The sequence below is a fragment of the Perognathus longimembris genome, chromosome 17 (assembly GCF_023159225.1).
Source record: "Perognathus longimembris pacificus isolate PPM17 chromosome 17, ASM2315922v1, whole genome shotgun sequence".
NCBI lineage: Eukaryota > Metazoa > Chordata > Mammalia > Rodentia > Heteromyidae > Perognathus > Perognathus longimembris.
The window spans coordinates 54,565,931-54,633,716 of NC_063177.1; the positions used below are offsets into that span (position 1 = coordinate 54,565,931).

A 67,786-nucleotide genomic window follows, 5' to 3' on the forward strand; every position below is an offset into this window, starting at 1 on the left:
GTCACCCAGGCAGTGGCCTTCGCTGTCACCCAGGCAGTGGCCTTTGCTGTCCCCGAGGCAGTGGCCTTCGCTGTCACCAGGCAGTAGCCTTCGCTGTCACCTGGAGCAGTGGCCTTCGCTGTCACCTGGGGCAGTGGCCTTCGCTGTCACCTGGGGCAGTGGCCTTCGCTGTCACCGGGGCAGTGGCCTTCGCTGTCACCGGGGCAGTGGCCTTCACTGTCACCCGGGCAGTGGCCTTCGCTGTCCCCTGAGGCAGTGGCCTTCGCTGTCACCCAGGCAGTGGCCTTCGCTGTCCCCGAGGCAGTGGCCTTTGCTGTCAGCGGGCAGTGGCCTTCACTGTCCCCTGAGGCAGTGGCCTTCGCTGTCAGCGGGCAGTGGCCTTCACTGTCACCCGGGCAGTGGCCTTCGCTGTCCCCGAGGCAGTGGCCTTCGCTGTCAGCGGGCAGTGGCCTTCACTGTCACCCGGGCAGTGGCCTTCGCTGTCCCCGAGGCAGTGGCCTTGCTGTCACCGGGCAGTGGCCTTTGCTGTCACCAGGGCAGTGGCCTTCACTGTCACCCGGGCAGTGGCCTTCGCTGTCACCTGGGCAGTGGCCTTCGCTGTCACCTGGGGCAGTGGCCTTCGCTGTCACCCGGGGCAGTGGCAATTGCTACAGAAGCTGAGACAAGGATGGACACCGCTGGCAGGCCTGCAGTTGAAGAAGATTTAAGTCAGGACTCAGCTCCACTTGCCCCCTTCCGTCTCCCCACCCAATCCCATCGCAATTCCTCAAATCCGTCCACAGTGCCGGCCTGGGCCGCCAGCGTGTCTGGTCTCCCCCTCCCAGAGGGCCTCCTCCAAACAGAAGCAAGTCTTTCCAGCAGCAAAGGCTGAGGAGGGAGTCCTTACCCCCAGTTCCCCAGGGCTGGGTGAACAGGCTTGGCCCGAGGGGCCAGGGGTACGCGCAGGCTGACCAGCCCCCTTTCGTCTCCCAAGGAGGGCAGGGAGGACTGAGAACCCCAGGGCACTCTGTTGGCTTTACTGAGGACACAGGTCCGTGCCAGTCTGCACTCGCCATGGCCCTGCTGGGGGCAGACTCGGCTGCGGAGGACAGGAGCTGACTCAAGTCTGCACACCGCCCCATCAAGTCTGCACACCGCCCCATCTCTGAAGATGCACAGACAGGATAAGACACCTGGGCAGCCCGGGACTTTGCTCTCCTCTGGGCAGAAGCCATCCTGAGCGCCTGCCTGTCCAGAGAGCCCAACATGAGGCGCTGGCCCGTCCTCCTGGCCGGGGCTCTGGCCGCCCTCCTGTCTCCCGGGGCTCCCGCGCCTGTCCACAGACAGCGCCCCCAGAACAAGGTCCTGCTCGTGTCCTTCGATGGTTTCCGCTGGAACTACGACCAGGACGTGGACACCCCCAACCTGGACGCCATGGCTCAAGAGGGGGTGAAAGCGCGCTACATGACACCTGCCTTCGTCACCATGACCAGCCCCTGTCACTTCACTCTGGTCACCGGTGAGTGTCGGCCCTCGTCCGGGGACGGGAGAGTGCAGCAAAGGGGAGCTCCCGGCTCCAAACAGGGCCCCCAGAGACCACCCCCCTATCCCCCCACAGGGACTTCTGGGGGCCCCAGAGACCACGCCCGCACAGGGACTTCTGGGGGCCCCAGAGACCACGCCCACACAGGGACTCCCTGCTCCCCAGAGACCACGCCCACACAGGGACTCCCAGAATCCTATAGGAGCAAGCCATAGAGGGCAAATAAAATGCCCACTCAGGCTGGGGCGTGGCTTCCAGAGGAGGCGTGGCTTCTCGGGGGGCTTCCCGGGGAGGCGCGGCTTCCCATGGGTGGGGCTTCCCGGGGAGGCGGGGCTTCCCGATGAGGCGTGGCTTTCCGGGAAGGCATGGCTTCTCGGGGAGGTGGGGCTTCCCGGTGTGGTGCTACCAAAGGAGGCGGGGCTTCCGGGGGCGGGGCTTCTCAGGGGCAGGGCTTCCAAGGGAGGTGGGGCTTCCTGGGGAGGCGGGGCTTCCCGGGGAGGCATGGCTTCTCAGGGAGGCGGGGCTTCCTGGTGTGGTGCTTCCAAGGAAGGCGGGGCTTCTCAGGGGCAGGGCTTCCCAGGGAGGCGGGGCTTCTCGGGGAGGCGGGGCTTCCCGGGGAGGCATGGCTTCTGGGGGCAGGGCTTCTCAGGGGCAGGGCTTCCAAGGGAGGTGGGGCTTATTGGGGAGGCGGGGCTTCCCAGTGTGTGGCTTCCCGGGGAGGGGAGGCGGGGCTTCCGGGGAGGCGGGGCTTCTCAGGGGTGGAACTTCCCTGGGAGGCGTGGCTTCCCGAGGAGGCGGGCCTGGCGTGGGGCCCAGCTCACCTGGCCCATCCACCCTCCCTCAGGCAAATACATCGAGAACCACGGTGTGGTCCACAACATGTTCTACAACACCACCACCACGGTGAGGCTGCCCTACCACGCCACCCTGGGCATCCAGCGCTGGTGGGACAACGGGAGCCTGCCCATCTGGATCACGGCTCAGAGACAGGTGACACGGCCCACGGCCCACGGCCGGGATGCGGGCGGGGAGGCCTGGGGGCCTGGCCCGGCAAGGCCATGACCACAGGCGATCGCAGCTGGCAGGGTCCCTGGCGCCGTGGTGGGGACCCAACTCTGTTGCCCCGTGGAGGGAGGGGCCGGCGCCCTGGGAGCCCCGGGGCTGCTGGGAGGAGGGCCACGGAGGGCCACGGGAAGAGAGAACTATGACCCAAGAAGGAAGTGTCAGCCATGAAGCAGCTTATCTCTTGCAGGCCTGCCCCACCCCTCAGAGGAGCGCAGATTAACGGGAGGAGGGCTGAGGTGTTCCGTGGACAAATCTCACTAATTCCTAAAGACTTGTAGCCCCAAAGCCAGAGGGAGGTTTGCAGAGCGGGGCGGAAGGAACACCAGAGGCCACGCCACCCTCCTAAGGGCCAGCCGGAAGCCGGGCGCGGGTGCCTCCCGCCTGTGAGCCTAGCTGCCCAGCGGGCTGAGACCTGAGGATGGCGGCTGGGAGCCTGACAAATCAGAGAGACGCTTGATGCACTTAACTAGCAAAACTGGGAATGGAGCTGTGGCCAAGCGGTAGGGTGCCAGCCTTGAGCTAAAAGGCCGAGCAAGAGCGTGAGGCCCTGAGTTCAAGCCCCAGTACCGGCACTAATAATCACAATAGATCCAGGTCTACTCAAGTCAGAGAATCACCTTGCTTCTGTGCAGGACACCGAAGCCCCTCACTGGGCAGCTGCTCTGGTGCCTGGTCCCCAGATGGGAGGACAGGCACAAAGCCGCCACCGTGGGGGGAGGTGGATGACCAGGCTGCAGGCCACGGGGCGGGTGGACAGTGGGGAGGGCGGGGCCTGACAGAGGACACGTCATGGCGTTTAGCACGTTATGTCCACTCCCCCTCAAATCTGCTTTGCCCTCCGGCAAGGCGTTAATGAGTGCTGCTTTCACGTGCTGGTCCTCCGGCTCGCACTCGGGGCCTCAGTGCTGCCCCTGGGTTTTGCTCGCTGTTAGCACTTCGCCTCGTGAGCCACAGCTCCACTTCTGGCTTCCGGTGGTTCATGGAAGACAAGAGTCTCCCAGACTTATCCGCCGGGGCTGGCTTTGAACCACAGTCCTCCGAGACCCAGCCTCCTGAGCCGCTAGGGTTACAGACGTGAGCCACCGGCGCCCCGTTTCAATACGGGGCGTTTTAGCAAATGGCTCGCCCGGTTCACGGGCGTGGGCAGGAGCGGGAAGCGGAGGAGCCCAGGGCGGCGAGGGGCCCGGCGGCCCTAACGTGGCCTTGCGCCGGCAGGGCCTGAAGACCGGCTCCTTCTTCTACCCCGGCGGGAACGTGACCTACCGAGGGGAGGCCGTGACGCTGAGCCGCAAGGAGAGCGCCTGGCACAACTACTCGGATGAGCGGGAGTGGCGGGCCAACGTGGACACGGTGATGGAGTGGCTCACCCGCGAGGACCTGGCGCTGGTCACGCTCTACTTCGGGGAGCCGGACTCCACGGGCCACAAGTTCGGCCCCGAGTCCCCCGAGCGGAGGGAGATGGTGCGGCAGGTGGACAGGACGGTGGGCTACCTGCGGGCCAGCATCGCGCGGCACCGCCTCGGCGAGCGCCTGGACCTCATCGTCACCTCCGACCACGGCATGACCACGGTCGCCAAGGCGGCCGGCGACCTCGTGGAGTTCCACAGGTTCCCCAACTTCACCTTCCGGGACGTCGACTTTGAACTCCTGGACTACGGGCCCAACGGGATGCTGGTCCCCAAGGAGGGGAGGCTGGAGGAGGTGTACCGGGCGCTGCGGAGCGCGCACCCCCGGCTGCACGTCTACAAGAAGGAGGAGTTCCCCCGGGCCTTCCGCTACGCCGGCCACCCCAGGATCACCCCCCTGCTCATGTACAGCGACCTCGGCTACGTCATCCACGGGGTGAGTCGCCCCCTCCCGGAGCCTTGGGCTCCTCCCCTCCTTCCGGTGCTACCGGGGATTTGAACTCGGGGCCTTTCACTTGCCGGGCAAGCGCTCCCTCCTCCACCTGAGCCACACCCTCAGCCCTCCTGTCTGTAGTTGTTCTTCAGGTGGGGCCTGGTTTCCTTGCCTGGGCTGGACCTCGGGAAGGGGGCCTCAGCCCCCACGTTGACTCAGGGACCCCGTTTATTTCGTCAGCTCTTCACCAAGGCTGTCTTTGGGGTCACTCATTTGGGGGGGCGGGTCTCAGAAACTCTGCTACCCCCAAGTCCACAGCGCCACCCACTGGGGCTGGCTCACGCAGGTGCCACCCTGCACGGGCGGGGGGGCTGCTGGGGCCCCCCACGAGGCCCCGGGTCCCTCACCCCTCCCTGCAGAGACTGAACGTCCAGTTCAACACGGGCGAGCACGGCTTCGACAACGGCGCCATGGACATGAAGACCATCTTCCGCGCCGTGGGCCCCAGCTTCCGGGCCGGCCTGGAGGCCGAGCCCTTCGACAGCGTGCACGTGTATGAGCTCCTGTGCGGGCTGCTGGGCATCACGCCCGAGCCCAACGACGGGGACCCCGGCGTCCTGCGGCCCCTGCTCCGCTCGGGTGAGGCGGGGACCTTCCCCCCCCCCCCCGGGGTTCGGCCGCCGCACATGCGCAGGGCGTAAACGTCTGGGACCAGGCCGCCCCGCGAGCCTCCGCGGGGGGGGGGAACCCCCACTCATGGTGGCCTCTCCCCGCCTCACGGGGCCTTCCGCTCCCCACAGCCTCTCCTCTCCGGCCCCGCAGCCAGACAGCCCTGCCGGTGGCCCTGCTGGGCGTCCTGGCTCTTCTGGTCAAGATCCAGTGAGGCCCAGAGCTCAAGGTCAAGGTGAGACCTCCAGGCGGTGGGGGGGGGAAGGGGGGGAGCCGCTGCCCTGCCCCCGCCCGCCACACCGCTGGGCCCCTCCAGCCCTGCGCCCCCCGCGTGGAGGGGGCCTCCCCACCTGGACACAGCAACGCGGGCAGCGCCGCCCTCCCCCAAAGCCCGGGCCTCCCGCCTCCCCACGCGGCCCGCTTCCTGACCAGCCCCCCGGGGGGCCGGGCTGGGACCCCCCGAGCCGCAGCTCCCCTGACAGGATGCCAGCCTGCAGCGCGGAGGCAGCCGCCATGTCCGCCTGTCTCTGCCTGGCGCAGTCACGGGGCTGGGCCAACCCTGAAGAAAAGCTCTCGTTCCTTCTAGAAGCACAGAACGGAAGCAGCTAGCTGGGAGCCAGGCCCCGTCAGGCCCAGCTTCCTCCGCGCTGACCTCAGACGCCAGGACATCCTCACCTTGTCACCTTGCTGACGCACAACAGTGGCGAGGGCCGGTGGAGGAGGGCCGTCCTCCCCGCTGGGGGGGGGAGGCTCAGCCAGGCCTAGGAGAGGGCAGTCCTCCACCCTGACCCCCAGTCCTCCACCCTACACCCCGGTCCTCCACCCTGACCCCCAGTCCTCCACCCTACACCCCGGTCCTCCACCCTGACCCCCGGCCCTCCACCCTGACCCCTGGCCCTCCACCCTGACCCCCGGTCCTCCACCCTGACCCCCGGCCCTCCACCCTCACCCCCGGCCCTCCACCCTGCACCCCCGGCCCTCCACCCTGACCCCCGGCCCTCCACCCTCACCCCCCTGGTCCTCCACCCTGACCCCCGGCCCTCCACCCTGCACCCCCGGCCCTCCACCCTCACCCCCGGCCCTCCACCCTCACCCCCGGCCCTCCACCCTCACCCCCCTGGTCCTCCACCCTGACCCCCGGCCCTCCACCCTCACCCCCAGTCCTCCACCCTGTCCCCAGCCTGGTTCCCACCTGAACTCACCTGTGTCCTCCCAGAAGCCTCAGGGGCCACCCTATGGCCCACCCAGCCGGTTTCCCACCACCTGCTCCCTCCCTCCCTCCCTCCCTCCCTCCCGGCCTCTGCCTCTCCCTCCTCACTCCGCCCTGCCCTTTCTCTCAGCAGTCTGGGTACTTGGTCTTCCAGGAAGCCTCTGGAAGTCTCTGGAAGCTGCCCATGGGCCCCATGTCTCTGGCCCTGGCGGGGGAGGGGGTCAATAGATATGGATGGGGCCTTGTTTTCCCAGATTATTAATGTCTTTGTCCAACAACACACACACACACACACGCACGCACGCGCGCACGTGCACACACACACACACACACACACACACACACACAGGCCCACGTCTAGCCACTCCAGGGATGAAGCAAGCAAGCCCTTGCCCAGACTTCCCACCGCTGTCCCGCAAAGCATCAGTTCCCACTGCTGCCCAGAGGGGGCGCACGAGAGCCCTGCGCTCACAGCCCGCGGCGGGGCAGGGGGGGGTGACCCAGCCAGAAGGGCACTTGGAATGGCTTCTGGCCTCAGCCCCGGGAGGGCACTGCCCAGCAAGGCACGGGTGGAAATAAAGGACCAAGCCGTCACTAACCCCCAGACATGGGGGGGGGATTCGCGGGGGGGGGGACAGGAGGACTCTATTCTCCAGGCCGCTGCTTTCCGTCCAGCCTCCCAGCTGCCCCAGTGGGTAATAAATCGCCAATTCGTCCGGTCGGCGGCCACCCCAGGGGACCGGCTTCGTTCGGGCTGCGGCGAGGCCCCGCTGGGGCGTCAGCCAGGACGGGCACGGGGCGGCCCTGCGCGCGCACAGAAGGCAAGGGAGACATCAGGAGGCTCTTTATGCTCCAACAGGGAGCCAGTGTGGTCTGCAAACCACGCCGCCCAGCAAAAACACACAGAGGGCGAGGGGCACCCTGCAAACCAAGTGGGGCGGCCCGGCCCTGGCCCCGTCAGCCCCGGGGGCGCTGGCATTCAGAGCGGCTCCGGGGCGCCTGGGCCTGGCGAGGGGGCCGTGGAAGGGGCGATACCATCGCGGCCCCGACTTCCTTGTCTTGGGGACATCATGATGACACGTGGTCCCCAGGGAGGGCAGCACCCGCCCCCCCCCCCCCCCCCCCGCCTCAGGATGGGCCACAGTCCTGCCGGCAAGAACCCCGAGCTGATCGAGCCCGGACAACGACACCCGCGGCGACAGTGCCGGGCACTGTGTCGGAAGCAAGGGGGTGGCGGGGTGGGCGCGGCCCGCTGGGACAGACATACACACACACGCGCACACACACACGCGCACACACACACGCGCACACACACACACACACACACACACGCACGCTCCACCGCTCGCCCCGAAGCCAACTCTATTCCAAAGCCATGACGTCCGGCTCACCTCGTCCGTCGTCCACTTCCGAGTGCTGGGCCCACGGGGCGGGGGACGGTCACTCGTGGGTTCACCCTAGGAAAAGACAGGAAATCGGGCTGGGGATATAGCCTAGTGGCAAGAGTGCCTGCCTCGGATACACGAGGCCCTAGGTTCGATTCCCCAGCACCACATATACAGAAAACGGCCAGAAGCGGCGCTGTGGCTCAAGTGGCGGAGTGCTAGCCTTGAGCGGGAAGAAGCCAGGGACAGTGCTCAGGCCCTGAGTTCAAGGCCCAGGACTGGCCAAAAAAAAAAGACAGGAAATCACCACTCTCTCCAACACTCCCTAACGCCCCAGCCGGGCAGCTCACCAGCGCCCGGCCCCAGTCCCTGTGTCCGCCCGGGGTGACGCCGGCCTGCCCGCCGGCACCGGCTGTCCTGTCCGTGGGGGCGCGTGCCGGGCCAGGGCCAGCCCCCGCGCTCCAGCCTCCCCCGGCTCTGGGGCCCCGGCCCTGGGTGAGTGGTCCACTTCTCTGGGCCGTACTTTCCTCATCTTAAAACGAGGAGCCACGGCTGGGTGTGCACACCGACAATCCCAACACGTGGGAGGAGAAAGCAGGAAAATCTGGTGCCTGGATTCTGTCTGTAAAAAAGAAACCGGCTGTACCTGTCCGGCGGGAAGCACCAAATGTTCACACACGGCTTAGAGGGGGGTGTGGCTTGTGGAAGACCTTAAATGTACTAAAGAAATCGGGGCTACAAATCCCCTGTAGCAGACGCTGAGGACCCCACCAGCCCATTAAATTCATCGCCAAGCCTTCGTTTTTGTGTGTGCGTTCTGGTCCTGGGGCTTGGGCTCAGGGCGCCCCCCCCCCCCCCCCCGTTACTGAGCTTCTTGCTCAAGGATGGCACCCTACCACGGAAGCCACGCCTCCGCTTCTAGTATGTTGCTGGTTAATCAGAGCTGAGAGGCTCACACACTCTCCTGCCCAGGCTGGCTTCCAGTGAGGATCCTCCAATCTCAGCCTCCTGAGTGGCTAGGGCTACAGATGGGAGCTTTCAAGTCTCCCAACCGCAAACAAACAAGGGCAGCAAACGAACATGGCAATGGCCGAGTTGTGACAGGTCACACTGCTTTATCTGCCTGCGACTCGTTTTTTCTGTCCACCCTCAGTTTTTCTGTTACTGCTACTCGTCTCCCATTTTTGTCAGTAATACCATCTTTTTCCCTTTAAAATAAACTGCATGGGAAAGAATGAATTGACTTAAAGAAAATAATGCCTAAATAATAATATGACTGGATGCCGACGGCTCACACCTGGAATCCTGGCAACTCAAGCTCAAGAAGCAGGCAATTCAGTGAGACGCTGACCTCCAGTTAACCACCCAAACAGCCAGAACCGGAGCTGCGGCTCAAGTAACAGAACGCTAACCTCCAGCAAAAGAGCTCAGGGAGCGTGCCCAGGCCCTGAGTTCAAGCCCCAGCACCAGCACTAAGAGTAATCATAGTAATCACAGTGCGGGCGACTGCGAGAGGACTGACGAGCAGCTCCAGGTCAGCCTGCTGCGGGCCTGTGGCGCCCCATCCCCCCACCCGTGGCGATCCCACGAAGGCACGGGAGGCCGCTCCCAGCCCGGCGTGGCCAGCAGCCACAGACTGCCCGGGCCTCCGCGGAGACGGGCTGTGTCCCGGGTGCCTCGCGCCCTTCCTCGCGCCCTTCCGGCGGCCCCGTCCACGGTCAGGGCTCTCCCGCGTGCTGGCCGGGCAAGTCACCCGACAGAACACGGAACACGGCGGCCTGCAGCCTCCTGCAGAGTCGTCCCCGCCCCCCCCCCCCCCCGGCCAGAGCCGCCCTCCTCCTCCTGCTCCTCCTCCTCCTCCCTCCTCCTCCCCCCTCCTCCTCCTGCGCGCGGCCAGTTCAGGCGATGCGGCCAGGCCAGCCGTTCACCGGGCATCCTACAGACAGGACTGTCCCCTGTGGCACACCACTCCACAGAGAACTCCCTGTGTTGGGAGGCCTGGCGTCCCTGGCGTCAGTGACACGCTGCGGCCAGCAGGCGGCGCTCCTGGGCTCCTCAACACCCAGCTTAGCTTTCTCTGGCAGTTCCTGAAGCAGTGAGAGGAAGTCTGAATCTCCCTCCTCCCCCTCCTCCTCCCCCTCCTCCTCCCCCTCCCCCTCCTCCCCCTCCGCCTCCTCCTCCTCCCCCTCCCCCTCCTCCTCCTCTCTTCCCCCTCCCCCCTCCCTTCTCTTCTCCCTAGGCCTGGAACTGCTCAGATCCAGCCTGGTAGTCCAGGGCCAGGGCAAGTTTACCTGTCATCTGGAGCCGGGACTGAAGCCAGGAGCCGCACACCAGGCAGACGCGCGTCCACGGAGGACGTGCACGGAGCACACGCCAGGCAGACACGCATCCACGGAGGACGTCCACGGAGCACTCGCCACAGGAGCCGCACACCAGGCAGACACGCGTCCACGGAGGACGTGCACGGAGCACCCGCCAGGCAGACACGCGTCCACGGAGGACGTGCACGGAGCACACGCCAGGCACACCACTGTTAAGAAGTGAACCTGAGGGCTGGGGATGTGGCCTAGTGGCAAGAGTGCCTGCCTCGGATACACGAGGCCCTAGGTTCGATTCCCCAGCACCACATATACAGAAAACGGCCAGAAGCGGCGCTGTGGCTCAAGTGGTAGAGTGCTAGCCTTGAGCGGGAAGAAGCCAGGGACAGTGCTCAGGCCCTGAGTCCAAGGCCCAGGACTGGCCAAAAAAAAGAAGAAGTGAACCTGAGCCCTGCCCGGGTGCTCACACCTGTAATCCTAGCTACTCAGGAGCCTGAGATCTGAGGTTCGTGAGACCCAATTAACCACTCTGCAATTAGAAGTGGCGCTGTGGCTCAAGTGGTACAGCGCTAGCCTTGACCAAAAAGAGCTCAGGGACAGCGCCCAGGCCCTGAGTTCAAGCCCCACAATTGATCAAAAAAAAATTTTTTTAAGGCTGTAGGGTCAAATGTCTGATGGTGTTTTGGGGTATAGAAGGTCAGAGGCAACCCACACACACACACACATATATATACGCGTGCATACATGTGTACTAAAAATGAAAAGCAGATGAACCGATTCTAAATGCTATCTCTGGTACACACATAAGACTCACCCAGTGACATTCCAAGCATTTGAAAAACGCATGGTCTCACCAAGGCTGGTGAGCTGAGACCTTTAACTTGCCTACCATACATGCGTCTCCGTGTGGCTTTGCTGTTCTGATCCACTGATTTCATGCATCATCACTCGACCCAAAATGTGTCCTGGGCTCCTGCGGCGCTTCCCGTCCCGGGAGCTGGGGCCACGTTCTCCTCCCGAACTCACGCTGCTTTCAAGCGTGAAGTGTGTTCCTAGCCTGGTTCATGGCCTGTAATCCCAGCTACTCAGGAGGCTGAGATCTGAGGATTAAGTTTGAAGCCAGGCTGGTCAGGACAGCCTGTGAGACTCTTATCTCCAATTAGCCAGCAAAAAGAGAAAATGTGACTCAAGTGCTAGAGCGCTCGCCTTGATTGGATAAAGCTCAGCAAGAATCTCACACACGCGTTCTGAGGAAGAAATGAAAGCAAAGCTGGAAGGGGGCGGGGGTGGGGGGGCATTGTGCTTGACCTGGGCCTTGGTGCTGAGTGGTAACATTTCATTCCATTGGATACATGTCCAAGAGTTACCCAAAGAAAACAGGAGGAGGCTTGCCCAGGAAAAGAAAGCTTTCTTGCAGAGTGGGGAACAAGTCGGACTGCAACAGGACTGGATGGCCAAACAGAAACGGGGATTGTCGTAAAAGTCACAAGCTGGTGCAGCGGCACCACGACCACCCCACCTTCACCCACGACCACCCCACCTTCACCCACGACCACCCCACCTTCACCCACAACCACCCCACCTTCTCGGGAGTCCACCATGAAGAGGATCAAAGTCCCGAGCAAAACGTTCTCGAGAAGCCAGCCATCCCAACTGACAAAACTACGTGGAGTGGCGCCGTCTCCCTTGTCGGCTTCCCCACGAAGCCTCCGTGGGAGGACGGCAGCCTGGGCCTGCGCAGAGAGGCCCAACCTCACAAACGGCACCGGGGGCTGGAGGGAGGACGGCAGCACAGAACCCCAGACGCCAGAAGAAACACACCGTTCCCGTGTGCCCGCCCCTGCTGGCCCAGCGGCGATTCCTCACCTGACGCTTCAGGCCCGGAGACCGGAGCGTGGGATGAGACGGTGAGGGAGGAGCCCAGAATTTCCTGGACAGGCCCGGGGCGCACAGGTGCCTCGGCGCCTGGCCCTGTGGAGACCCCTGTCTCTGGTCCTGACACCAGTGGGGGCCCTCCCCCCCAGCAAGGGCAGGCACGCTGGGTCCTGGGACCAGGACTGAACACATTTTTTTTTTGTCAGTCATGGAGCTTGAACTTGGGGCCTGAGCACTGTCCCTGAGCTCTTTCACTCAAGGCTAGCACTCTGCCACGTTGAGCCACAGCTCCACGACCAGTTTTCTGGTGGTGAACTGCAGATAAGGGTGTCATGGAGACAGGCGCTGGCAGCTCACATTTGTCATCCTAGCTATTCTGAAGGCTGAGATCTGAAGATCGTGGTTCAAAGCCAACTTGGGCAGAAAGGTCCCCGTGAGACTCTTACCTCCCATTAACCACCAGAAACTGGAAGTGGCACTGTGGCTCAACGTGGTAGAGCACTAGTTGAGGGCAAAAACGCTCAGGGCAGCACGCAGGCCCTGAGTTCGAGCCTTACAACTGACAACAACAACAAAGTTTCAGGGACTTCCCTGCCCAGGCTGGCTTCAAGCTGTGATGCTCAGATCTCGGCCTCCTCCGCAGCTGCGGTGACAGGCGGGAGCCACCTGCCCCCAGCTGGGTACATTCTTTCAAGAAGCACGGCCTGAGCAGCTACATGGGGAATATGCAGCCCCAGAGGTGCAAGAGAAAACTCTCGGGGGGTCCAGCCAGCTGGCAGAGCCAGCTCCCCGTGGGACCCCCAGCCCTCTCCACCCCGTCCTGCACGGCACAACTTTACCCCTGCCCCTCTAAGCAGGGCGCGCGGTGGAACGCACTTTAACCCCGCCTGCCGGCCACCAGTCCGGTGCTTCTGGAGAATCCATCCGCTTGCCGGTGTTGGCAGGTGGGTGGCGAGGGCCTGCGCCGCTTTCGGGTTCACTGTGATGGGGTGTAGGGTCACCCTGTCAGGCTGTACCATCTGCCTTTGCGCTGCTTCCTGCAAACGGCCGCCCAGCACCTCCCTGCCCACCTCCTTCTTCTCTTGTTTCTATGAAGAATAAAGCGTGGCATCTCGCCTCCCATCTATTCACGTACCTGTTACCTCTGCTCTTTCCACACCGACTTTTCCCTCGTGAAAACTGCCAGACACACTAAGGAGAACGCCAACCGTCTGGATGCCCGCCCGCTGGGAATCGCCTGCTCCTCCTGGCCCTCGGTGGGCTGGGTGTCGCCCACACGGACGGCACGTGCTCACTCAGCCCCTCAGGATCCTCATCGGAGAGAGCCCGTCTCCTGCCTGCTGCCCCTGAGGCCGGGAAGGGACAGGGAGGCGTCCACAGGGCCCCACAGGCCAGGCACGGGCAGCACAGATGCGGGCCGCAGCTGCCCCCGAGGCCTGGCAGCGACGGAGGCCTGGGATGCCCTGTGGTTTCAGGCAGTGGGGCGTGGGTGCGGCGGCTGCTCGGGATGGCTGTGACGGGCAACTGCGGAGAGCAGCTGCAGCCCAAAATGCCCATCAGGATGCCCACAGGGGCAGGGGGCGGCCGAGGGCCCGCCTTTCCGGAACAAGCAACTGCATCCGCCGAGAATGCAGGCCTGGCTCCCTGTGTTCCCTGCTGGGTGGCTCAGCACCTTCCCGCCAAGTGTGTGTGCACACGTGTGTGCACCTGTGCATCAGAGCGAGGAGAGAAAACCAGAAAATTCATATTTTGTTTAATTCATCTGTCTGTATTGCTCTTTTCTGTGTGCTCCGTGTTCTTTTTAGTTCTGCTTTTCCCTCCCATTCTTTTCCCTGCCATTCCCAGTCATTGTATCTGACCCACCATCCCTGCCTACGCAATCTTAAAGCATGTTTCCTGACCGGGAGACAGCTAGAGAAGGGGTGACATGAACTCATGGGCTGGGAATGGGGCTCAGTGGCAGAGTGCTCGCCTAGCATACATGAAGCCCTGGGTTCGATTCCCCAGTACCACATAAATGGAAAAGACCAGAAGTGGCGCTGTGGCTCAAGTAGTAGGGTGCTAGCCTTGAGCAAAAATAGAAGCCAGGGACAGTGCCCAGGCCCTGAGTCCAAGCCCCAGGAATGGCAAAAAACAAACAACAAAAACCTCATTACCTGACTTATGTAATTGTAACTCCTCTGTCTATCAACTTTATAATAACAATGGATTTTTTTTTTAAACACGTTTTCTCCCTTTCCTGTCCCCTTCCCCATTGAACTTTCCTTCTACCTGCATCACAACTGCGCCCCGGCCCCACTGCTGTCTCCATTTCCCCTTCCTAATCCTCCATCCCTACCTTTCCTCCTGGCTGCCAATGTAATAACCTGGGGGTGGGGCGGGGCGGGAAGTCCCGCCCCACGTTGACATCTAGCCACGCCCCACTGCGGAGCATAAAAGGGAATCCCGCCCCCCATGTTAAGGGGACCGGAACCAGAGGGCGGGACTTCCGGGAAAAGAGGCCGAGGAGAGACAGTGGAGAAAGCCCGGCCTGGGGCCTGTGGTGCGGAGAGCCCCGAGGGTGGGCCTGCCTAGAGGAGAGGCTCGGGTCCGGATGAGCGCGCAGGGAGGCCGGAGCCCGGGCCTGCAGAGAGCGGAGGCCCGGAGCAGCCGAGCTCTGGGCCGGCGGAGAGCGGAGGCCCGCGGAGGAGCCCGGAGCCTGCAGCAGAGCAGACAAGAGGCCGAGCCCAGACAGAGCGGAGCGGAGCCCGAGGCCTGTGGGAGGCTTGAGGCCCGAGGCCTGCGGAGAAGCCGGGAGCCCGAGGCCTGCGGGGAGGCTTGGGGCCCGAGGCCTGTGGGAGGCTTGGGTCCTGAGGCCTGCGGAGAAGCCGGGAGCCCGAGGCCTGTGAGAGGCTTGGGGCCTGAGGCCTGCGGAGAAGCTGGGAGCCCGAGGCCTGTGGGAGGCTTGGGGCCCGAGGCCTGCGGAGAAGCTGGGAGCCCGAGGCCTGTGGGAGGCTTGGGGCCCGAGGCCTGCGGAGAAGCTGGGAGCCCGAGGGCTGTGGGAGGCTTGGGCCCGAGGAGAGGCGAGGGCTGCAGGAAGGAGGCTCGCCCCTCTAGAAGTTTGGGGGTTTGATGTGGTTGGAGGTTAAGGATTGGAGGCTCAGAGGTCAGGTCAGGAACTCAGTTCTGGGATCTGGGTAATTAGCCCAGGACGAGGCAGTCGAAGGCCAGCATTTGGAGGTGGAGGACTGTTTGGGTTCTGGGTTTTAGGTTGTAAATAAAATTCCTTGGTAAATAAAACCCCTTCCCACCTTAAGTTGTGCCTCCATGGATTATTCTCGCTCTCGGAATACAACACCAATAGAGATTGCCCAAACATCATGTTTTGTTTTGTTTTGCCAGTCATGGGGCTTGAACCCAGGGCCTAGGTGCTGTCCCTGGGCTCTTTTTGCTCAAAGCTAGTGCTCTACAACTTGACCCACAGCACCACTTCCAATTTTCTGGTGGTAATTGGAGATAGGAATCTCATGGACTTCCCTACCTGGGCTGGCTTTGAACCTCAACCCTCACCCTTCTGAGTAACTAGGATCACAGATGTGAGCAGCTGACACCCATCCTGTATTTGATTTTCATATGCATTTATCTATTGAATTTTCCTTATTTCTCATTCTCACTCCCTCCCTGACCACATTAACGAGATCTTCTCCACTTACCTCACTCTGCATTCTCAGTAACTTCCTCTATGAAGCTGCCCTGCCATGCCTTCCTTCCTATAAAACCACAGGCCTTCTATGATTCCTTCTTGTTCACTCTCCTGTTTACCCTTACCACCCTGCAAGGCTATGGTTTTCATAAACAATGAAGACACATCGATGCTTCCATGTTCATCTAAGTCTCTACATCGGTGGTGGTGACTGGTGTTCATTAAGAATCACCACAAACACCACGCTGCGGTTTATCACTTTCCATGGCTTTTGTAGCCAAGCCTCCTCACCCTGAGCAGAGGGCTGCTGTTAGCAGCCTTGAAATGGAAATCGTGTTTGATTACTGAGCCCCACTCCTCCAAAGTAACAGGAAAACACACCACAACCCAGCTACCACTCAATCTTAAATAATCTGAGTAATCACCAATGGAAAATTCTCCCTAAAGATTTGGCCCCATACATATAAATGCAGCAACAAAACAAAACACTTAAGTTAATGAATTAACTAGGCGATATGTCAACTTCAAGAGAAACAATACCACAAGAAGCATGTATAAGTACCTAAATGATTTCAAAGGGCAGGAAAACAAACACCTAAATGAGATGAAAGAGAATTCAAAGGAACAAAGAATTAAAGAAGATGCAGGATATGAAAGAGGAATTCAATAAGATATACAAATCTTGAAAAAAAATTGAAGTCTTGGAAGAGCTCCATAGCTCAAAGAAAAAAATACAATCAAAAGTCTAGATGAGGGCTGGGGATATAGCCTAGTGGCAAGAGCGCCTGCCTCGGATACACGAGGCCCTAGGTTCGATTCCCCAGCACCACATATGCAGAAAACGGCCAGAAGCGGCGCTGTGGCTCAAGTGGCAGAGTGCTAGCCTTGAGCGGGAAGAAGCCAGGGACAGTGCTCAGGCCCTGAGTCCAAGGCCCAGGACTGGCCAAAAAAAAAAAAAAAGCCTAGATGATAGAACAGAATAAGTTAAAAATAAGGTATCAGAGACTGGAGGTAAAGCAGAGGAATTAGACCACTCAGCTAAAGACACTGAAAAAACATGAACAGTTGAAGGCATGGCTCAGTTGGTAGAGCACTAGCCAGTGAGTGAAAATGTCAGGTGCCAAGTTCAAGTCCCACTCTCAGGCCAAAGACAGAGGGAAAATATTCATGGAATTTACAGGACCTCTGAGATACCACCAAAAGCAAAACCCACAAATCATGAGCATAGGAAAAGTCACAAACAAAAGTCATAGATAACCCATACAAGAGGATAATAGCAGAAAACTTGGTCAACTGTGAGAAAGAGGGGACTTCTATGTGAAGAGGGATTACAGAATACCAAATAGGCAAGAACAGAAGAGAAGTCCCCAGACAAATTAATAAGTAAAAAACTAAATATGTAAAACTACAAGAGGGAAGTCACAAGTCATACACAATGGAAACCCCATTAGAGTAGCAAATTTCCTAACACAAACTCCAAATATAAGGAAGACTTATAATCTGAACCCTGAAAGATAACAGTTGTCAACGTAGATTAGTATACCCAGCAAAGGTATGCTTCATAATTGAGGGAGAAATAAGAACCTTCCAAGATAAAAGCTAAAAGCTTCCATAACCATAAACAGGCACTGCAGAAGACGCTTAAAAGAATCCCACACAAAGGGAAAAAGTTGGCAGGGCATGAGTAGCTTAAATCTGCAAGCCTAGCTAATCAGTAGGCTGAGATCTGAGGATCACAATTGGAGGCCAGCCTTGGTAAGAAAGTCCATAAGACTCTTATCTCCAATTAACCAGCAAAAGGCCAGAGTGGAGTTGTGGCTCAAAGTGGTAGAAAGCTAGCCTTGAGCAAAAACACTCAGGGACAGCACCTAGGCCCTGAGTTCAAGTCCTAGATTTGGCACGTGTGCGCACGCACACACGCACACACACACACACACACCAAAGAAAAACCCAAGGCCAGATGGGTTCACTGCCAAATTCTATTAAACCTTTATAGAAGAACTAACACAAATACTCCTCAACTCCTCCATGAGAGTAAAGCAATGCTATCAAGCTCATCTATAAAGCCAGTATTACATCCATCCTGAAACCAGACAAGGACAGGGGGGAGAGAGAGAGAGAGAATTACAGACCAATCTCTATACCTGAACACAAAAATTCTCAGTGAAATACTTACAAACTGAGTTCAGCAACACGCTGAAAAGATCAAACACCATGATCAAATTGGTTTCATCCCAGGAATGCAAGGATGGTTCAATGTACAAAAAAAAATCAATAGGGGCTGGTAATGTGGCCTGGTGGTAAAGTGCTTGCCTAGCATGCATGAAGCCCTGGGTTCAATTCTCAGCACCACATAAACAGAAAAGGCCAGATGAGTGGTGCTGTGGCTCAAGTGGTAGAGTGCTAGCCTTGAGCAAAAAGAAGCCAGGGATAGTGCTCAGGCCCTGAGCCTAAGTCCCAGGACTGGAAAAAAAAATCAATACGTGTAATCCACCACAAATAGAATGAAAGACCAAAACACGCACACACAAAACACAAACAACGGGGCTGGGAATATGGCCTAGTGGCAAGAGTGCTCGCCTCGTTTATATGAAGCCCTGGGTTCGATTCCCCAGCACCACATATATAGAAAATGGCCAGAAGTGGCGCTGTGGCTCAAGTGGCAGAGTGCTAGCCTTGAGCAAAAAGAAGCCAGACGGTGCTCAGGCCCTGAATCCAAACCCAGGACTGGCAAAAAAAAAAAAAAAAAAAAACACAAACAACAACATATGATCATTTCAATGGATGCAGAAAAATCCTTTGACAAGCTTCAAAACCTCTTATAGTAAAAGTTCTGGAGAAATTAGGAATCAAAAAAAAAAAAATACCTGAACTTAATAAAGGCTATACATAAGCCTGTAAATGCGAAGAGTGAAGTAATTTCCTCTAAAGTCAGGACCAGGATATGGATGGTCACTCTCCCCACTCTCATTCAGTGTAAGTACTGGGATTCCTCACCACAGAAAAAGGCAAGAAGGAGGAAGAGGGAGGGAGGAGGAAGAAAAGGAGGGAAGGAAAAGGAGGGGGAGGGGGAGGAGAGAAATAAGGATTTAAATGAGGAAGGCAGAAGTCAAATTATTTCTAATTTCAGTCCCTTAAGATCACACACACACACACACACACACACACACACACACACACACACTCCTGGATCTGATACCATTTCAGCAATGTAACAGGATACAAAATCAACATACAAAATTAGTGGCCTTTCTGTGCACCAACAATAAATAGACTAAGAAATAAATCAGAAAAGCATTCCATTCATAATAGCTTCAAAAACACAAATCAAAAACAAAAACCCCTGGATATAAACTTAGCCAAGGAGATAAAAGACCTCTACAATGAAAATCATAGAACCTTGAAAAAAAGAAGCTAAAGGACACACTAAAAGATGGAAAAGCCTCCCTACTCATGGGTCGGCTGAATGAGCATGAGGAAAACGGCCTTACTGCCAAAAGCCATCTACAGACTCAATGCAATACCCTATTGAAGTCCCAATGTCATTTTTAGCAGAAATAGAAAAATCAAGCTGAAAATTCCAATGGAAGCATGAAAGACCCTTCATACTGGAAGTAATCCTGAGTAAAAACAACAACGTGGCCAGAGGCCAGTGGCTCAGGCCTGAGGATCACAGTTCCAAGCCAGGCCAGGCAGGAAAGTCTGTGAGACTCTTATCTCCACTAACCACCAAAAAGCAGGAAGTGGAGCTGTGGCTTGAGTGGTAGAGTGTCATCCTTGAGCAAAAAGCCTAGAGACAGTGTCAAGACCCTGAGTTCAAACCCTAGGATCAGCCAAAACAGTAACTACATAAAACAAGAGCAACGTGGAAGGTATCACAACATGACTCCAAATGACATCACAGAGTAACAAAAACAAAAACCAACACGAAGACCAGTGAAACAGAGCAGATCTGTTAATAAAACCACACAGCTACAGCCATCTAATTTTTTTTTTTTTGCCAGTCCTGGAGCTTGGGACTCAGGGACTCAGGGCCTGAGCACTGTCCCTGGCTTGTTTTTGGCTCAGGGCTAGCACTCTGCCACTGGAGCCACAGCGCCACTTCCGGTCATTTTCTGTATATGTGGTGCTGGGGAATCAAACCCAGGGCTTCCTGTATATGAGGCAAGCACTCTTGCCACTAGGCCACATTCCCAGCCCCATCCATCTAATTTTTGACAAATTTAAAACATACAATGGAGAACAAAAACTGACTCTTCTACAAATGGCGCTAGGGAAGCATATCTACCTACAGAACACTGGACGGAGATCCCAGAGCCCCAGCTCTCGCCCCATACAAACCCGGACTCCAAACGGAACACTGGAAATTCTGAAACCAATGCAGGAAAACATAAAGGAAAATGAAGGACACTGGCACAGGTAATGATTTTCTGAATAGGACTCCAATGTCCCAGAAAATAAGAGCAAGATTGGACAAATGGGACTGCACCAAATTACATTTTGTTCTGCACAGCAAAAGAAGCAATTACTAGAGCCAAGAGAAAACCCACCTAAGGAGAGAAAAATCTTTGCCAGCTATTCAACAGATAAAGACTTACTGTCCAGAATATACAAAGGGCTAAAAAACAAATTTAAATGGTGAAAGAGCAAATAACCCAATTAACAAATAAGCAAATGAACTAAGTAGTCTCAGAAAACGTACAAATGGCTGAAAGACACACGAAGGAAAAGTGTTGAACATCCTTAGCTGTAAAGGAGCTACAGCCAAATTACGCTGAGGTTCCATCCCATCCCAGTCAGAACGACCATCGTTTTTCTAAAAAGCCGGCACCGGTGGCTCGCCCCTACGATCCTAGCTATTCAGGAGGCTGAGACCTGAGGCTCATTCTTGGAAGCCAGCCCAGGCAGGAAAGTCCAAGAGACTCTTATCTCCAATTAAATTGCCGAAAAGGCCAGAAGCGACACGGTGGCTCGCTGTGGTTAGAATGCTAGCCTTGCACAAAGGAGCTCAGGCACAGCGCCCAGGCCAGAGTTCAAGGCCTGGGACTGGCAAAAAAAAAAAAAATGCTGGCAAGGACAGAGGAGGAAAAAGAACCTCACACACCGTGGGTGGGAATGTAAACTCTGTGCAGCCACTATGGAGCTCAGCACAGAGGTTCCTCACAAACCTGAAAGCAGGTCCACCTTCTGACATGGCCACACCACGCCTGAACTCAGATCCACCAGAAGGAATCCACACTGGTAAACAAGAAAGACACACCTGCAAGCTAGTGCTTACTACAGCTGCGGCCACTCTAGGCAAGCGGTGGAGTCAGTCAAGTGCACAACTACAGGGAGAGAGACAAACAGACAGGCACAGAACTTTAGTGTAACTGCTTAGGGAGATAAAGGGGGAGAAGGGCGGGCTGGGAACCTGGCTTAGTGGTAGAGTGCTTCATGCTAGCAGGCATGAAGCGCTGGGTTCGATTCCTCAGCACCACGTACACAGAAAAAGCCAGAAGGGGCGCTGTGGCTCAAGTGGCAAGAGTGCTAGCCTTGAGCAGAAAGAAGCCAGGGGCAGTGCTCAGGCCCTGAGTTCAAGGCCCTGGACAGGCAAGAGAGAGAGAGAGAGAAGGAAAGAGACAATGGAGGGTGAATAATGCCAAATACAGTATCTGTGTGTGTGTGTGTGTGTGTGTAAAGGTGGCATTAGAAATCTCACTGAGCGGGAAGCAGGGCCTGGAGCTGCGAGGCGGGCCCTGCCAGACCCCACTTTCAAGACAGGGGTCCCTCCTTGAGATAAGCTTTTTCCTCCCAAAGGCTTTTTGTGCCCAGAGGAGTCGTTTCCCCAAGACTCCTCCCCACCCCCACCCCGCGCGGATCTTCCTTTGCGATGACCTCCTGGCTTAGCTACAGCGCGCAGGGAGTATGTGGGCAAGTGGGCAGGCTCCGGGGAGAGAGCCGCTCTCCTCCTCGTCAAAAAGCCTCCGCGCGCCATGTTGGAGTGCATGGACTGCGGGAAGGCGAGGCTAAGTGCACCTCCACGCGCCTGTGATCAGGCTGCGGGTGCACGCCGGTCCTCCCACCTCCCGGCTGTGGTTTTCCAGGCACAGTCACGATGGCAGAGCCAGGACGAAGGGGGGCTCGAGGCAGCCACAGGAAAGACAAGAAATCAGCAGCTTTCCCTTCTTCCCACCCACCACCCCAGCTGGTCACCATGCGGAGGGGGGGGGGGGGGGAGGATCTGTCCTTCCAGGCCCTGTGGTCCACCCCCCTGTGCCGAGGACTCTACACTAAGCCACATGCCCAGCCCCTGGCTTTTGCTTTTTAGAAAAATGTTTAAGTCTTGTATTTTATGTGTTGCTTTTCCAGGAGCCCCTTGTACTCCCCGCGGGTTGACCCGGCCAGGGAGGCTGGGGTCCTGGTGACACATCTGCTCTCCCTGACATGAGTGACAGGCATCTGGACTCGCGTGACAGACACCTCTGCTGCAGGCCTGCCTCTCCCCGCGTCGGGTGAGCAAGCCGGGAACCGCGTATGCATTATTTATCGTCTACTCCACTCAGCACCCGAGACACCTTAGGAAGAGCTCACCCTCTGCCAGCCAGGGTCCACAGGAGGCCATGAATAAATACAGCCAGAGGCTAAAGGGGTGGAGGTCAGTCCCCACCCTTGCTAGTGGATGACCCCAGGGCACATGGCTGAAAGAGAAAGCAGATACAGGACAGCAGGGGTGCAGAGGGCTGGCATGGCGGGCTGAAGAGGCCAGCCTGAGGGTAGGGCCGAGGAAATAGGTCCTGGTCCCCGCCATGACAGGGGAGGCTCTGGAGGGAGGCCAGGGGGCCAGAGCCCATTGCTGTCTCCAGCTCCAGGAGCCAGGCCTCTGGGCTGGGCAGCGGGAGGCAGGCCAGCGCCCGTCTGGACCTTTCCAGCGTGCCGTCGGTGGGGATGGACATGGGGCTGCAGGGGCCACGACTGCGGGGGGAGCCGCCAGGCTGGGGGTGGCGGGCAGGGCCGGCAGGACAGAGGCTGCCCAGTGCAGGTGGGAGCCGGGCTGGGACCCCCAGCCGGCCAGCCAGCCGGCCTGGACAACCTGGGTCTCCCTGATGAATCCCTATCACCTCCGAACCTTGTGATTCCAGACACGATTCCTCCAGTGGGGACTTGCCAGTCAGAAGTGGGGAGAGGGTCTCTGTTTATTTGAGTAGGAAATCTTCATACACGTCTCCACTCTTCTACACCCAAACAGCAAGGTAAAAGCGCTCTCTCTCTCTCTCTCTCTCTCACGTGTGTGTGTGTGTATGAGAGAGTACTGAGTGACGTCTGTGTCTGAGGTCCTTCTGAACAGTAAATGACCCCACTGATGAAGAGAATGGAGCAGGGCAGGCGTTAGTCCCAGGAAGGGAGCAGCCCCGCAGCCCTCAGGACCCCGGCAGGCCGGGGAGGTGTTGGCGACGGGCTTGCTTAGCAGCCAGCACCCCTGCCCCAGGGTTGAGGAAGAGCCCTTGGCAAACTCACGCATTGTGCACTGCGAGTGGGTGGGTTTGTTTTTCGTAAGTAAGGACTTCACCTTAGGCTTGAAGGTCTTCCTAGGCATCATTTTTAAAATGTGAAAATAACTACATTTCACACTAGAAAATTGTTCTCACACAATCATTTTGCACCTCAGCAACACTGCACAGGCTAAGGGTCCTGGGGAATGCATCGCCCACATTGGGGTTGGCCTGTGTCTGCCTCTCCCCCCCAACCCCCCCGCAGTGAAAGAGCCGCTGCACTGAGAAATCCGCTGGATCCACCCAGACCTGCAAGAGCTGCTGGGAAAGGAGACGGGGGCTCAGGAAGGAATGAAGTCAGTGCAGACCCTTGCAGCCAGTTGGAAACGGCAAACAAAAACTCCTGTGGCTCACACCTGCAACCCTAGCTCCTCAGGAGGCTGAGATCTAGGGATCACAGTTCAAAGCCAGCAGGGGCAGGAAAGTCCATGAGACTCTTCTTTCCAATTAACCACCAGAAAACTGGAAAACTGGTGCTGTGGCTCAAAGTGGTAGAGCAAAAGAACTCAAGGACAGCACCCAGGCTCTGAGTTCAAGCCCATGACTGACAGAAAAAAAAAAGCTAGAAGTAGAACTGTGTGGTTCAAGTGGTAGAGCACCAGCCTTGAGCCAAGAAAGCTAAGGAACAATGCCCAGAAACCTGCACTGGCACAAAAAAAAGGAAGGAAGGAAGGAAGGAAGGAAGGAAGGAAGGAAGGAAGGAAGGAAGGAAGGAAGGAAAAAGTAGATCGGTGTGGCTGGGAATGTGGCTTAGTGGTAGAATGCTTGCCTAGCATGCATGGGTTTGATTCCTCAGCACCACATACACAGAAAAAGCCAGAAGTGGTGCTGTGGCTCAAGTGGCAGAGTGCTAGCCTTGAGCAAAAGTAGCTCCGGGACAGTGCCCAGGCCCTGAGTTCAAGCCTCAGGACTGGCAAAAAGAAAACAAAAAAGAAGATGGGTGTGCCTTTCCCTGGGCATCTCTGCACTGTCTGTAGACACACAGGCGCTCTGCGCAGGTGAAGACCACCGTGGCTGCCCCACACCCCTTTTTTTTTTTTTTTTTTTTTTTTTTTTGGCCAGTCCTGGGCCTTGGACTCAGGGCCTGAGCACTGTCCCTGGCTTCTTCCCGCTCAAGGCTAGCACTCTGCCACTTGAGCCACAGCGCCGCTTCTGGCCGTTTTCTGTATATGTGGTGCTGGGGAATCGAACCTAGGGCCTCGTGTATCCGAGGCAGGCACTCTTGCCACTAGGCTATATCCCCAGCCCGCCCCACACCCTTTTAATGGTGAGAAACTGCGATCTGGGACTGGTCTGACTGAAAACCTCCATGTGGCACCTTTGAAATAAAACCCTCCTACAGTGGAGACCCCGTGGGGTAGCAGTCTCTCCAGAGGCACCAGCGCCGGTCCTCCCGAGTGCTCCTCACTCCACCCCCAACTCCGGGCCCGGCAGCTCCCACTGGCTGGGCCTCGGGGCACTAAGTGGACTAGGCAGGCCTGAGGCAAGGGTGAGGCCTGGGTAGTGCCGGGAGATAGTTTCCGCACCGCCACAACCCTCTTGGAAGTGTCCAATGGCAGTGGCCTGCCCACCCCACCGGGCAGACGGGAAGAGGCAGGACCGGACTCACAGCCACGCGCGGTCAGCAACTTGGGATTCCCATTTGTCATCTGTAAAAGCGGGGCTCGGGAGTACTTGGGAAGTAGCCTCTCTGGGAGCCGGTGGCTCACGCCTGTCATCCCGGCTCCTCCGGAGGCTGAGATCTGAGGCTCCTGGTTCCAAGCCAGCCTGGGCAGGAACATCCGTGAGACTCCAGTGAACACCAACAAGCCAGAAGTGGAGCGGTGGCTCAGGCAGTGGAGTGCCAGCCTTGAACCAAAGAGCTCAGGGCGGGGTGGGGGGGGGGGGGGTAGGGGCAGCGCTCAAGCCCTGTGACCAGCACAACAAAAAAGAAGTGTGCTCAAGGGTGAGGGCTGCAGACAGCCCCTGGGGGCTCCTGGGGTGGCATCCAGGGGTCAGGGTCAGTATGGGCAAGGTGCTCCCAGCCGTTTGAAGGTCACCAGGTGTGGCCACAGTGCTTATTTTTACTTGCACTCTGATAGGTAAACACTGTGTGCGGAGTATTTATAATATCTGCCCATTGTATATACAGAAACGGCAAAACCTGACACAACTCCCCCCGCATATGGCAGGCATGCAAATACGGTGGGGGGGGGGGGGGCTAGAGGGAGACCCAGTTATTACGCTGCACTCTAAATACCGTAAGCAAGCCGGCACCAGTGGTTCACACCCGTAATCTCGGCTGCTCCAGAGGCTGAGAGCTGAGGTTTGCTGTTCGAAGCCAACTGGAGCAGGAAAATACATCAGGTTCTTATCTCCAACTAACCACGGAAGAAACTGGAGCTGTGGCTCAAGCGGTAGCGTGCTAGCCTTGAGTGAAAGCACTAAGGAACAACGCCCTGGTCTCCAACTAAAGCCCCAGGACCAGCACTGTATCTATCCCTCTAAATCTGGTTGCTGGCTCCTCCCAGCCACTCGGCTGCCCGTCTCGGGGTCACTGGCTTGACCTCGGCCCCTGCCTTTCTGCCGACTTCAGAGTGACACACGCGTCTGGACACCCCTCCCCAAGCCCCACGTAAGAACACGCGTGCCCAGCGCTCCAGTCACGAACAGCTTAAGGCTCGCCATCCCCATGGTGGCTAGCACACGGTGTTTACTGTGTCCACATGTCTACTGTCTATTCCTTTACCCGTGGTTTGAATATTCCGCTATGTCACTAAGCATACATGTGGGTGGAGGCAAACCGTTCCAGCAGTTACTTACAGAGCAATACTACCTTCGTGTACAATAGCCTTAAAGTCGCCTGCGGTATGCCTGCCCACCGTGTCCACGGCTTTGGGTTCCATCTCTAGTGCTCACACGCACACACACACACACACACACACACAGGTCCTTTGCACTCCTAAGGTCCCAGGCCCTGTCCTATATGCTGAGCATGAATCTCAAGCAGCCATGTACATTCAAGTTGTTTAAAATCATACCAAATTTTAACAGCACTAGCCGCGCAATGAAGACACAGGCGTCACAACCTCTGAGGCACAGGGTGGATGGGGAGAGGGAGGATGTTATGAATTCTGGGTGCCCCGAATTTATGCAAGCCCCACCAGGAGAAAGTATTGTGGATCTAGCAGTTATCTGCATGGCCATAAATGCCATGGAGAGAGGGTTCGTTGATCGAATAAAAGAATGAGCTCTAGCTTATCCTATTAATTTTTACAATACGAGTCAAAAGTGAAATCCACCTCAGCGCCGACTCACAATTCGCCACTGGAACTAGCTTCAGTTATGTCCCCATCTGCTACTCCCGTTTAAGAGACTCTTCACAAATTCTGAATCAGACCCCTCCCCGCTGTCATCTGCGGGTTTCAAATCTGTAGTTATTTGTTTCTCCAAGCGAATTAGCTACATAGGATTTTCCCCGGAGAGATGGCTGATTTCCTCTTCCAGGAGTGTGTGTTAGGATCAAGTCCTAGATTATTTCTTACAGGAAGAAAGAATTCCAGTTTTTAAAGCTTTCCTGCGCTTGAAAATAGGAAGTATCTTGGGGTCCTGGGGTATGCAAAAGGGAATCTGGAACCTTCACGCCACGAAGCCTGAGTTGAACCCGCTCCGGCTGTTGACAGGATTATAGTAAGTCAAGTCCACCTCTGGCTAGGCGGCAGGTGGAGACTGCAGGCGGCTCGGCAGAAGCAAGCGAGGGCAATCGGCATCTCCTCCGGGGCAAAACTCCCTTTCTCCTGCCTTCACCAAAGAGACCCGAGGACACCCACACATCGCAAGGGGGTCCCCCACTTCCGTCTGGTTGCCACCACAGACCTTTCCGTTAAGACCAAAAAGGAAAAAGGAAAGCGGTTCCCTCCAGGAGCCTTCCTGAGCGCGTTTTCCACGGTCACCGCGGCGGGCTCCTGATGCGCGGGACCCCGGGCGCTCTGCGCGGGGCCGCATTGCCCCGGTGCCCCGGCTCCCCGGCCCCGGACGGCGTCCGCCCCGCGCCAGCCCCGCTCCGCACCGGCCCTGGTTCTCATCAGGGCGCGCGGGAGCCGCAGGTGCCCCACGGAATTCGTTTCCCGGCGGGTGGATAGGGGCGGGCGGACGCCGGGGCCGCCGCCCCTCCGCGGCCACAAGCCGGGGTCGTCTTCTTCCTCTTCCTCCGCGTCCTGGGCGGCGGGTGCTGGGCAGCGGACGGGCTGGGGAGCCCCGGCTCTCCGACGCCCCCCCCCCCCACGAACCGCGTCCCGAGCGCACACGTGCGCCCGCCGATCTCCCCCCTCCCACCCGTGTCCGCGCCCGAGGACCAGGTCGCTGCGGGTGGGGTCCGTGGCCCCCTCGCCCGCCCTGGCCCGACCCGGCCCTCCGGCCTCCCGCCCACCCCCGGGGACCGCAACGCCGAGAACCCCGGCTCCTAGCGGGGCGGGAGGGCGCTCAGGGGGTGCTGCGCCCCTCGACGGCGGGGCCGGAAGCGCCGCGCGCGTCCCGCTCCCCCCCCCCCCCTCCGCCCGGAGTAGGACTTTCCACCGGGGAAAACGACGTGGAGGGCGGGCGGGCGGGCCCGGGCCGGTGGGGACTCGGGGCGCCGCGCCCTCCCGCGGCCACCCCGGCTCCCCCCCCACCCCGGCCGCGAGCGGCCCGCCCGTCTCGGGGGCGCGCTCCCGGCCCCGCGGACCCCCGGACCCCCGGCCCCCCAGGCCCGGGCCGGGCCCCCGCGCCGCGGCCGCGAACAATGCTGGCCCCGCCCCGCGCGCCCATTGGCCGGGCGTGTTTGGGCTGCGCGGGACGGGCGGGCGCGACGCGCGTGCGCGGGGCGGGGCGCGGCGGAGGCGGCGCTTTGTGTGCGGCCGGGCGGGCGGGCGGGCGCGCGGCGGCGGCGGGCGCGGGGCGCGGGGCGCGGGCCTCGGGGCGGGCGGCATGGAGGAGCTGAGCAGCGTCGGCGAGCAGGTCTTCGCCGCCGAGTGCATCCTGAGCAAGCGGCTCCGCAAGGTGCGTGGCCCCCGCCCCGCGCCCCGCGCCCCCCGCGCCCCGCGCCCCGCGCCGGCCTCACCGGCCTCCGCTCTTCTCTCCCCGCAGGGCAAGCTGGAGTACCTGGTCAAGTGGCGCGGCTGGTCCTCCAAGTGAGTCCGGCGTGCGGGCCCGCCCTCCCGCGCGCCCCCCGCCGGGCCCGGGCCCCGGGCCGCCCACCGGGGGATCCCAGCCGGCGGCGGGCAGGGCGGGAAGTTCTCGCGGTCGCCGCCCGGGCGGCGAGGGGGCCGCGCCCGCCCGTGCCCGGGGCCGCCCTTTGTTTACGAGCCCGTGGGGAGCGGGCCGGGCGGGCGGGCGGGCGGGCGAGCGGGCCCCCCCGCCCCCCGAGCCCCGCCGGCCCGCTCCGCGCGCGCCTCCCGCGCCCATTTGTTGCGCGCGTCCTGCTCGGGCTCCCCGCCGGCCGCGGCGGCCCGGGACGCGAGCCCCGCGCCCGCGTCCTCCCCGCTGTAACCCGAGCCGCACTCGGCCTCCTCTCCGGGGGGGAGGGGACTCGGCCTCCCCGGCCGGGGGCTTCCTGCGCGGCGGCTCGGCACCCCCGTTCTGGGGATCCAGCCACATTGTTCTGCGCCCCTCGCCCCCCACCCCCGCCCCGCGGCGTCCTGAGCCGGCCTCCCCTTCCCTCCCGGGCTCCGGGCCGGGCTTTGGGGATGCCCTCTCTGCAACTTTGCGCTTTATGAGGATTTGATTTCCTCCCGGGCAGCCTGGGAGTTCTCTTGTGGCCTCTTAATTGGAGGCTCGAGATGGTGGTTCCCAGGGCCTCTGGGAACCCCTTGGGGGGTGGGGGGAGCTGTCAGCGCCGCCGGGTCCCGGAGTCCGGCCGCTGTCACCGGCCTGCCGTGTGGCTGCGTCACCGGGGCTCTTTGCTTTTACAGACACAACAGCTGGGAGCCAGAGGAGAACATCTTGGACCCGAGGCTGCTCCTGGCCTTCCAGAAGAAGTGAGAAAGTTAACACCACCCAGGACGGGAAAGTTGAGGGGACAGGGGCTGTCCGCACAGTGCTGGGAGCCCCTGGCCCTCCGGCGGGCCGGGGTCCCGGGTCTGCGGTCCCATAGCGAGAGCATCCCCGGGCCTCTGGTGCCGTCTTCATGACTGCCAGCCCCGTTCCCCCTCCAAGCACTGTGTCCAGGAGTCCCCAGACAAGGTGGCTTGGCTCTTTCTTTTTTCTGGTTCTGGGACTTGAACGCAGAGCCTGGGCCCTCTGTTCTTTAGCTTTTTCACTCAAGACTAGTGCCTTGAGCCACAGACCCGCTTCCGCTTTGGTCTGACAGCCAGGCCTTCTCCGTTCATTCCTGCTCGCATCGGTTCTGGTTTCTGTTGGCCTTTCCCATGGAGCAACTTGTCCGGCAGAGGCCCGGTTTGGCCTGTGCCCGCGTTCAGGGAGAGCAGGTCGGGGACCGCCGCAGAGTGGCATCTACTCTCTCCAGCACGCGTGTTTTGCTTTGAGCTGCGAGACAGCACCGAGGCTGCCGGGCTCGGGCTGGAGCTGCTTCTGTGGCTTCTGCGTTGAGTTGGGCGTCCTGGCTCGGGAATCAAGCCTCTGCCGGGCGGTGTGGGGGGTGAGAGGCCTGTCGGGCCTCGCTGGGTGTGGAACGCCGTGCACAGAGCCAGGATGTGGGTGGCAGTGGGTGGCCACCTTCCCCTTGGGGCAGGAAGCCTGCCGCGTCAGTAGAGGCAGATGAATGGGCTGTTCGCCGCCTGCGCAGCCGGGGTCGATCGGGCACGCGTGTCCTAGCCACCCGAGCTGCTTGCTTTCTCTCCCTGCGGTGGGGCTTGGGGTGGGGAGAGTCCGTTTATGCTTCATCTGGCACCACCCACCTCGTGGCCTTCCATTTATAACTTGGTCCCATGCTTGCCGGCCTTCCCAGGAGCCAGTTCGTTTCTCCGCGTTTAAGGTGGCAACCTTAGGTCCTATGCCCTGGTGCACACGCCTGTAGTCACGGCGACTCCGGAAGCTGAGAAGGAAAGACCACCCAGGCCCCCAGCCGGATGAATTAGAAACCGGCTCAAGCAACACGAGCCAGACCTTGTCTCAGAGTAACCCTCGTGGACTCGGGCTGGGAGATGTAGTTCAGGGGCTGAGCACCGGACTCTTCCCGTGCCCGGCCCTGGGTTCTGTCAGCAGCACTCCTAACCTGGGAGGCAGGGCCCTTGACCGAGCTCGGGTCAGAGCTGATAAGAGCTGACAGAGCCAAGAAGTGGCCGTGTGGGCTGCTGGGGCGGTCTGGGTGACGTCATGGCGGGAAGGGCAGGTGTTCTGCACTTGTGTGCACCCCAGAGAGAAGAACCTTCTGCGCCCTGGGAGCCGGCGCGCGCTGGCTTGGCGGGGGAGGGGGCCCTTGCACGCACGGGAGCTGTATACCACACCTGTGTGTCCTTTGGGGGGGTGGGGGGAGCCCGAGGTCACGGCCCTCCCTGGGGTGATGGTCAGGTGCCCTAGGAGCTGGCCCCTGGGCCCCAGAGCCCCGGTGCACCTCACCCAGACAGGCTCTCCCGCACGGTGCCGGTGCCGGGAGCTGTGGGCAGCTGCAGGGTGGGCTGCGGGGAGCCCTGGCAGCTTGGCACTCGGGCATCTCCATGGCTCCCGTGAGAGGAGCCGGCGGTGTTAGAGGGCACCGGGAATGCTGGGAAACTGGAAGACCGAAGCCCATGGGCGGGGCGGGGCGGGAGGGGGGGGCCTGGGCACCCGCTGGGGCAGGGGCAGAGCAGTATTCTAGAAACTTGCCCTGTTGAAAGGAGGTGCTGGGCTACCCCTTCAGGGGTTCCCCTGGAACGTCGCCTCTACGTTAAGTAGCGCCAGGAGAAAATAGGAGCCTGTCTCAGCTTTGCTCTCCTGTTTCCTACTTGTGTTTAAATAGATGCCGGGGGCAGGTTGGGGCTGGAATAGTTGTAAAAATAAGTGACCTGTGGCGGGGCAGATGGGGTCTGGACCTCTGTCCTTGACGTTGGAGTGACCGCGCTCGTTTCTGCAGCAAAGCTGGTGATAAGCTGCTTCCCGGTGGGGGGGTGAGGCCGGGCCGTGAGGGTCCTCGCGCTGGCGAGGGGCTGCGCACGGCGCTCCCCCCGTGCTGATGGGTGACATGTCTTCAGGGAGCACGAGAAGGAGGTGCAGAACCGGAAGAGAGGCAAGAGGCCCCGCGGCCGGCCCAGGAAGCACACGGCCATGTCCTGCAGCCGCCGCTCCAAGCTCAAGGTGGGTGCACCGCGTTTGGCCGCGCTCCTTTCCGTGCCGCTCAGGGCGGAGGGAGGACCACAGGGTGTTGGGGGGGGGGGGTTGCTGCCGATCCTAGCGTCCATCCGACGGTCATGGTGGGAAGCCAGCCTGGGCAGATACAGCCCGGAGACGCTTACCTCTGATTCTCCAGCAAAAAGCCGGAAGTGGGGGAGCGGCTCAAGTGGTGGGGGGCTAGCCTTGAGCAGAAGAGCTAAGCGAGCGTGCGAGGCCCTGATGGCGAGTCCCGGTGCCGGCATCATGACTCAGAAGAAGGCTTCCCTCGGTGTTGCCTCCCTGAGCCCAGCCGGCCCCCCGCCCCTCCCACCCAGCAGGTCCCTGCCGTTTTCCCGACTCCGGTTATGTCCTCCCTTACTCCTTCCCTCTCCCCAGCAGCTCATTGGGGGCCAGAGGAGAATAGGAGGTGTGCGCCCAGGACACAGCGGGCACTCCTCGGTGTGGATAAAGAGCACAGCGCCCACGCCCCAGACGGGGCGGGGGGGGGGCTGGCTCCTAGGCCCATCTGAGTGCCCTTTAGATGCACACTGACGGAGCAGCCCGGAGAGGGCGGCGGTGGGCTCTGTCCCCCCCGAGGGTGGCGGTGCTCACGCGACAGCCCCGGCCAGTGGCGGCATCCCCAGAATGTAGTGGCCGTGTGTCCAGTCATCCCGAAGGCCGCTCTGCAGGGAGGGGTGAATTCCCTGCCGTGGCCCACCTGTCACGGGAGCCTTCTTTCCCACGGGGTAAGGGGAGGTATGGAGGGCTTGGGTGGGGTGGCAGGGCCGTGGCACCTGTGGGTGAGGCCCTCCAGGTTTGGTAGCTCTTGTTTTGGGTTGGTGGTGGTGGTGGTGCTGTTCCTGGGGCTTGAACTCAGGCCTGCGCACTGTCCCTGAGCATTTGCTCCAGGCTAGCCCTCTATCTCTTGAGCCACAGCTCCACTTCCAGCTTTTTTTTTTTTTTAACTGGGATAGGGTGGGTCATTGGACTTGAGAGTCTCACAGACTTGCCTGCCCAGGCTGGCTTTGAACAGGGATCCTCAGATCCCCACCCTCCTGAGTAGCTAGGATGACAGGCCTGAGCCACCGGTGCGCAGCTCTGGGTTTGCTGGGCTTGGCGCCCCCTGTTGGAACCGGACGGTGGTGCTCTGGGGAACGGGTGCCGGCCCCGTCTCCGCAGAGCCCCGACCTGGCGGCCGCGTCTGGGGCCGCTCACCGGCTCTGCTCGCCTGGCGCCAGCTGACGCTCCAAGAAGAGAAGGTGCTAGGAGCCTGGAGAGCTTGGGTGGGGGAGGGGGCTGAAGCCTGTAACCATGGCTGCTGCGGAGGCGGGGGTGGAGGGTGTCATTTGGGACCAGCATGGCCCACCAGTGCAAGGCTGCCTCTCACACCAATGACCAGGCGTGTGACAGGCCCCTGTCACGCCAGCCACGGAGGAACACACAGAGAGAAAGACCACAGTCCAGGTTGGTGTGGACACTGAGACCCTACCTCAAAGGCACAGCGCCTGCCTAGCAGACGCAAGGCCGCGTTCTACCCACGGCACTGCCAGAACCCGCTTGGCTCAAGGACAGAGCTCTGCGTGCTTCCTCCAGTGGCCGCAGCCCTGCGAGACGGGTCTGGCCCTCGCTCCCATGTGCAGGGGTGCGGCAGTGCTCTTTTGTCCTTCCTACCCTGGCTTTGTTTGGCCCCTGTGTGTGGTGTTTCCTACTCCCCTTCAAACAAGAGTTTGAAGCTGGCTCACGCCTGTCATCCTAGCTACTCAGGAGACTGAGATCTGAGGCTGGCGGTTCAAAGCCAGCCTGGGCAGGAGAGTCTGCAAGACTGCTAGAGGTGTTGCTGCAGTTTGAGAGGTAGAGCCGCCGGACTTGGGTGTCTCGGCCCTGAATTCAGGCCCTGGGACGCATGCGCGCGCACACGCACACGCACGCACACACGTGCAGAGGGTGAGCTCCTGGCACCCCGCCACTTGAGAGGCAATCGGGCAGGCTTTTCTGCCCCTGCTGGCTTTGATCCTCTGGGTCTCGGTCTTCTGAGTAGCTGAAACTATAGGAGTGAGGCACTGGCACCGCCGCGTTCCCAGTGGAGTCCGCGGCCCCGTGAAGTCCCCGCAAACAGCATGGTGAGCAGCTGCCTCTGGTCAGGAGCTTGGGGACTGGGGCCAGGCAGCAGGGGTGGACGCCTCTCTTTCCCCCGTCATCGCAGGAACCCGATGCTCCCTCGAAGTCCAAATCCAGCAGCTCCTCCTCTTCCTCCACGTCCTCCTCCTCTTCCTCCGACGAAGATGACGACAGCGACCTAGACGCCAAGCGGGGCCCCCGCGGCCGGGAGACGCACCCGGTGCCTCAGAAGAAGGCCCAGATCCTGGTGGCCAAGCCCGAGCTGAAGGACCCGGTCCGGAAGAAGCGGGGACGGAAGCCGCTGCCCCCGGAGCAGAAGGCGGCGCGGAGGCCCGTGAGCCTGGCCAAGGTGCTGAAGACCGCGCGCAAGGACCTGGGGGGCCCTGCCGGCAAGCTCCCCCCTCCTCTCAGCGCCCCCGTGGCGGGCCTGGCGGCCCTGAAGGCCCACGCCAAAGAGGCCTGCGGCGGTCCCGGCGCCGTGGCCACCCCGGAGAACCTGGCCAGCCTGATGAAGGGCATGGCGGGCGGCCCCAGCCGCGGCAGCCTCAGCTGGCAGAGCTCCATCGTGCACTACATGAACCGCATGAGCCAGAGCCAGGCGCAGGCCGCCAGCCGGCTGGCCCTCAAAGCCCAGGCCGCCGTCAAGTGCGGCCTGGGCCTGGACCTGAAGGTGAGGACGCAGAAAGGGGACCTGGGCCCGAGCCCCCCCGCCAACAAAGGCCCAAAGACCCCCGGGAGCGGGGCTGCCGAGCAGAAGGGCGGCGGGGCCGGGGGCGCCCCCTACACCCACGGCGGCGGCAAGGCCCCCGCGGGAGGCCCGGGCCCCCCGCCCGCACCCACCCAGGAGCTGAGCCTGCAGGTCTTAGACTTACAGAGCGTCAAGAACGGGGGCCCCGGGGTGGGCCTGCTGGCCCGCCACGCGCCCGCCGCCAAGCCGGGCTCGGCCCCCGTGGGCAAGGGCGCCGGAGGGGGCCCCGCGGGGCCGAGCGGCCCGGGCACGCCCGCAGACCTGGGCAAGGGCGAGAAGCCGGCCCCCCGGGCGGCCGCCCTGCCCGCGCCTTCTTCCGGCAAGAGGGACGGCGGGAAGGGCGGGGCCGCCCCCGGCTCCGGGCAGGAGGGCGGGGCCGCCCCGGGCGAGGCCCGCAAGGCCTCCTCCGCAGCCGCCGCCTTCGAGGTGAGCACGGGCGAGGAGAACAGCAGCTCCGACTCGGAGCAGGACTCGTCCTCTCTGCCCGGGACGGGGCAGAGCCTGTCCGTGTCCGTGCAGACCAGCCAGGACTGGAAACCCACCCGCAACCTCATCGAGCACGTCTTCGTCACCGACGTCACCGCCAACCTCATCACCGTCACCGTGAAGGAGTCCCCCACCAGCGTGGGCTTCTTCAACCTGAGGCATTACTGAGCGCCCGCCCGCCCGCCCTCTCCCGGGCCGCGGAGCTGCCTCCTCACCATGCTGGGCCCGAGGCCTCCCTGCTGATTCTACCTCTTGGGGCCCCCACGTCCCCCCACCCCGCCTCTGGCAGGCAGTCGCCCCGCTGGCCCACGGGGCCCTTCCCTGCTCTGGTGTGGCCCGTCTCGCCCCACTGTCCCAGAGGAGGGTCAGTAGACTGGCTTCTAGTCCAGCCGGCGTCCCCCACTGGAAGATGGGGCGGGGGGTGACTGCGGGGCGCTGCCTCTGGTGGGCCGGGGCCTGGAGGTGCTCGGCAAGGCCAGCCCCAGGCTGCAGGACCCTGCTGCCCCCTCAGCCCCGCCCGGGCTGCTGGGGAGGGGTGGGTGGTCGCTGGGCTGCCCAGCCTACCTAGCAGGGGGCCTTCTTTGGGTATCAGTGTCCCTGACAATCCCCACCCCCACCTGTGGGGGGTTCCGTGTGGGGGGTTCTCCCCAGCTAGGCAGTATCCTGTGCCACTCAAGGTGGGGGGGCGGTGAGCAGCCCCCCCCCCAGCCGGGGCCCAGGAAGCCCACACCTGCCCACCTTAGCCTTTGGGGCTGTCCACTCCCCTCCCCCACCAGAGACACTTGCGGCTCTGAGCCCCCCGCCAGCTGCCCTCGGGCCGCCGGGCCATGGTGCCGGCTGCGAGCCGGTGGCGGGAGCGGGCTCTGGGGGTCTTTGTGATGCCAAAAATGAGGGAGGGGTTGGAGTCCTAGGCTTTGGGTGGTCCGTGTCCACGGCAGATGGGGGGCGTCGGGCACCTCAGCGCCAGTTGCCTTGCGGGAAGCTGGTTCCGGCCCTCTGGCTGCGGTGTCAGCACGCCTGCCTGGCTGCGGGGTCCCCGGTGCCCGCACCAAACAGGAAGCGGTGGCCTTGGTGCAGCCAGATTGACTTTGACAGTGTGCCTTTGGGGATGGGGCTCCGAGCACGGCCTCCGGGAGCGGGGCCGCCGGCCCGGTTCTGCCCCTTAGCTGCCCCCCCCCCGCCCCCCGCGTGGACGTTGCCACGGGGCCTGGGAGCCGCTGGAGCGGTGAGGGTGTCTGTCCCCCGCGCGTGCGCGCGGCTGCCAGCCCGGCCCTGGCTGCCAAGTCTCCAGACCCTGATTCGGTGCCTTTCTTCTCACCAGCTAATTCAATCCCAAAGCGTAACTCTGTGAATACCTTGCTCTCCCAGCCACTTTGCCTTCTTGCTAGGTTGCGTGTTTTTCCTGGTGCTTTCGCGGCCCCAGCGGTTTGTTGCAAAGAGCGTGTGTGCGGGGGCCCAGAGCCCTGCCGGAGAAGTGCGTGGCGCTTCGGGTTGTCTTTATGTTTACCAATAAATAAAAGGTGTTTTGTTTTTTTTTCTATTTTTGTTTGCTGCTGTGCACGTGCGTGTGTGTGCGTGTGTGTGTGTGTGTGTATGGGGCACGGATCTCACATCATCCTGAGTTCACAGGCCCCGCCCGACTTCTCACAGGTATTTGTGTAGTTTGTGTGTGGTTTTGGTACCAAAAAAGAGCATTCTTCCTTTCAGTTGCACTCCAGAATGCTGACCTGACTCGAACGCTCTGGGCCTGAGATCTCATTGGGAGAAAACCAGGGGGGGTGGGGGGGGGCGCGGGGAGCAGGAATCAGACCTTTGATCCAGCGCCAATCACTGGCTGGATTTGTGTGTTTTAATTAAAAATGCCAAATCACTCAAGTATGCCTCTTCCAACCGCTTTAAATGATGGCTGTTTGCCTTCCAGAGAGAACAAGGGTGGGTGTATTATTACCCTGGGAAAATGGGAGTTTTTGTTGAGACAGAACAGCAGCCCGACCAGTTCAAGGAAGCACCTCCCTCCCCCAGGAAGCCCAGGGCGGTTTGGCCGGCCCTGGGGTGCGGGGGGGGGTAGGGGGGGCGGCGTGGAGGTGGCACCTGGACAGCCCTGTCTCCCAAGGACACCTGACAACTCTGGGGTCTTCAGAAGACCAACACGAGCAGAGGTTGCTGGACTTTTTAGATGGATGTCAAGTGGTTTTCCAGGGAAAAGGCATTTAGCAGCAGTGCCTGGAGATTCTCGCATCTTTTTGTTGTTAATTCTGTATATTATCAATAAATATTTTTTAAGGTTTTGACATCATGTTTATTATGAGTGATTCCTGAAGGCAAAATAAGACTTCGCTTTCCTTGTTTTGGGGCAAAATAAACATCTGGACGTAGCTTGAATCGTTGGGGCTGATGCAGGAAAATGACTGAAAGAAGGCCTAGGGAGGGCTGGGAACATGGCCTAGTGGTAGAGCGCTTGCCTTGTATACATGAAGCCCTGAGTTCAATTCCCCACCACCACATATATAGAAAACGGCCAGAAGTAGCGCTGTGGCTCAAGTGGCAGAGTGCTGGCCTTGAGCAAAGAAAAAAAAAAATCCAAGGACCGTGCTCAGGCCCTGTGTCCAAGCCCAGGACTGGGAAAAAAAAAAAAAAAAAGGCCTAGGGATTTAGAGTGAATTCTCTCCACCGACACTGTTGGCTCAGACTAGGAGGCTGAGATCTGAGGATCGCAGTTCAAAGCCAGCCTGGGTAGAAAAATCTGTGAGACTCCTCTCCAATTAACCACCAGAAAAATGGAAGTGGTAGAATGGAAGTGGCTCAAAGTGGTAGAACACTATCCTGGAGCAAAAAGAACTTAGGGATAGAGCCCAGACCTGGAGTTGAACCCCCAAAACTGACAAAAAGACAGAATGCCGGCCTGGAGCAAAACAAGCCACCCAAGAAGATGAGGCCCTGAGTTCAAGTCCCAGTACCAACTCACACACAGAGTCCCGTGCCAGCCCTCCACAGTCGGAATCTGTCAGAGTGGAGACGGTTCCGATTGTCACTCGGAGGCGGGGGGGGGGGGGGGGGGGGGAGGGGTGCCCTGGCATTAGCAGATCAGAAATGTCAGTGCCTGAAATGCACCATGGCCCCACAAGAAAACCCTCCTTTCCAGCATGTCAGGTGGGCTGAGTTTGAGAAATTTTGGATTACTGGAAAAGACGGCGGGGGGGGGGGGAACAAAATAAAAACGGGTGGGGGATGCAGAAGGGTGGGGTAGGGTGGCGAAAGTGGCTGGTGTCCGGTGGGTAGAAATCAGAGCTGCTACAGTACACAGTAAGTTCCAGAAGAAGCATCAAAGGAAACAAAAATCCCTCCTCCCCCACGGAATCCAGCCTTACCCCTGGACTCAATGTAACACTTTGAAAGGACAGACCCAGCTGTGAGATTCCAGAGACTTCACTCCCACTACTGTGTCTCCTAACCCACAACTCATAATAAAGACACGATGGGCTCACCGGATAACCTTCCCTGGTCCTTTAAGGTTTGCATTACCCTCTGCATGAATTTATTCATAAATTTCAGCCTGGGGGGAGAACGGAGCTTCCTTTGAAGTGAAGAGAGAACTTGGGCCTGGTCCTTGGCCCCTGGATGAAAGGCTGATTTGGAGGATGGCCTGGGAGTTCTGGTTCTGGTGGGGGGCGGGGGGGTGTCCCCTTTGCAGATAGAAGCAGCCCTGTTCTGGCTCAGGGAGGCCTGCGGAGGCTTGCCTGGCTCGCGGATGGCGAGACCTCTTTTGTTGCCTTTCCAGGCTCTGTCCTGTTCTGGAGAAGGTGAAGGTGGGCAGGGGTGGTCTCGGAAATTCTGTCCTCTGGTTTCACCAACTGCAGAAAGGCCTTTGTGGGAGGCCAGGAGGGAACAGGTTCTCCCCCTCCAAGCTCAGCCCGGCCCCCCGCCATCCCACTTCTATGGGGACTAGGGGACTACTACGGGCAGAGGCCGCAGAGGCCTTCCGGGCCTGGGCCACGGGGCCTTTGTTGGTTTCTGTGGTGCTGAGCCAGACCTGCTGATCTGGTCGCCCCCATCCACTGCCTTCCCAGAAGAATGCTGCAGGGGCTGACCAGGCCAAGGCCAGGCCCTGAGCCCCTCTGACCCAGCCCAGGACACCCCATGGGTGCCACTGGTGCAGAAGGGCTCGGGGACAGGAGCCTGGGGGCTGGACGCCTCCAGCCTCCAGGGTCAGGCTCAGGAAGGACACGGAGGAGGTGCCCGCCATGGTGCTTTGGGCACGGGAGGACGGGAGGACGGGAGGACGGGGCTTTCTCTGCGCCCGCCTGGTACCGGGGAGCTCTGCCTTGCCGAGGGGAGGGGCTGAGGCCTGGCCTCTAGAGGGCGCGCGTCTCCCGCGCAGCTCGGGCCACTGGAGCGTCGGAGGGGGTGGGGCACCGGGCTGTCGGCCCGACGGCCCAATCCAGCAACAGCGCTAGCACCCCGGCTCGGAGCGCCCTGGCTCGGAGCACCCAGCTCAGAGCGCTCTGGCTCAGAGCCTCCGGGTCTCCGAAGCCTGGGAGGAAAGCCCGGCCCCAGCCCACTGCCGCCGTCCGGGATCGGGCTCTCTTCCCCCGCCTGGGCTGTTTGTGCTTGGCCGGCTGGGGGCCCCATCTGGGGCTCCCGGAGTCGGAGCAAAGGGCCTGCAGTGGACAGAAGCTCTGTGGAGAGCAACGAGCACCACAGAGCCAGGGCTGGCGCTGGGCGGCCTTGGCACGGCCCCGGCTGAGCTGGCGGAACAGCCAGCCGGGTGGGGGAGACCCTCCCCCCCTCATCTCTCCCAGCCCCCCCCCGGCTCCCCCCGAGGACCACCTGCCTGGGAAACATGAACCCCGGAAGAGAGTTCCAGCTCAAACCCAAAGTCAGTGATGGTCAGCGAGGCAGGATGACAGGCTGGGTGGCCACCACCTAAACCTCGCCTCCCCCTGGGACAGGACTCAGGAGGAAGCCATGGGGGGGTGCCGACTTCCCAGCCCCCCACCCCCTTCACCCCCCTCGCCTGCTAGCAGCCAGAGGCGCAGACCTTGGACCTCAGCAGGAGCCTGCTCTGCCCGCGGCGCTGGCTGCCCCTCTCCTCAGGACGTTGTACTCGCTCTCTGACCTGCTGCCTGCCTGGACCTCAGGGGTGGGTGGCTGCCCTCCTCCCAGGGAAGGGGGAGGCCGGGGGGGGGGCGGCTGCCAGGGCACCACTGACCACTGAGTCAAGGGCGGGAGAAGGGACTCTGCCGAGCTCCTCCAGGGCTCTGCTGGTGCACCAGGATGAGTCTGAGGGGGATTCTGGAGGTGGACAGGGTGCTCAGCCATGGTCACTTTGGGGACCGCAGGGTAGCTCTCCATGTGGGTTCCACAACCCTGCCCCCACTGCTACAAAAGAGCCAAGACCCCCCCCACACACACACCACCACACACACACACAGGCCAGCACCTTACACTCTGACCCCCACCCAAGCTCTCGGCCAGCCATGGAGAATGTGCCCAGCCAGGCCATGGCGGGGCTGCGGGGCTGCGGGGTGGGGGCGGTGGGGACCGGGCTGCGGGCGGGCGGCTGGGGCTCCAGGTTCACTAATCACATCAGCTCACTCTGCGCCGGCTCCAGGCAGGCAGTTGCCTAGCAATACCGTGAATTCAATTCCGCAATCAATAGGCGCCAGGCTCTGCATTTGGGGGAGCGCTGACAAGGCTGTGTGGGTCTAGGGCAGGGACCCTGCCACGGCATTGGGGGGCAGCCAGGAAGAGCGGGGGGGGGGGCGAAGGCTGCTAGGCACCTGAGAGATGAGATAGCAGGACTACAAGTGGGACACACAGGGGACAGGGGAACCCCTTTACCGCCTCCTCCCTGGGCTCCCCGGCTTTCGCCCCAAGTTCGGTCAGTAGGTGGAAAAGGCACACCCTGCTCCCTCCTTCTGCCTTCCTTTCTGCTAGCTGGGGGCTGGGGGGGAGGGGCTGTGTCCTGTCCTGGGAAGGGTCGGGAAGGATGGTGAGAAAAATCACTGCTCTCCCCGCCCCACAGACTCTTCCCCATGTACTGGGAAAATAAATAAAAAGAATAAAAGCAAGGCGTGCGTCTATTTACAAAGTATATATTTAAACACTTAAAAAGGGGTACTGGATACAGACATTCAAGACATAAGAAGATAGGTACCCAAGCTTCTCTCTCCAGCTGAGGCAGAGCCTAAAAGCAATCGGTGATGAATACAAACCTGGGAAAGAAACACACACAAGCCCCGGGCTAGTGCTGACGCCCAGCTGCTTGGTCTCCGGCCCCTGCCGGCCCCCAAGTTGGCACCTCAAAACTTGAGACAGCACGGGACAAGCGGCAGGGTGGGTCAGAGCCAAGCGAAGCACGGGAAGGCAGAGGGGAGGCGGGAGCGGGGAGGGGGGAAGTTGGGGAAGAGAAAGGCGAGGTGACAGCCAGGTAAAGCTGCAAATCTGGGAATTACCAACCACGGGGAGACAGACACGCCCCTTCCACGCAGTTTCGTCTGAAAATATGTCAACATTTAAACAGACGCGTGGCCAACCGGGCTGCTTTATACAAAGTCTAAGATACCAGTTTTACAAATGTAAAATAAGATTAAAAAAAAAATCCCCCATGCCAGGGGCTCCTCTCCCGGCGCAATCTGATCATCAAAACCGAAATCAAGTACTACACGGGTTTCCTTTCCTTTCTGTTTAAAGGCAAGAAAGTCTGGAGCAGACAGAGGCTGAGAAACTGCAAGTGGGAGCCGAGAGTAGGGAGGAGAACAGGGCTGGGGGTGGGGGGGTCCCTGCCGGCCACTCCCCATCTTGAAGTTTCCCCAGCCAGCCCCGACTACCCAACAAGCTTGCTGAAGTTTGTGCTTGCTCCCGCACTGGCCACGAACCCCTCGCAGGATGAGCCCTGAAACTTAGATCTTTGCTGGCCCTTTAAGGGCAGGGAGGGTGGAAAAGTTGCAGGACTGGAGCTGGAAGGGGCGGAGGTGGGGTTGAGGGATACATTTGTGCTTTTGAGTCACGGAGGGGCCGGGGCCAGTGGGTGAGCCCGGGAGCCAGGGACGTCTGGGACCCGGTGCCTCCCCCGCCACTGTCCCTGCCGACCCTCGCTCCTCCCTCCCCCTCCCCCTCAGGGGGAGCCCGAGCGTGGGGTTCACACACAGAACACGCGGCGAATCGCAAAGGTCTATAAATTACAGCCTTTGCTTTGAGGAAGGGGGTGGGAGAAGGGGAAGAGCAGAAAGTAGCGATGTACATTCCTGGATGGAAACCCGGACGCGGCTGCGCAGGGCTGCCCCTTCCCCCGCCGCCCCGGCCCTGCCCTGCCCAGGCGAGAATCTGTCTGGGGCTGTGACCCCAGCCCAGCCAGGCCCTCTGGGACTGGGGCGCCCGGGAGGGGGGGGGCGGCCTGGCCTGGGTGTGCACCCTGCTGGGTGGCCTGGCCAGGTCAGCGGCGTCCTCCCCTGAGCTGCCCACCCTCCCTCCAGGTCTTCCGGGGAGGCGGGGCGGCCATCTCTCCTGGCACAAGGGACAAGTCCACCCCAACACTTTTCTCGTGGAACAACTGTCTGGAGCCCTGGGCACCGACAGACACGCAATCCTCCCAATTTATCCTGGCATTTCGGGAATGTAAACAGATTCGCTGGGCTTCTTTTCTCTCTGCGGAGTTAAGGACCTTGAGGAACGGAGGGAACGGGGAGGTTTTTTGTTTTTTTTTTGTCCACATGACAAATACACAGGATCCGCATGTACGACACACGCACGCCTCTCTCCCATAAAGTGCTTTTCTGGTGTGGTCCTGGGCGGGGGGGACCGCTCCCCACCCATCCATGACGGTTTACCTTCAACAACACACGCCAAAGAGTTACTCAAGTTCACACGGTTCCCCCCTAACAGACTTCTTAGTCTTCAAAAATAGGAAAAGGGAAACTGGGATGACCCACCCCCTTTTCTCTGATTGGGAAGCCAACCTTTTGTTGGTCTAGCTGGCCAATGGGAAGAGAGGAAAAACCCAAGCCGGCCCGGGGTGCCCGGCGTCTGGCCCAGGGACTGAGGAGAAGGGAGGAGGGGTCAGGTGGGCAGCCCCAGCCCCTCCAGACACTTAGCAACCCACTGGTTGGGCCCCCAATTTGCCAAGCGCCCCAGGGGACTGAGGCCCCTCCTGTCCTGGTTCAGACTGTCTGCCCCTACTAAACCACAATGTCTGTCTTTCTCCTCTTTTAAATAAAACAACTTTAAGAGCTGAAATATATATATTTAGATATTTTTCTTAAATAACATATTTACATCTAATAGAAAATATAACTCTAGAGATAATTTTCCAACCGAAACTGAGGGGGGGAGGGGGAGGGAGGGAGGGAGGGAGGAAGGGAGGGGGGGATGAAAGGGGCAGAGGGGGTGTGAAATCAGGGACAGGGCCAGCCACCGGGCCACGTCCCATCCAGAAATAAAAAAGCACTGTGGCAAGTTTGCACTCACTCTGGCCTGCTCTCACCCTGGCCCCAGCCAGCAGTTCATCTTTTCTCTTTAAAGAAGCCTTGGTCCGTGCTACTTTCCTTAATGGTGACGGTCAGAAAGTTTGAGGTCACGTCGGTGACCACCACCTTCTCCAGGTTAGTCAGAGAGGGGCTCCAGGACTCTTCCTCGGGGTTCCCCAAGATTCTGGCCACTGGGATTCTGGCGATGAGGGAGGGCCTTCCCCCCTGGGCCCCCATGTCCCGATACAAGCTCCCCACAGAGCCTGGGGTGCCCGACCCCGGCCGAACCCGGGGGCCACCAGGATCCAGGGCACCCTGGCCTTTGGCCCCCAGGAAGGCAGACCTGTGTTTGATGACCCTGGCTGGGAATGTGTCCACAGCCAACTTGCCCACCGCCTCGGCTGCACCGGGGCTGGTCAAACCACACTGCACCAGGTCGGAGTCCTGCCTTCGGGCCAGCTGGATCACACTGTGGCCCGCGGGGAACTTTCCTGTCCCGGGAGGGAGGTCGTCCAGCTTCCTGCCCTTCAGGTACTCTCCCAGGCCATCGCTGGACTCTCCTAGGGACCTCTGCGAGGAGTCCAGAAGCTCCTTCCGGGGCTTGGGGCCTCGTTTCTTAGAGCTGTCCCCTGGCGAGCTGGGTTTGTCATCCACGCGGCTGGCGGCCCGTTCCCGTTCTCTTTCTCGCTCCCTTTCCCGGTCCCGCTCGCGTTCTCGGTCCCGCTCGCGAGGGGGTTCTGCGCGGCAGGTGCTGCTGGTGCTGCTGCTGCTCCCCGGGGGAGACAAACCCATGTTCCGAAGGCCCTCCCGGCCCCGGGAGGCGGAGGCCAGGTCCTGCGGGGAGCGGCCGGGGTAGGGGATCCTGATCCCCCTCGCGGAGTCACTTCGGAACTCGTACGTTTTGGCTTTGGCCTTGGCCTGGGCCTGCACCGAAAGAGAGAGAGGAGAGGAGGCGTCAAGGATGAAGCGGCCCCGCCCCCCACCCCTCCTCCAGCCTTGACCTCCCAGCTTCACCCAGCAGCTTGGGAAGTTCTAGATGGGTGGGGAGGGGGTGGGGCTTAGTGGTGGCAGTCTGGGGGAGGGGAGAGGGGATTTGTCTTGCAGCCATTTGCAGCCAGCACACTTGGGTATTCCATTGTAGATCCGCTTGGGATGGCTCAGGGAGAGCATAAAGGCATTCTGGTATGGCTAAGCTCCACCACCCAAACACTCCTGGGTGCTGCTACTGACTTCCTGACAAGCTGTCAGGGGACTCCCTCCTAGAATACAAACAGGCAGCGGGTGTGGACACCCCATTGGTTCACAAACCCTCGGGGTCCGCTTTGCATGAAGTGACTCGACAATATCGCTGTCGACCATTGGACACTGCCACTCTACCTTGAGAAGGAAGGTTTTAGGTTTGGGTCCTCGTTTTTTGGGGCCATAGAGCTCCATCTCTCGTTCCCTGGAGAGAGGGAGAAGGGGGGGGGGGGGCATGTGAGGCTCCAGTCCCGGCCCGAGGCAACCACCCCACCTCCCTCCCCTAGGTGCCTGGGGCGGGCCAGGGTCGGTACCTTTCCTCAAAGGCTGCGAGCAGCCGGGCATCGAGGATGTTTTCTTCCGGCTCCCATGTGCTGTATCTAAAGGGAGTCAGGAAGAAGGGGGCGTCATTCTTGGGAGCAGAAAGTGTGTGTGTGTGTGCACGCGGGTGTGTAACTTGCGTGCCTGTGTGTGTAACTTTTCTCTCGGCCTTGCATTTGCATTTCAACGTCAAAGGGAAAAGAGGAAGAAAGAAGCCTCCGGAATCCCAGTGTGGGGTTGAGAATTGCATATAACCTACTTACTTCTGCGACCAGCCCTTCCATTTCACGAGGTATTCCATGCGTCCCTGCGGATGCAAAGGAGAAAATGCGCGTGTGTGCATGGTGTGTGTGCGCGCGCGTGTGTGTGTGTGTGTGTGTGCACCGGGAGGAATGCATGACGAAGACACAAGAAATAACGCGAAAATGCACGCCCCAAATGAATGCTCCAGACCCCACCGCCGCAGGCACGAATCCACGGCATCGCACAAAGTGCATGCACCCGCGTCCCTCCCTCCGCCCCCCGCCCCCCACCCGTGCAATCTGTGCAAGGCCGCCCGCCGAGGAGCGGCTCCGCGCCGGGGCTCCGCGCCGCCGCCGCCGCCGCCGCCGCCGCCGCCGCGGCCGGGACCGAGGGGGGGGGAAGGGAGGCCGGGCTGCAGCGGGGGAGGGAGCCCGCGCCCGGGGGGAGGGCCCGGCCGCGCCGGGGCCCGACGCCCGGGGCACCTACTTTCCGTATGCGCCGCTTGAGGAGGGCTTCGGCCGCGAACACCCGCTCCCCCACCGCCGAGAGCTCCATGTCGACCCGCCGCTTCCCCCTCGGCCGCTTCCAGGAGCAGAAAAGCAGCAGCCAGCGCGCGACAGCCCATAATACTCTCCCGCTGACGTCAGCCCTCCGCCCGCCCCGCGCCCTCGCCGCGGCGCTCCGCCCCCTCCTCCCCCGCCCCGCGCTTCCTCCCGCCCCACGTGTTGCTAACGACGTTGCTAAAGCCGAGCCGCCGAGACCGGCTCCGCGGGCGCGGATTGGGCGAACCCCAGGCCACGCCCCTCGCCCTGCCTCCCGCCCCCCCCGCGTTGCTACGTGACCCGCGTTCCAATCGCCAGGGGGCGGAGCCCCAATGGACTCCGGAGACTGAGCGCGCGGAGGTGGGGGCCGCCGGCGGAAGTGACGCCTCGGGGAGGGCGGGCCCGGCCGCTGTCAGTCTCGGGAGCCGGCCCGGGGGGCGGGCTGCCCGGCTCCTCTCCCCGGCTCCCTCCCCGGCCGCCAAGTGGTCCCTCCGGGGCTCCGCGCCCCCCGGGGCTCTCCCCGGGACCCCCGCGGCGGTGTCAGCCAGGCCCGGCCCACCCCCGGGCCCCGGGACCCGCCTCCGGGACCAGCGCCGTCCCCTCCCCGTCGCTCGCGGCGCACAATGCCTGCCCGGTGCTCCGGTACTGGGGCGTCCAGCCGCGCCCGCACCCCGGGACCCGCCGAGCGCCCTCGCTGACCCCCCCCCTACGCCCGGACCCCGGTCTCCATGGCAACGCCTCCCTCCCACCCCCACGGTCGCGGCTCCCACCTCGCTAGCGAATCACGGCTCCTGCCCCTGATCCACTGCACGGCCGGGCCTTCGCCCACCCGACGGGCCCCGCGAGCCGGGGGGACCGCACCGCGCCCTCGGCTCCCACCCGAGCGCAGGCCCCGCGCCGGCCCGGCTGCGCCCGCCGCAGGCCTGGGGGGGCCGCGAGCTCGCGGGGGAGGGCGCGCCGGCCTCCTCCCCCTGCCCGCGACCGCGACCGTCCCGACGACCAGAGCCACCTGCCGCTGCCCCGGCCGCTGCCCCTACCCGCCCATCCCCTGCCCTGCCTGCCCCTACCCGCCCATCCCCTGCCCTGCCAGCCCTGCCCCTGCTCGCCCATCCCCTGCCGCCCCTGCCAGCCCATCCCCTGCCCTGCCAGCCCTGCCCCTGCCGCCCCTGCCAGCCCATCCCCTGCCCTGCCCCTACCCGCCCATCCCCTGCCCTGCCAGCCCTGCCCCTGCTCGCCCATCCCCTGCCCCTGCCAGCCCATCCCCTGCCCTGCCCCTGCCCGCCCATCCCCTGCCCTGCCCCTGCCCCCTGCCCTCCCATCCCCTGCCCCTGCCCCCCTGCCCTCCCTGCCCCTGCCCCCTGCCCTCCCTGCCCCTGCCCCCTGCCAGCCCATCCCCTGCCCTGCCAGCCCTGCCCCTGCCCCCTGCCCTCCCATCCCCTGCCCCTGCCAGCCCTGCCCCTGCCCCCTGCCTCAGCCCTCCCGTCCCCCGCCTCTGCCAGCTCTCTCTGCCCGCCCCTACCTCCTGCCCTTTTGCACAGCCGCCCTACCACACCCCCCCCCCCCCCAGTGTGTTAAGGTCACGACCACACCAGGGCGGAGACAGGAGCTTGGCTAGCTCGGGGGTTCGGGGCTTGCCATGTCTCAGGGTTTCTCCAGTGTGGCGGCGCTTCCTGTCCGTGGCTCTTCTCCCTACGGGCGGGCGGGCGGGGACACCGGGCCAGAAAGGAGGGCGCAGGGGTTGGGGAAGTTGCGGGGGGGTGGGGGGCTGGGGGGTGGGAAGGTCTCACGCGGAGGCTCCGGTCCCGCGGGGTGCGCGCGCACTCGCCGGCCGGTCGCGGCTCGGCTCCCGGCTGGGCTGCCCGCGAGGGGGACGAGGACCGGGGCCCGGCCACCCCCCACCCCTCTCCCGTGGCTCGTCGTCACGACGCTCGCTCCCGGGAGCCCCTCTCAGTTCAAACACCGGTGATCGGCTTGAGTGCACGCGGCTCTCTGGGCCGCGGATGGGTGCGGGAAAGGTGGGGGGGGGAAGAAACCGGGACCTGGGGGGGGGGAGCCCGCGTGGGCCCCAGGCCCGAGCCCAGCGCGGGAGCTGTCCCCGGCCTCCCACTCCTCTTTCCTCCCTGGAAACTTGGGGTCCTGTGTTGGCCTTGCTCCCAAACTTTACAAGGTGGGCGCTAGGCAAGCAGTCCCATCTCCCCGGCTTTTAACGAAGTAAGGCGGCCGCGACCCCCGCCCGCCGCCGGGGAGAGGCCGCCGACCGCTGCGTCCTTAATCATAAAAAGCCATTCCCGGTAACAAATAGTTTCGTCGGCCGGTGCCAGCGATACAGCTGTTTCTGTTTAAGCTTAAATACTTTCCAACAGTTTGGGCAGTAAAAATAAAGTCGGCCTCAGCCGCCTATAAGTGTCTGGTTTCCCCGCCCAGAGAAAGCCCACCCTAGCCCAGGGCCGGGGTCTCCCAGCTCACCCCTCCCGCCCGCCCGGAACGCCACGCCCGCTGCGGGCGACGACCGGCGGCCACCCGGAGCCCAGCCCAGCTCCAGCCCGCCGAGTGGTGGGCTGCGGGGCCACCGGGGAGCAGGAGGGAGGGAGGGAGCAGCCAGCAGGCAGGCGGAGGGGAGGGGAGGGGGAAGAACCAGACCCTTCCCCCGTGCCCTCCCATTCCTGGAAAACCTGTGCCCCCCAGGAAAGAGAAGTGCTAGCTTCCCTCCGGAGAAGGTTTTCCCACCTAACCCCCGACTTCTGCTAGCTGCTGGGTGCGTTCACCCTGCCCGAGGCGTAGAATCCCAGCGGCAGGACCGGGAAAATCTAGCTCTCCTTCCTCCCAGTTCTTCCCTTTCGGGTCGACAGCCTGCCTCCCTACCTTCCTCTTCTCCATCTCAGGTTTCCCCTCTTTGCCTCCGTACCTCTGAAATTTGATGTGGGCAAAGGGGACCCTGACTTTATCTAGAACAGCCCTTTCCTCTAAGGGGGGGGTGTCTCTCTAGTCCTTGGTGCTCGTCACCCCCCTCTTTTTTCAGACAGACACGTGCGCACCCCCTTTTCTCCCACCTCCCCTATGTCTAGTGGCAGTTATATCCAAACAACTTACTCTGAGCAAAATTGGAAGGTGTCTGGAATTGCTTTACTTTTTTGATCACTTTAGAGTTCAACTCAGAAGTAAAAGAGAAGCACAAAACAATGTGAGGTCAGAGTGAGCCTTGATCTTGGGGTGCACGGTCTTGAAGAGGAAGGCTACCTCCAGGGGTGGGGGTCTCTTCCTTTCCCACCACACCCCGTTTCCTGCTGCCCAGGAGAGAGACCACCGAATGGCTTCTTTCCTGGACAGTTTGGAGACACGGGGAGAGAGGACGAGGTTCCTAGGTTCAGAAGTTTCTAGGACTGGGAGCTGGGGTCTGCTGGGTGGGCATGGCTGGACCCCACGTACATATGTGCACTGGAAGAGGGTGCAGATGTGTGTGAGTCTGGACCTTCCCTTGGGGGCTGGTAAACTTGTGCCACAGTCCCAGGAACCCAAGGAAGAAAACTTAGCTGTCCACTCTTCTCACTGAACTTCCCTTCTTGAGACTCCGTTCTCCTTCTCTTATATGGCTTTCTTCTTCCAAATTAATCATTGCTTAAAACAAACAAACCAGATACATCTCCCAAAAGTAAAACAAGTTTCAAAGGACAAGAACTCACTGCCCTTCATCCCATTTCTGTCTGCAGTCGGCTGGGGGTGCTGGCTGCCAGATTGGTGTGCGCAGCCTCTGCAGTAAATAAGGTAACTGCTTCCTATTACTTTTGCCCATATGGCTGCAATTTGAGTGTCTTTGGAGACAGTGCGTGTGTTGGGGCGGGGGCGGGGGTGGGGGGAGTGAAAGTGGAAATCAAATCACATTTTTATAAAGGAAATTGCTGGAGATTCTCTTAGCAGTCTCTTCTCTCCTGAGATGAGTTGTCTTGTCTGTGGAAATGCGGGTGCCCCCTGGCCCAGGGCACCTGCTTCCGAGCCCCAGAACTATTGCTGGATTCCTCACTAGCTCTGGTGATGCAGAAACAGGACTGGTGACAGTCCTTCTCCATGAAGACCTCCAACCTGCTGCTGGAAGCCCTGCGGACCCCTCTGATCCCAGCCTCCCAGAGGTGCTGGGTGGGGTTCAGAGCCCAGACTCTGAACTGCAGGGCAGAACTCCTGTAAGCTCAGAAGCTGCCTGGTGTCTGGAGCCCTCTTGGGCCTCACGCTACAGGGGTGCAGCCTTGGGGGGGGAGGAGCCAGATGCCGGCGCTGCCCTGGCCAGGCAGGCGTGGGCAGGGTGCCGGGCTCCCCGGGTGCTGGCTGGACGGCAAGCCCCAGCGCGTCCGGCTACGGCTGCAGGCTGAGGCCAGGCCTCGGCTAACTCGGTAGCGGTTCAACTGCAGCCGGGCAGGCGTCGGACCTGCCCAGTCTTGGCCTCCTATGCCAGAAGATTTGGGACCCTGCCATTCTCCACCTGGCGGAGCTGGGAAGTGATCGTGTGCCCTGAGGTCCTGGGGCCAGTGGTGGTTAGTCAGCTCTGCCTCCCTGGCGGCCCCCATGTGCTCAGTGAGGTACAGATGACCCCATGCCCTGGGCAGAAGTCTGAAGGTCTGTCCTGGCCAGGTGCAGCCAGGACTAGAAGAGCGGCTGCCTGGCAGTGAGGTCTGCCTCTAGTTGTTCCCAGAGGGAGACGGGTCCTCCTTTCTTGTCCCACGTCTTCCTTGCTAGGGACAAGAAGGAACAATGCAGGCTGTGCAGAGCCGACTCACATGAGACGGTCTCCCACCGGACTTGCACATACTGGAAGTCAAACGACCTTGACCTCTGCCCCCTTGACCTAGGAACCAGGCCAAGCCATCCCTGTGCCCTCCAGGGAGGAGAATGTCCTCCACAGTCCAGAGCTTCTACAAGTCCAGTCACACACACAGCTAAGGCCAGCTCTACTGTCGGGCTCGGCAGGTGAAGCCAAGAAGACTTGTCCTCCGCAGGGGTCTATCTGGAAATCCTAGCCAGCCGCCTCCCAGGCCCCACAACGAGGGCTTTGTGGCTGCCCGTGGCAATTCAGCAACTCCAGAGCTTGAGGGAAGAAGGAGATAAGAAAAGGTTATGGGCAATACTGGAGTAGCCACTGCAGCCCCTAGCAGAGCCTCAAGTAGAAAAAAATTGTGGCTGGACACTAGAAAAGGGGGTGGGGTTTCTAAAAACCAGCCACCCCCCTCCCGCCCCCAGCCCAAGGAAATCCTTACTTTTGCTTTACTAACTAAACATGTGAGTTCTAGGGCCAGCCTGCTTGGGATCAAATCCATTTACTAACTCTGTGCTTGAATTTAGGACCTAAGTGCTGTCCGTGTACTTTTATTCCTCAAGGCTAGCTAGTACTCAAGGGTGGTGCTCTGCCACTGGAGCCACAGCTCCACTTCTGGCTTTGGGTCGTTAGTTGGAGACAAGAGTCTTAAGGAATTTGCCTGCAAGGGCTGGCTTGGAACCACCATCCTCAGATCTCAGGCTCCTCACTAGCCAGGATTACAGGTGTGAGTCACCAGCACCCGCCATCCGAAAGAAATAGGAGCGAGTTTAGGCAGCAGGACGCCCTGGGTGGCTGGGTGGGATGTGCAAAGCTCCGGCAAAGGCCCCGTTTAAAAAGTTAGTTGTTACTGTCGTGGCTGCTGTTGCTGTTCAGAGCCGGGCGGGCCGGGACTGGCAGTTCTGGGGAGGGGTGACTCCTGACAACCTCTACTTCCCCAGGGAGCTGCCACCGCCCCCCCTTCCCGAAAGCCGCCGAGATGGTCGGCCCCGGGGGCGCCCGCTCCCACCCCGTGCCTGGGGGGGAGAGTGGGCGCTGCCCCCGCGGAGCGCTGCGCTCGCAGGGGCCTCCGGGCGGGAGCGGGCGCCAGGCACCCACCGGACCCGCAGGCGCGGGCGCGGCGACCCCAGCCGTCCCAGATCGGCACCGGGGCGCCCCGTGAAAAACGGGCCGGGGGCCCCAGCCGCGCTTGGTGGCGGCAGCTCCGGGCCTTAGAGAAGGGGCTGCGGCAGGGTGGATGGAGCACCGCGTGGGCCGGCCCCGGGGAGACCGCGGAGGACGTGGGGTTCGGCCACGGAGCAGCTGGGCACGCGAGAGCGGCCCGGTGACCCGCGGGGCCGGGCGTCCCTCCCCAGACCCCGGAACCCGCCCACGGTCCGGCCCCCAGTCCGTCCCAGCCCAGAGGGGGGGCGGCGATGCCGGGACCCCGCCGCCGTCCCAAGCTAGGCACTGCGGGTGGGAAGCGGGTGCGGGGGCCCTGGCTCCAGCGGAGCTGGCCCCGGAAACTGGCACCGGCCCCAACTACGCGGTCGCTGCCGCCCCCCCCCCCAAGATCTACCCGCGGGCCGGCTCCCTCCGCTGCCCCCTCCACCTCCCCGCGGGCTCCCTCCCTCCCGATGCCCGTCCTGCCCCTGGAGTGACTGCCTCTCGGTGCCCCGGCCCCGAGGTGGAGCGACCAAGTCCCGCCTCCCCCTCTGGGGTCAGAAGCCCCGAGGCGCTCTGAAACCTGCTGGAACGTTTCCTGGAAGCACCAAGGGCCGCGGCCATCCTGAGCTCCCGAGAGCTTCGGGGAGCGCCTTCTCGTCTCGCCCGTCCCGCCGGCCGCGGTGCGCCTGTCCCGGGTTGAGGGAGGCGACTCCCCGCGCCTGAGGGGCCCCGGGCCCCCGGTGGGCTCCGGCCAGCGTCCCCCGGGAACACCGGGACCGGTTTCATGGGCGCGACCCCCCGCTGAAGTTCTGCCGTCGAGGGCCAGGCCAGGCTGGTGGCCTTGGGGCGAGCGGCCCCGCCCCGCAGCTCCGCGCACGCCCAGCAGCCGCAGTGCCCGCAAGCGCCAGGCTGCGGGGCGGCCCAGGCTCGACGCACCCCCCCTCCCCAGGTGCCCGGCTGCGGGGCGGCCAGGCTCGGCCCCCCCCACCCCCAGGTGCCCGGCTGCGGGGCGGCCAGGCTCGGCGCACCCCCCCCCCCAGGTGCCCGGCTGCGGGGCGGCCCAGGCTCGGCGCACCCCCCCTCCGCCCCGCCCCGAGGTGCCCCGCTGGGCCCCGGGGTCCAAAGCTGCGGGAGCCGTCCGCCTTTCCCAGCGCCGCCCCCTCCCCGGACGCGCCACGCGCGCGCGCGAAGTGGGGGCCGGAGTAATTATTTATGCAAACATCTGGGGCCGCCCTGCGCGGTTCCGCGCGGCTCTCGTTTACCCAGGGAGCCCCGCTCCCTCATTTGCATAATAATGGCTTAATCTAGAATAACAGCAATCAGAAGCGAAATTAATTTTTCTTTTCTTCAGCTTGTCCTTGAGATCCTGAAGACACAGGTCAAGGGCAAGCAGAGCCGATTCTCCACGCAGAGTTCCCGCCCTGACCAGGGAGCGATGACACCTTAAGTAGCTCCAACGCTGGTCGAGCCGAGGCTCCCCGTTTTTCCAGCGTCATTCTTAAGAGTTGAACTACTTTTTTGGCCCATCCAAAGACGGGAGAAGCCACTTGCAGAATCTCTCCCAGTTCCGGCGAGGGCAGCAGCTCTCCCAGGACGGGGCCGTGTGGAGGCTGGCTGAACCCGGCGAAGTGAGGGGGGCTGACCTTCCCGGCATCCGGCCTCTACCTTCCAGGAGCGCAGGTCCCCGCTCTTCGGATGGTGGAAGAAAACCCTTCCTTGTCTGTCCCACCGTGGCAACCGAAGCCGAAGTCGTTGGCTTCAAAGCAGAATCAAAGGGCACGTGGGTGGCGAGGGGATATTCTAGAAGGAAACATCTTTTACACATTACCAACTTCTTGATCTTTTTTTTTTTAATATGAAGAGCGGTGGGAGGGGGAAGTCCACAAATAAATCTGGTGAGTGACTTTGGACCAGAATGGAAAGATAGAAGGAAAAGAAAGAGAGAGAGTGAGAGAGAGAGGAGAGAGAGAGAGGAGAGAGAGAGAGAGAGAGAGAGAGAGAGAGAAAGGGAGGGAGGGAGGGAGGGAGGGAGGGAGGGAAGGGAGGGAGGGAGGAGGAAGGAAGGAAGGAAGGAAGGAAGGAAGGAAGGAAGGAAGGAAGGAAGGAGTGACGTCCATTGGTTCTGGACTCCTGGGGAATTCTGCTGAACCTGCCCCCCTCCAAAGCCGCTGTGACCCCTCCTGCAGTTTAGTGAGGGAGAGCAGGAAAGCCTGGAGACCCATCCTGCTTCACGGCCCTGGGGCGAGAACTCCCTCTCTCCTCTGAAGAAATGCAAGCTGATGGAAAGAAAGCGCCCGCAGCTCAAGCTTGCAACCAAGAAGCCCTAGATAACTGCGTTCTTTCTCTTTTTTTCTTGGCCCTTTCCTCTTTGAGTTTGTGAGGCAGGGTCTTGCTGTGTAGACCAGGGTGACCTCCATCCGCCTTTGCCAGAGTTGGGATGACAGGCGGCTCCACTGCACTCCTGAGCTAACTCCTAAGTTCCCTTTTAAAATCAGGAGTGCAGGGGGAAGTTGAGGAAAGGAATTGTTTTGAGGTGGAGGACTTGGCCGCAGGAGGAAAATGGGTGGGGAATCTCGGGGGGCGGGGGGGGGGGCTGGGAGGAGCACGGAAAGGTCTGGTGGGGAATAGGGAAGGAGGCGTCTCTGTTATTGGGATACCCCCCTCCCCAGACACAGGTCTCACTGGCCTTGCTGCAACCCAATCCATAAAGTATTACCACCCTTTCCAGTGGGGTTGGGGAGACAGAGAGAGAGAGAGGAGAGAGAGAGAGAGAGAGGGGGGGGGGCTGGGAACATGGCTTAGAGTTAGAGTGCTTGCCTAGCATGCATGAAGCCCTGGGTTTGATACCTCGGTACCACATACACAGAAGAAAAACAAAAACCTGGAAGTGGCACTGTGGTTCAAGTGATAGTGTGCTAGCTAGCCCTGGGCAAAAGAAGCTCAAGGATAGTGCCCAGGCCCTGAGTTCAAGCCCCAGGACTGAGGGGGGGGGGAGGAGGTGCAGCTAGATCCCAGCTTCCTAGAGGAAGACATCTCAGAATACTCAAGCCAAGAAAGACTACAGCCACCTCCCAGGCTTTTCCTAGCCAAGAGAAGTTTCGCTGTCAATCCTGGGTCTGTCCTCAGTCCACGGGGAACACATAGACTAAGGGGAGAGAACGTAGCCAGCCAGTGGGAAGTCCTCTGGGCTGTAGAAGAACCTTCTTGGGTCAGCTCCAGGAGGACCCGGTGGTCACTCTATCCAGGAACTGTCCTCTCTGACTCTACCTCAAGCTGGGGGGGTGGACCTACCCTGTGGGGGTGCCATGCTGCCTGGGGGAACTGGAACACCTGCCTCCTGTGTCCCCGAGCTGGAGCCGTAGCCCAAGGAAAAGGAAGAGCGGGAAGCTGTCTATGGAGAGGTTGTGGGCAGCTGGAAGGGCCCCTAGGGCCAGGAGAGGGGTTGAGTTGGGGGGCCTTGGCTTTGGCCTCGGAGTTACCACTTTAGCTCTGCAATGAGGGCACCAAGGTCGAGCAAGTGCACTTCCCTGCCAGTGGTCAGGGAGAGCAAATCCCTGAATCCAGCCGGAGCCATACTTCACACAGATTGGGTCTGCCCAGGGGTCGAGGTGGAACCGAAGTGTGGACGGGGACTGGCAGAGGCCGGGGGCGGGCTGGGCTTTAGAGGTACCCACTCCCATCACGGGATGGAGCACGCGGGGTGGGGAGGTCGCCACGAACCAACAAGAACTCTTCCCAGGTGTCCCGTGAGGGGCAGTGACTCTGGGGGGGAGAGAGGAGAAGGACACTGAAGTGGGAGTGGGCAAGACAAAGCCCGCCTCAGAACCCACTGGCCCCCACAAGCCAAGTACCACGCGAGCTGCCGGCTCCCCTAATGCTGGCAAGCACACTAAGCGTGTGCACGGGAAGCCCCAGCCTGCTCCCTTCTTCCTAAACGGGGTCCTTCTCCACTCCGTGACGGTGACAGACACCCGGCATGATCCCCAGGTGAATTCCGGATCCAGGAACCCAGGGCTCTACCCTATGCACGTACCCCACCCACGTACCCACCACCCCCGGGCTCAGCATCTTGAGCAATGCATCGCTTCTTACCCAGGCTCCGTGGCTGCTCACAGGATGCTCTGGGAGTTCGCGTGCGGAGGAGTCCCAGGTCTGGGCTGTCCCTGGGAGCACAGCCAGACCGGCAAGGCGAGGGTGGTGACAGGTGGGCGCGAAGAGAATGGAGGGAGGGTGGAAAGAAGGCTGGTGCCGGCCCCCAGCAGCCGGCCGAGCCATTGGGAAGGCACTGGTGGGCGCCCCAGCTCGCTCTGAGCCTGGCTCAGCGGCTCCTTCAGAACCTCGGTGTCTCCCCGGAAAGCACACAACTAATCTGGTCTCCACGAATGCGAATGACCTGCTCAAGGGAGCTGACTGGCTTTTCAAGACTTTTAGAAAACACTTGGTGACCATTGGCTGCTGACCGCATACCCCACGCCTAGGGTGACACAGGGAACCTAGAAGCCCACACGGTGTTGCCCGGCTGCTTTGATCCCAGCCCGGCACCCTGCCGGGCACAAGGGGGCGTGCTGGAGCGGGCCGTCTGGGAGGCTGCCGCACTGGGGCTCGGGGCTGGCTGCCTCAAGGACTCCTGGTCTCTGCCCTTACTCCTCAACACAGCTCTCTGAAGAAGGTTTGTTCACCCCATGAAGCAAGGATGGAGACGCAGAGCATTAAGCAACTTACGGCCGGGCAGATGGGACCGAGGTCTGTCCATGTAATTGTTGCAGGACTTAAGGAAAGGTGTGACTGGACTGGACCGTTCACCAAGGGGGAGCAGGAGGTTGTGGCTGTGTGGAGGGAGGGCTGCGGCCCCCGTACTGTCCCCGGCCGGCAGTCATCTGGCCGGGGAATAGGACTGGCTCGATGGATCAACAGTGGCCCATGTCAAGCACTGGAACAGCCAACCCGGCAGTCCCCTCGGGAACTCGAAGGCCGGCAAGCCTCGGTGACGCAGTCGCCTGGCTGGGCTGAGGGCTTGGGACGGGGCATTCTCCCTCAGCCTCATTCGGTCCTGATCCTGGGTCTCTCAAGTTGCCTTGAACGAGCCACTCCTCTCTTTTCCCCCGTGAAACGGTGTGTTTGCAGTGGATTCGCTGGCGTGCCCAATCGAGGCAGGTTCACTGGGATTTGCAAAGCTTGTCAAAAATATTTGTTGGCCGATGACCATTGATACACAAGCCTGGGGCAGCTCCCAGAACCCTGAAGCTTGCACCTGCCCGGAAGCATGGGGACCCCCTAGGGGACGATTCCAGTCCCAGCTGAACCAGTACTGCCGTTTCCCCCAATATTGCCAAGCACAGAGCTATCAAACCACCAGCACACCCCAGAAGACAGGAGGCACCATTCAGGAGGTAGCCCGGGGGGACCAGCCTACCTCGCCACCCAAACCAGCAAGGCAGGGTTCACGGCGTGCTCTTCCTGCCAGCTCCATGTCGCTGGCAGCGTGCAGCAGCTCAGACTAATTCCAGGTACATGCTATAGGTGGCATCATGCTACTGGAAATGGCCTCCGTGGAGGGTGAGGATCCCGGCTCCATCTCCAGGCACAGAGGGAGCAGAGGCTAAGCAGCCACAGCCGCGGTTCCAACGGCGAGGAGAAGGGCTGCGGTGCGTGCAGGGGGGCTGCTCTCCAGAGCCACTGGTCCGGATACACAAGGCGGCTGCCCTGCCAGGCACTCACGGGCAGGGCCTGGAGGGCTGGGAGACTAGGGAGGGTCTCTGCTCACCGTGAAGCACGAGAGGGAAAGGCCTCCGTCCACACTCCAAGGGGAGCTCCGTGGGCCGAGACACCTGCTCTGCACTGGACTCGCCCAGCACAGCCAGAGGCCAGAACACAGAGCACAGAGCCTGGACAGTCTGGCTAGGAGCCATTGTCACCGGCCAGACCCTCAACTTCTCTCCCCCTACAAGGTAGAGCAGCCAGAAATGGGGACAGAGAGCAAGCTCGGGTGGGATCCCTGGCACCGGGGCCATCCCCAAGGCAGCCTCGATGCCAGCGGAGTGGCCGGGAAACACCCCCTCCCCCGCGGCACCTCCAGCTGGCCCAGGTCTGCCTCCGCGGCCTCGAGCTTCCGTGGGGGCGAGGGCCGCCAGGCCAGGCCTGCCGCCACCAACAGCACAGCCACGAGGCAGCGAGGGGGGCGGGCGACTTCCCGGCCTCCAGGCCCGGCGGCGCCGCGGGGCGCGCAGCCCGTGGGTCCCCCCCCGCCCCCCCGGCCCAGCTCGGGGCTCTGCGCGGCGGTTGTCGCAGAAACGGGGGGCTGGGTCTCAGATGACCACAGGACAGGTCAGGTCTCAGAGAACATCTGAGCCCCTCCCCCCCCAATCAAAGTAGGCACGCCTCCTCGGGCGCCCAGACGGGGGCCCGGCTCCCGCGCACCACACCACCGATCCGCTCGCGGTTTGTGTTGTTGTTTTGTTTTTTTTTTAAACAAAAGCAATTAAGCTTTCAATCCCGGTTCATTTGCATTTGCACCTCGGGAACGGAGTGGGGGGAGGGCGGGCGGGCGGGGGAGCCCGGCGGGTGGCACCTTCCGCGCGCGCGCGCGCCGCCGCCGCTGGCGGGGCCCGGCCGGGAAGCCGGCCACATCTGGCCGGGCGTCGCGGGCGCCGCGGCTCCTCCCCGCCGGCTCCGGGGGCCGCGGCGCCGCCGCCGCTCGGCGGCGCCCTCATCGATCGCCCGGCGGCCGCGCGAGCCGAGAACAAGGTAGAGCCTGTATTTAGGTTCCTGCCCTTATATGGCGATGTGCGCGAGCGCCCGCCGAGCGGCCGCACCATATAAGGGCACGCGGCGGGCGCCGGGCTGAGCTGGTGCGCGCTCATTGGCCGGCGCGTCTCTCGGCAACCGGGCTCTCACGAGCCGAGCCGAGCCCGCCGCCCCCGCCCGCTCCCCGCCCCCTCCCTTTCTTCTCCCCCGCGGCCCCCGCCCGCCCGCTCGCTCGCGGCGGCGGCAGCACCCCGCTCCGGGCCGGTCCGCCCCCCCACCCCACTCCCACCGCCTGGGGCCGACGCCCTGGCCCCCCGAATTTCCTCCCCGAGGCCGGTCCCTCCCCCTCCCCTCCCCTCCCCCTCCCCTCCCCCGTGCTGTCATCTGCCTCCGGATGGCCGTTGGGTTTATTCTCGCCCCCTCCTCGCAAATTCCCACTCCACGCTCCTCCTCCTCCCCCCCCCCCCAAACCCAGCGAGCAGCTCGGGGGAGCAGGAAAGCCCGGATGCGGGAGGAGAGCTAGAGCGCGCGCGCGCGCGTGTGTGTGTCTGTGTGTGCGCGCGCGCGCGCCCGGCTCGCCGTTGCCGCAGTAGCTGCTGCAGCATCAGGCCCACGCACGCACGCACGCACGCATGCACGCACGGGGCTGCGGGATCGGTCGCATTCCCCCCACCCCCGCCCAGCGCACTCACCTCCCGCCTCCCCCAATAATCATAGCAATTAGCTGCAGAAGAAAAGCGCTTGCGGGACGAGGGGGGTGCTACCCGACCGCAGCCTAGGTACTCCCGAATTAGCATCTCCCAGGGTGTCCCTTCGGGCTGGGTTTCTGGATGCAATCATGATAATGATAAATCGATGTCTCATTTAAAGGTTACTTTAAAGACCTGCCAATTGCTGGGGGGTGGGGGGGGGGAAGAGAAGCTCTGCATCGGAGGAGAAAAATGCTTTTCTGTGCACTGGTGTGGGATGCGAGTCAGGTGCTGGGCCCACCCACGGATGGGGGGGGGAGAGGTGCGTCCCTCGTCCTCTGGGAAGGAGGCTCCCAATCACCTCAAACTCAGACTGAAAAGGCAGCACAGATTCTGGGGAGCCTCGCCCCTTCCTCCACGCGCAGAGGCGCGCGCACGCCGCACGCACAGGTGTCCGGCTGGCCCCTCCCAGGGCAGTCACCAGTCACGACACGCCTGGGCGCTGGAGCCACCCACCCCCGCTGGGACACGATCCCTGTCCCGCGAGGACCCCACGGTGACAGCTAAGACAATGGGCGCCGTAGAGCCCTGGGGACCTTGCCTAGACCCGGCTCGCCTCCGGGGTGGCCGCCTCCCGGAGGCGCCCAGCGGTGCCCCCTGCTGGGCGGCCTCCACCTGCAACCTGGCGCAGGTGGGGGCTGCCTGAGGGCTACTCGGGATGGATGGGGGATGGGGACGGGGCGCGGTAACCCCCGTGACCTCCCCCCGGATTTCGGGGGCATCCTTACGCTGCCCGCGCCCTCCGCTCCGGTTCTTGAATTCCCTAACCTGTCACCTCGCAGAGAAAGGTGGCGGCGGAAGTGGACACTGCGGGGGACTGAGGAATGGGGGTGCCAAGCGGGGGAGGGCCCTGTCTCTGGGGTCCCATCTGCTGGGGCGACCTCCTCCGCACTGCTTCCGCGGAAGGGAGCGTGCGGCCGAAGCAGCCTCGGGCGCCGGCGCTCGGCCCTCCCTCACCTTGGCTGGGAGCTGCTTCCTGGGTATTTTGCCTAGGTGACAGCAGGTTCCCACCTATAAGATGCCAGGCCGGGGGGGGGGGGGCAAACTCGGGGGCAGTGGGTTTGCCAGAGTGGCGCCCAGCGTCGGACCTCTGCCAAGGATCCACCGGCTTTGAACCTTGGAAGCGTGTGGACACCCAGGTCCCGACTGTAGGTGTCCCGGGCGCAGAGCTGCTCACCGCCGTCCCGGGGCTGCCCACGCCCGGCTAGCGAGGACGTCTAGATCAAGATCAAGTCCCCGTCCTCAAGTTTCCGTGCGCTTCGGTGCGAGGACGTCCTCGCCCTGGGGAGGGAGGCGCAGGACCCCAGGCGTCCTCCGCCCTCTCCTGGGGGTTCGGGGGCAGATTCCTTGAGGGTGTCCCTTCTCCACCCCGAGTCCACACAGCATGGGCTGCTCCCGAATCTCGAAGTCCCTCTGCCTGACCCGCGGGCGGGCCGTCCCGGGCCGCTACCCTCTCACTCCTGGAACCTGCATTTCCCGGTCCCTGCTCGTGAACTCGTTACGGAGCCCCGAGCGGGGCAGCGGGAGGGGTGAGAGGCAAACTTGCAGCTGGGAGCAGCTAGATCCCCACACGACAGGCACTGGCCCCGGCGCAGGCTCCGCGGGGGTGGGACGGAGGGGGCTGCAGATGAGCAGACCCGAGCCCAGGGGTCCCAACCCCGAGGTCGGGCCCCGCCCGCCAGCCCTCCTTTCCCACTTTTCGTTTACTCCCCGCCGACCCCAGCCCTGCAACTCCGGGGACGATTTTCAGCCCTACCCCGAGGCGCCTCCGGTATTGCCCCAGCCCTCTTGCCCCAGGCCCGACCCCAACCGGTCCTGCGTGCCCCCCCCCCGGAGCCTCGGGTTCCCTTGGTGCCCCAGGAAGGGTGCTGTGGCTCGGGGGTGGGGGGGCGGTGGGTGGCAGGGTGGCCCAGCGCCTCCGCGGCGCCCCAGGCTCCGGGCGGGCTGGGGCGGAGGTCGGGAGCGGGTCCTCGCGGAGAGGAAGGGTGGGCGCTGGGCACCTGCTGAGCTGCCGAGGCTGCTGTTGATGGCGCCCGAGGATCCACCCGGATCTTCTCGGCCGAGTTCCGGGCTTGGGTCGCTCGGCAGCCGGCACGCGCACGGCTTTTTCTGTGTGGTGTCTTCCTTTTCTGCGGGGCGGGGGGGTGGGGGGGGACGAGCCGGCCGGCCTCCCCGGGATGGGGGGGTCTCCAGCGGGGTGGGGCTCGCGCGGCCGCCGCGATCGGCGCCACCGTAGCCTTTCCCCACCGGGGCGCGGCGACCTCGCGAGGCCCCCGGGCATGCGGGGTGGGGGCGGGGACGGGCCGGGAGCGCCCGGAGGAGCCCTGCCCGCGCCCTCGCCGCGGGGGGCCGCCCTCCCCCGCCCCCCGTGCGACCCCCCCCCACTCCTCGGAGCCTGCGGGGCCCGGGCGCGGCGTGGGCTGCGGCGCGCCCCCCGCCCGTGGCAGCGTGGCGACTGGCGCCGCTTTGGCGGCCATTTTCTGCAGCTGCCGCGGCCCGGGCTCCGCGCAGCGAGGCGCGGGCGGCCGCCCCGGGGCGGGCAGGGGTGGCGGTCGCGGGGCCGCTGGCGGGAGGGGGGGTGCGGTCACGGCGGTGGCGCCGGTGCCCTCCCCCGCCGCGGCGCAGCGGGGGCCGGAGGCGCTGCGTGGCAAGAGCCGCTGCCATCCCACCCTTTCCCCGCCATCTTGTACCCCGGCTGGCGCCTTCCCAAAGCCGAGCCACGCAGACAAAGCCGCCCCGGGCCGGCGGGGACCCCCACCGACCACCCGGCTGGGCAGCCCGGGGCCCGGGGCCCCGCACCCGGCCCTGCCCCTCCCGGGGGGCCGGCGCGCCCCTGCCCGGGGGGCTTCGCGCAGCACGGCCGCGCGCGCAGCTCCTGCGGGCGGCGGGGACCCCTCCCTCTCCGCACGGGAGGGCTAGACGCGCACCCCCGCACCGGCCCACCCGGCATGCGGGAAGAGGGGTCCCCGGCGGCGGGGCGAGGGCTGGGCACTTGGGCAGCTCCGGGTTCATTTTCTCTTCCCCGGGGTTGGGCGGGTCCCCTCGTCCCGGAGTCCTCCCCAACTTCACGCTCCCGTGTTCCCACCCCAACCACAAAGAAAACCGCAACGTTGGCCCCTCTCGACACCCCCTCCCCGCCTCTCCCCCCCCCCCCACCAGCGGCCGCTTCACACCACCCTGCGCGCCATTCTCCGGGCTGGAGCACTGTCCCTCGGAGCCCAGCTTCCCCGGCCCTTCCTTCGACGCCCCTGCGCAGGGACTGGAGACCTAGAGCCTGGGAAGGGGGTCGCGGGGTGAGACGCCCCTTCCTCAACCCAGAACCGGCCAGGAACCCAGCGCCTACCAGCCCACAGGTCAGGCACCGGGTGCCTCCTTGGTGGAGAATCCATTTTCCAGGCTCCAAGCCCCTGGCGGTGCGGTGGGAGAGGTTGGGGCTCTCGCGACACCCCACCCGGCTGGATTTCTTGGGGACTCCCAGCCCCAGGGGTAGCCCTGGGTAGTAGTACACAGACCCACACCGGCTCTGGCTCTCCCCTAAGACTTGGCGCGTCCCCTTACCCCCCTATGTTTCCAGGAGTGTCAACCGCAAGGGTCGGGTGGTGGTGGATGGGGAAACTGAGGCTGAAGAGCAGGGTGCACGTGTCTGGCCTAAGGTCACCCTGCAGGTCCGTGCGGAGCTGGCTCTTCCCCCCTCCTCCCCTCCCCTCCACTCCCGGAGGTCAAAGCCCAGGCTCTGGTGTTCTGCCCAGACCTCCAAGAATTCTTGGCCACCCTCGGGACCGGCGGGGGCCAGGCACTGCTGGCCCACACCTGAAAACGGCCCCCCCACGCCTCGCCAACCGTCCCCCACTCCCCACCCTCGCCTGTGAGGGCCCGAAAAAACCAAGCACCCCCAGGTGGCCCGTCCAGTGCCACCCTCGGGGTTCCCCCCTCCCCCCCTTCGCCGGCCGGCCCGCGGGTTCTGAGCCCGGCTCTGGAAACCAGTTTGACCACTTTGCGCATTTCCCAAGCCTCCGCGGCGACCGGGACCGGCTCCCGGGGGTGGGGGGGGTGGGGTGGGAATGAGCCGGTGCCCGGTGCCGAACGGATGTGCCCGGGCTGGCGTCCACGCGACGTGCCTGCGCCGAGCTGGGCATCTCGGGCCGCTGGGTGAGGGGTCCCTCCTCCCCCTATCGTGAGAACCGAGGACTGGAAGCGGGATCCCCGACGTGCACCCGGGACAGCGCCCGAGGTCGGGGGCGCTGACTTGGAGCCTAGAATGAATGGCGGCCCACTGGAAGGCCGAGGAGGCTGGCTGTGTGGGGTCCCGGTGTCGCGGGGGAGGGGAGGGGGGAGCCTCGAGGGCCTCCGCAGGCGGGTGGGGTGGGCGGGTGGCCGGCGCGTCGTTCTCCAGCTCGCTGCAGCGCGGCAGTGGTGGGCGAGTGGAAGACATGGTGGTGTAGCCGCGTGAAAGTGTTACAGTGAAACCCTTCCCCACAGCTAACTTGTGCTAATAAAAAGGAACACCAAAACAGCTGTGTCTCCAGGGCCAGCGGGAAGCCTACAGGTCCCGTTGCAGGAGTCCTCTCCGGGACAGAGGTGGCTTGCTCAGGCCCCACCAGCTACCTAGGGTCACAGCCCGCACGCGGCAGTGCCGACCAGCGGAGAGGCTGCGGGGTGGGGTGGGGGTGCGGCCAGGGAAATGCAGGGCCCTGCAGGTGGGAAGCGGACAGCGTCGTTGCGCAGGCCCTGTGCACCTACGGGGCAGTGGGAAGATGGGCAGGTGTCCGGTGGAGCAGCGCCTTGCTCCTGGGCTCCATCCGATGCTCAGAGGACTCCGGGGCTGCCTTGCCAAGTCAGGCTGGCCCGGGTAGAGCCCTCCGGGCTGCTCCTCTGATCCCCACCCCCATCCGCTGGGGGAGGGGGGCCGAGGGGCACAGTCAGCCCTGGCAGGATCCCGCGGGCTGGGAAGGGGGCCTCCAGGGCCGTCCCACCCTTCTCTGCGGGGGGCTTCCTGCCCGTCCTTAATGTGAGCAAGAGGAAGGGGCCGCCCATCTGTGGAGGCAGCCAGCGTGTCCACCCACAGGGTGGCCGTGGCAGGCTGGGCGGCTTGCTTTTGTCCTCTAGGCCAGGCTTAAGGGCTGTAGGAAGGAAAGAGAAGAGGGGGGAAAGGGAGGAAGAGACAAACAGGAAAAGCCAGGGCTCTTTCACCCAGTCCTTCGCAGAGGTCAGCGTGCCTCCAAAGGTGTCAGGGGCGAGGGGGGTGGGAGCTCAGGGTGAGGGCACTGGCCAGGAGGACGGGGCACCTGGCAGCCTACACTGGGGTCATCTCTGAGCTTGGGGCTCCCCGAGACTCATCCAGAGGGAGTTGCAGGACATTGGTGTCCCGATGACGAAGGGCTTCCCTGGGCTGGAGAGACCAATGGCCTTGGGGACTTTCACATCCACTGGGGCTTAGGAAATCCTGGAGGGCTTCCCGTTCGCTAGGAGGCAGACCCGAACGTCACCCAGGGCCTCCACTGCACATCTCTAGGGAGCAAGTCACATGGAAGCATGGCCCACGCCTGTGTCCAGACGCCATCCCAGTGGGGCCTCTGGTTTCTTCAGGACTTACCTGGACAGTAGGGTATGGAGGACTCCATGACACAGTGCCGAAGGGCCTGGCGCTGAGTGGGTGCTGTAGCTACCACAGTGGGAGGGGGAGGGTTCACATCCATGGCAGAGTCGGCGTCCCTGGGGTCCTCTGCGGGTGCCCCCCGTGATGGTGGAGAAGCCCGCCTAGACGCTCTGAGGGTGAGGAGATGCCCGGCTGCCAGTGCCCCGTGTCACAAAGCACAAAGGCCACCGCGGCAGGAAAGCCCAGGCCCAGGCCCGAACCACTACCTCTGCCCCCCTCCTCCACGCCCTTCCCGGGAGGTCCTGGGCGTCCGTGTGCCCAGCCCGGGGGGTCCTGCACAGCCCGAGCAGGGCCAGCGCGGTGGCCCTGGGCGCCCGCCGTGGAGACCCGCCCAGGGTAGGAGTGGACAAGGACAAGCCGGCCGGAGGTTGGCGGACCACCTCGGGCTTCCGGCTGGGGGTTCGCTGGACTGGCAGCCCAGCCCAGCTCAGTGTCGGGGACTTGCCGTGGACACAGACGGGCCGCGAAGCCAAGTGAGGCGTGAGCGTCCGCTCACTGGCCGGCCACTCTGGAGAGAAGACGCCAGGGCCTGATGACCCGTGCGTGCCTGTCATCTCAGCGCTGGGAGGCTACGCTGGCAGAACCCCAAGTTCAAGGGCCAGTAGCCCTCAAAAAGCAAAGAGGCTCAGGGGATTGGAACCAGCAGACTGCATTCTTCGCATGCCCGGAAGGCCCTGAGCCTGCACCCCAACCCCAAAACACTCCGGGGAGTGAGGCCAGGGCGTCGGCCGCTAGCTCTGCTGAGCAGACTCCGCGGCCTGACGCCTCCCCGTGTCCCGGATGTGGCTCTGCGGCCAGGCTCCCTCCAGCAGGCCCCAGGGGCCCCAGGCTGGTGCTGGAGCCAGCCAAGGAGCTTGAGCCTCAGACGGGCCCAGGGCAGCTCCGCCGCCAACCTGCCGGCCTCCCTCCCTCTGACTGGCCTCTGGGAGGAGCAGTGTGTGATGGGGGCTCGCTGTGGAAGGAGCAGGGGGGTGCGGAGCCACCCCAAGGCTTTCTCCAGCTCCAGCCTTAGGATGGCTCCGGAGTCCTAGGAGGACACTTGGTCTACAGCAGGTGCCTCTGGCACTGGAGGTGTTGGAGTGGGGGGACCCTGCCCCTCTCCTGGGGACCCTGCTCCCCCCTCCCCCCCATCAGATGCTTGAGGACCCGGCTCTGGGCCTAAGCACTGGTCCCTTCACTCTCTAGTTTGCCCAGGAGCGCGGGGAAGCGCACACCGCCTGCACCGCGGTGCCCGCCCGGTGAACGGCTGGGGGGGGGAGATGCGGGCACGGGGCTGGGGTGTGTACCCCGAGCTGCTGTTGCTTCCGGCATGCCCTACATTCAAGCTGGTGAGGAAGATCGTGAGAAGTGGGAGGGGCAGAGAGGAAACAGCACCCTACAATCTATGTCAAAAGTTATTTCATAAGTAGATGAAGGGTGAAGGGATAAAGCCCAGAGAGAGAGCGAGAGAGAGTGGGGAGGAAAGACAGACAGAGACAGACAGGGAGACAGAAGAGAGAGACAGAGAGACACCCGCAGGGCGGGCAGGTGGGAAGCGAGGAGGTCGGAAGGGCCTGGGCAGGCCTGTGCCGGGAGCCCGGGCAGCCGCAGGCGGTGACAGTCCCCTCTCCTTCCACTCTTGGCCGCGGCAGCGGCAGGGACGGCGACCTTGCCCGCAGAACTCATTCATTCATTCGCTCACCATCTACTGGAGAGACTGAGGTGAACACGCACCACTGCAGTCGGGGAGACGCATCAGATCCAGCTGGATCCACAGGGCACTGGCGCTCTTGGATTGGGAGCCAGGCCAGGGCTCCCTGTAGGCTGGCCCTTCCCGAGTGGGGTGGGCCCCCCCCCCTTCAGCCCTCCCCCACGTGCTCGGTGGAAGCCAGGGCTCCTCCGGGTCAGTGGACGGGAAGAATCATCCTCGAGAGCTCTCCGGTCCTCCCTCCGGGCTGAGCAGAGAAGAACAGGACAGCTGTTCCTCTGTGGGTTTCCAGAGGCTTGGCATGGAAGTTTCCAGAAGCCCGGGCAGACATGAAGCTGGGAGAAGGGAGTTCTCCACGCCTCCTAACCAGAGAGGCCCTCGGGAAGCAGCGTTTGTAGGTCTCTTCCCCTCTCTCATGTGGAGGGCAGGAATTGGGACGCCGGGTCACACGCTGCTCTCTTCCTTTGTGGGCAATCCCACACCGGCCACAGAAGGAGGCCATGGCCACACAAAGATGGCCAGTGTGCGGGGAGCCCAGGCGGGCCGAGCTGCGGGCCGTTCCACCCCTGCCAGCTGGAAGGTGCAGGGACGGATCAGGAGACCGCCTCCCACGCCTTCAGTGTCAATACGGCTCCTACTTGCAGAGCCAAGATCCGATCTGCCGAATTGGCTGGTGTGTGTGTGCACGTGCATGCGTGTGCACGCGTGGATTCAGGTCTTCGAACCACGCCACGAGGGAGGAGAGCCAGCCGTCAAGGTCAGGACGCAGGCCCCGGTGGCTGTGGCCCTCGTGGCTTTCTCCTCCCTCTTCCTCCATCAAGTCCTTCCCTTGGGCCGGGTCAGGTTGGAGAAGGGACCAGCCAGTTTCACTCAAGATGTCCCTGCTGGCAAGCTCGTCACCCTGACACGCTGCCCGCACCAGCCTCTCCGGGGGACGGAGGTCGGGCCCAGGTCAGCATCTGCCCAGTGTTTTCAAGGTGTTGCCGGCAAACCAGGAGCCACGGAGGCCTGAGCGGTATACCCGAGGTGCCGCTCCTCCCTCCCTCCTGCTGTCATCGCTCAGCTGCCCGACAAGCGTGAGCAACGGTTTCCCCTGACCTTGTCTCCTTCCGGTCACAGGGAGGTTCGTGGGAGAATGGGGAAGCAGGATTCTGCTAGCATGGCCCCAGATCAAAATGGAGCGCCCAGGTCAGCCTGGGGCAGGTGAGGCGGGAGGCTTGTGGGGATGTTTTGGTTTTCAACACTGTTCATCAGGGGTTTATATTTGTGGGGTGCAAGCTGTTACTTGAGAGCTGAACCCACACTTGACCTCATCACAATAAAATAATGTACCCCTTCGAATCTATCCTTCTTAGAGGAAATTAAGTTGACAGGGAAGACAGGTTAAGGACAGAATTACCAGGCGGGAATATGCTGACTGTCACCAAGCCCCGGGATGGGGCTGAGCTGGACTTGGTCCAAATACCCCTCGACTCCCCCACT

General features: G+C 62.2%; 3 protein-coding genes across 3 annotated transcripts; 2 read left to right on the forward strand and 1 right to left on the reverse strand.

Moving 5' to 3' along the window:
• The first annotated feature begins 1,245 nt into the window (after nucleotides 1–1,245).
• On the forward strand, nucleotides 1,246–6,003 carry Enpp7 (ectonucleotide pyrophosphatase/phosphodiesterase 7). Its single transcript, XM_048366900.1, has 6 exons — nucleotides 1,246–1,498; nucleotides 2,367–2,512; nucleotides 3,803–4,429; nucleotides 4,846–5,065; nucleotides 5,227–5,305; nucleotides 5,931–6,003. Exons 1-6 carry the CDS (start codon nucleotides 1,246–1,248, stop codon nucleotides 6,001–6,003), a joined length of 1,398 nt encoding a protein of 465 aa, XP_048222857.1.
• Nucleotides 6,004–28,015: 22,012 nt separating this feature from the next.
• Nucleotides 28,016–35,107, forward strand: Cbx2 (chromobox 2). The gene is made up of 5 exons (XM_048365793.1): nucleotides 28,016–28,113; nucleotides 28,201–28,244; nucleotides 29,025–29,090; nucleotides 31,242–31,344; nucleotides 33,563–35,107. The coding sequence occupies exons 1-5, from the start codon at nucleotides 28,042–28,044 to the stop codon at nucleotides 34,877–34,879; spliced, it is 1,602 nt and encodes a 533-aa protein (XP_048221750.1). The 5' UTR covers nucleotides 28,016–28,041; the 3' UTR covers nucleotides 34,880–35,107.
• Nucleotides 35,108–42,937: 7,830 nt separating this feature from the next.
• Cbx8 (chromobox 8) lies at nucleotides 42,938–45,610 on the reverse strand. The gene is made up of 5 exons (XM_048365795.1): nucleotides 45,466–45,610; nucleotides 45,000–45,043; nucleotides 44,730–44,795; nucleotides 44,554–44,620; nucleotides 42,938–44,100 (listed from the first exon to the last, which is right to left on the reverse strand). The coding sequence occupies exons 1-5, from the start codon at nucleotides 45,532–45,534 to the stop codon at nucleotides 43,213–43,215; spliced, it is 1,134 nt and encodes a 377-aa protein (XP_048221752.1). The 5' UTR covers nucleotides 45,535–45,610; the 3' UTR covers nucleotides 42,938–43,212.
• Nucleotides 45,611–67,786: the final 22,176 nt, after the last annotated feature.

Coding starts and splice junctions, on each gene's coding strand:
- Enpp7 (XM_048366900.1), top strand. CDS start 1,246: ATGAGGCGCTGGCCCGTCCTCCTGGCCGGGGCTCTGGCCGCCCTCCTG. Junction 2,513..3,802: donor GGATCACGGCTCAGAGACAG/GTGACACGGCCC, acceptor TTGCGCCGGCAG/GGCCTGAAGACCGGCTCCTT. Junction 5,066..5,226: donor GCGGCCCCTGCTCCGCTCGG/GTGAGGCGGGGA, acceptor CGCTCCCCACAG/CCTCTCCTCTCCGGCCCCGC.
- Cbx8 (XM_048365795.1), bottom strand. CDS start 45,534: ATGGAGCTCTCGGCGGTGGGGGAGCGGGTGTTCGCGGCCGAAGCCCTC. Junction 45,044..45,465: donor TCAAGCGGCGCATACGGAAA/GTAGGTGCCCCG, acceptor TTGCATCCGCAG/GGACGCATGGAATACCTCGT. Junction 44,621..44,729: donor CTCGCAGCCTTTGAGGAAAG/GTACCGACCCTG, acceptor CCCTCTCTCCAG/GGAACGAGAGATGGAGCTCT.
- Cbx2 (XM_048365793.1), top strand. CDS start 28,042: ATGGAGGAGCTGAGCAGCGTCGGCGAGCAGGTCTTCGCCGCCGAGTGC. Junction 29,091..31,241: donor CTCCTGGCCTTCCAGAAGAA/GTGAGAAAGTTA, acceptor ACATGTCTTCAG/GGAGCACGAGAAGGAGGTGC. Junction 31,345..33,562: donor GCCGCCGCTCCAAGCTCAAG/GTGGGTGCACCG, acceptor CCGTCATCGCAG/GAACCCGATGCTCCCTCGAA.